A 72089-nucleotide genomic window follows, 5' to 3' on the forward strand; every position below is an offset into this window, starting at 1 on the left:
TTTCCACAGCACCGTGAATGCTGTCAACATGGTGTGTCCATTAAAAACATGCAAACATAATTGTTTGTGTGGTAAGAGTCTAAACAGACTGTCTTTGTCTCTTGTTATGACTTCGATGAAAATAACATTAGATTTTATTACCAGTTTGTGCAGAAATCAAGGTAATTCCCAATGTATCACATACTTTTTTTTTTTGCAACTTTATCTACATATTTTGTAGATGTACAAAGATATTTTACCAAAAAGACAACCAAATTTGTCGTTTTTTTGGATAAAAATACAAAATCTAACAAATTATGGAACATCAAAAGTATTGTCTCCAAATTTTATTTTTACCGAAAACAGCAAGAAATCAAGAATGTGTTGTTTGAATAGCCTCTGTGTGTTTTTCCCAGCTCAATTTAAAATATATGGGATACATGATTTCATTTTTTTAAATATCAGAACTTTTTATTTTAGCAATTGGCTGGCGACCAGTTCAGGGTGTACCCTGCCTCTGGCCTGAAGATAGCTGGGATAGGCTCCAGCACGCCAGTGACCCTTGTGAGGATAAAGTGGTACAGAAAATGGATGGATGGATGGATGGATGGATGGAACTTTTTATTTTATGACATTTTATTGCACACTATTAACACATTTTCAACCATTTTAATTAAATTGTACTTTCTGGGTTTTATTTGAGTATTTTTGTGGTTGAATGAAAACAAAAGAACAAATTACAAATTAGCTTTTCCGCAAAAGCGATGATATACAATATTGAGTTTGCTGGGCGCATTTCACGTCTTCACTGTACCCCCCGCCCCCATGTTTTCTCCTGCCACTAACTAGAGAGTTGAAATATTTTATTTCACTGACACGGTTTTGTCTCATACACTCGCCTGACTTTGGTGCAGGCAGCGTGGGTTCAGTTCCCACTCAGTGACGGTGTGAATGTGAGTGCGAATGGTTGTCCGTGTCTATATGTGCCCTGCGACTGACTGGCGACCAGTTCAGGGTGTAGTCCGCCTTTCGCCCGAAGTCAGCTGGGATAGGCTCCAGCGTCCTGCGACCCTAACCAGGATAAGCGGTGTTGAAAATGGATGGATGGATGGGTTTTGTCTCATAAACTCCAGATGACTTCGGTTGAGTTGCGCTAATACCAAGCTAGGGTTGTTAGCCTTTCCTCCTGGAGCATGTGCAGGCGGCCTCCGGCCTGGGGGCGGTGTGTGTGTTGGGGGGTGGGGGGTTGGGGCTGTAATGGCCACTGGGCGTCCCTTTGATGCCCTGCATATCAGTGTCAAAACAAGAGAAAAAGGAGGGCGAAGAAGAAGAATTTCATTTTGACGTGGCTAAAGGCCGAAGGGGAAAAAAGCTGGGTAGGAGGAGGAACATTCATGGTAATGCATCCTGGAACAAGCTTGGGGGGGCTGACAGTGCAATTTCAACATTTCAACTGACCCAACCCCCCAAACACACACCCTCACCGCCACCCCCAGGCCCTCAGCCCACCAATCCCTTTAGCGGAGATAACATCAGCTAGTTATGGTAATTGTCTGCCTGTTCATTATCCCGCTACTCCACACAAAGACGACATGCATGTACGTTCCAAGGCCTGAAGAGGGATGTTTATGTAAGATCACAGAGTTTACCAAACGCAGGTGGGTTTCAAACGTGTTCTGGCATTCCGTCCACACAAAAAGTCTGTTTTTTGTCCCTAAAAACTATGAGGTGTCACGGTACGCTGAAAAAAAATATATCATGGTTCGTTACTTACCTTGGTTTTAGCAGTGCATGACAGCGGGGTTTGAACTACGGAAGCTGTTAAAAATAATTGTCCTGACAAGTAATTCATCGCAAAAATCGATTAATCGCCCAGCCCTAGGAAAAACCATTACATCTGAGTGCAAATCCTGAGAAAGATACAACTGGAGGTACGCTACCCCACCCAAGAATGTAAATGGCCTTTTCTATTCCCCAATAACCAGAAAGCAAACACACAAATGCAGCACTTCATGTTTTGCAACCACTACCCAGCTCCTGAATGCATATGGTAGAGTCCATTCTCCATTAACCAAAGATTAGCCAGATTTCCCAGAAAAGTGTTGTTTTTGTGCCATTTGACTTTCTTCAGACTTGTAGCTATCCAAAATGGCCCTTATGGGTTTATAGCGCCACCTGTTGTTTTGGAAAGCACTTGACAACCAGCTCATAAATGCGCAAACATATTTTCAAACGCCGCCAGTGTTGTCTGAGGTCTTGACACTAGCATTGCGAAAATGTGCTTTTAAAACAACACCCATGGACTTGCTGTTTTCAAGCGATTGAAAACATGACGGTCCTGGTCCCAAAGTGCCATCAGCCAGGTGATTGCCAAGAACTTCAGGAACTCGAAAGATGACTGCGAGAGAGTGTGTGAGTGTTTGTGAAGGGAATTAAGGGGCTGGGGGTCAATTGCAGAATGAGTCCTTAAGAACAGAGCGAGGGCTTTGTCATTGTTTTGTGACGTGCCACTCAGTCTCCTGTAAGTGCTCGTTCGCACGCCATAACAGGTGACTCATAATGCGGCGGGGTCTATTGACACTGCTAGTCTAATTGACCGGTTGAAGTCTTCAAAAAGCTTTTTTACTTGGACGTTCCACCGTAAAAAGTCGAGTGTTTATAGACAGTAAACGTCGCCACAGGAACAAAGGGTGATGATCGGGACTCCAGAATGGCGCGAGTCATGTGACTGTCCTCTTGATATGGTGATCCAACACTCCTACGTTAGCATTGATGGATGAAGAAAGATAGTTTAGCAGTAGTAAAGAAATAATTTCGGACCACTTCAGAGAAATTGGATAATTTCCCACAGCAAATGTGAGAATGCGAAACAAGACAACGTACAGCTGCTCTTCAACCTGCTCAGACTTCACACGCATACACACACACACACTAATCCGTGTATCATTTTCACACAAACGCATTTGCGCGCAGGCTTGAAACTTTAGAGCCATCCCGTTGTCCGTCTGTACGGGTTATCTGGGTGGCACCTTTGATTGTGACAACACACCCTACAAACATCCCCCCCCCCCCGACTTATCACACACACCTCTGCACCAGCCACATGGCAGCCGGGGGGTGTTCTCATCGACGCAAACGTTTGACCTCGGCGAGGCAGTTATCTCATGCGATGTTTGGAGCTGAAAAACGGCGGGCAATGAACTAGTTTGTGAAGCGGCGTAAGAATACGTCTTCACTCGGCTGGAAAAAGGCCCACTCAGTTACCGCCGTACTTACTGTTTGTAATTTGATTTTACATTAATGGCCTAGAGCGGATTTAAAATGTCTACACACCCCTGGTCAAGTAACAGTAAAAAAAAAAAAAGGGAGACCAAGAAGAATCATTTCAAAAGCGTTTCCCACAGTAAACTATAATCTGGATAACCAAAGTGAAAAGAAAAACTTAATCTTTTCAAGAGGGGGAGTAAAATAAACAACCGAGATAAAATGGTTGCACAAGTCTGCACAACCTCTTATAAGTGGGGATGTAGCTGTGTTCAGAATTGCATTTAGTCAGGAATTGTCCTGCCTGTCACTATAGATGGCATCGATAGATGAACAAAGATGAATTACTCATAATAATAATAATTTTCAGACCAATTGCTCCATAAAATTGGATCTTTTCACCACAGTTGTTGGGAATCACTAATCTAGAGTCTATATACACCATTATTAATGGCGGTGGAATGGATTATTGTTGGATTTTTGTTTCAAAAGCCTAAGAAATCTGTGTTAGACCAGCAATCTGGAACAGACTGTAGTCGAGTTACAGAGTTTCACTTTACAATAGCGGGTGCGAATTCTTATGAGGCCTCTCAAGAGGTGTGAGAAAAGACACAAGACTGAGGGGAGGCGCGCTCCATGAAAGCTTAATAACCGTAATTGCTGCCTTAGTGATTAGCAAGAGTATCAGATATTTCTATCTTGACAACTGTTCCCAAATAAAGTTCAAAAATGAAGTGTTGGCAGGGAAGGGGGTGCTCGATTGTGTGTGATTACCCCCACTACCGTCTCCCACGACAAACCTCGAATGAGGAAGGATTCTGTCGTGCAAATTTCCATTGCGGCGGCAGTTTAAAACTCGGCGTCAAGTGTTTCTGTCGCTGCGCTGACGGAATTTGCTTCTCTTGTGCGGGCGAGCGCGAGGTGTAATTTCGGGCAGGGCAGGGTGTCCCCGCGGTGGGTCTTTCTTTTCATTCTCCCTCGGACACTGCGTGGTTTCATTAGATACGGCTTATGAAAAGATGGCTTCCGCTGCGCTGGTCTGTAGTTAAGAGCGCTCGCCTCGCCCACTCAACAGGTGTGGACCTGTGACGGACGCTCGGCACTTACTGGAGCGCACTGAACACTCTTTATCCTCATCTTTGATTATGTAAGGCTGTCTAAGTACCATATTATATCAAATTAACACGCTTGACCGTCATACATGTGCAAAAAGAGGTTAACCATGATTGGCGGTGAAAACAACAAACACGTGATGCAATAAAGAACAATGAAGCAACGGGAGAAGCTCTGGGGTCGAACGCAAATCGATTTCTTTAGATTATCAACGAAATTATTCCCATAGAAAATCACTGAAAGAATCTACAGTCATGTATTAAGAAAGCTACAGAGAATACTGTTTCACTTGAGATGTTTGTATTTTGCGAATTTTGAGGTCTTGGTGATGCTTTTTTAGGCCAATTGAAATCCTCACAGAATAATCGGGTGAGTTTTTGAATTTTACATCCTAATTTTTTAAGAATTTATAAGTTAGTGAAGTCCTTATACCTAGGAGATTTTATTTATTTTTATTTTTTACTGTGTATCTTCTATGAGTCTTGAGTTTGAAATAAACATCTGAACTGAATTAAGGTAGGTTTTGGTATTAAGATGGAATTTGTGATAAAGTGTGATACATTCAAATAATGACTGACACAGCCAGAGGGCTAATCAGAGAGGTGAGGCGGTGTTTGGAGTTTATTTGCAAACAAACTCCCTCTGTGTTGCGACCCCGACCCTTTTGTGTGCGGATCTCAGGTGGGTTGCGCCCTTGGCTCGCCGAGCTGAAAGCGACAGCGTGAAACCGGAGACGTAAGGCGACGCCGAGGCAATTAGGCCCAAAAAGAGGAGCGTCGTTTTTTTGTTTTGTTTGTTTTGTTTTGTTTTTGACTCAAATTCACCCCTTTTTGTGTGTGGCTAAATACTGTTTAAGGGAAGAGGCTGAAAAGTAGCAACTTAAAGCTGGCTAAGGAGGGAGTGTTTGTTTACTTGTGTTATTAGTCTACAAGCAGGGTGGGGTGCGCATACATCATGGGGACGGAAGGAGGAAGAGATGGCAGCCTCCCTCCTCCTCCTCCTGATCCCTGAATACAGCATGTCTACCGGATCTGTCCAGGATGAAATGTCATATCTTGGAGTGATCCTTATCTCTTAATCGCTTCCTTTGTCTCCTCTGATTCCTCCATACCCTCCCGGACGGACTTCCCTTCTGGACGAGCCGCTTTGATGTGTCAGCCGCTAGTTAGGGACCGGGCCCTGCTCCGCTGGGGGTGGGAAATCTGTGTGTGCGTGTGTGTCCTTTGAAGGCTGGTTCTGCTCGGAAATAATTTGAGGCCTGAAGGTTAGTCTGATGCAACAAAGGCCACTGGAAAGGCTACTTGTGTGATATTTGCCTTCCTGATAGAAAATGTACACTCACAGGCCGTGCCGGTTTCTGGTTTGTGCGATATGTGAGGCAGCACAGGGCGGCATTCTGCGGGGCGGCAAAGCACCAACCCACTCCCCACAAAATGGTGCACTGATTGGTTTTCTATTAGCATCATTAAATTTCAATTATTGGCGTTTGTATGGGAATTTGCACCCCCTTGTGGAGATGAGGTTTTTTTTATCAATGTCAAGAAAGTATGACATCACCATCTCATCTTGTTCTTCGAAGATCTTTCTCTTTCTCGCTGGTTTTAGAAAGTGACTCACTAGTTGTACAAGAAAAAGTCAGGGGCATTTTTAGCAGTGCTGCAGAAGAGGGTCTTTAGTCGAGCAACTGCAGCAGATGGTGCACACACAAATATGAAAATGACTTTCAAAAGTTTTATCTTATGTTACTTAGATTGAAAGAGATCATATAAACCAAACGTCATTATTGTCGGCGTTCCTTTTAAGGTCACGATTCCGTTCATATTCGTTGCAGGACGGGTACAAAATTTGAAAAGCTTCTCTTCTGTCATGTAAACAGGAACACATTTAAACGTGCCTCTGATTAACCTCAAATAAAGTTCAGATGTTCTAGTAGGCATTTCCTGACATATCTTTGTTTTCTAGCAGAAGCCTGAAGGTTTTGTGCAAACACTACCTGGAAATTGGAACCATACAACATTCTCTCCATTCCCTCCAGGTTATGGATCAATCGGCAATTAGCATCAATAATCCACAGTATGGTTGCCTTTTTCTGCATCCTTTATTACCATAGAAAAAAAAGAAGTTCGTTTTTTTGTACTTTTTAAAAAGAAAAATATTTAAGCTGTTATTGAGTATATTTTATTCCTCTGAGAATTTTCTGTTAGCAATTTGTTTTAAAGTTCAAATGTCATTTAGACAAAAGAAAAGCAGCAATCATGGATGTTACACTTTCCTAAAAAGAAAATATTTAAGCGCCTAAAAATATATTTTTTAAAAATGTTTTAATTGTTTACATTATTTTGCTTATTTGAGAATCTTTCATTTATTGGAGAATTTTAATTGGACCCGATTGTAGTTTTTTACGTTTCACTTTAAATTATTTTATTTATTCTGTTCCTGTTGCCACAAAAGAAAATATATTTTACGTTTTGTATTTCGTCCCCTTAATGTACCAAAATGTCACCTTAAAAACAAGGTAAGTAGCCAACTGGGATTTTTGGTGTACTGTTCCACCCCTACAACATACAGAAATTAATTTTACCCAGCAGACTGTAACAATGCGAATGCTTATCAATTCCAGCAGTAGCAGTTCAGTTATTCCTTCTTTCTTACAGAGAGTTTCCTCTTGTGAGCTCATTCATTCAAGTTTTCCACAAATTTCAATACAGGTAAGAATAATACAATAATTATTTTTGTGTCTCCCACAAGCATCTTCCCAATGAAAACGGAACCTTTGTATGTTATCATATCATCACATCACTGTTTGTCCGCTTGCCTCATTGTGTCCATGCAACATCCGGAGGCTTTGGTCCCAAACCGGTGGGGGGAACCAGGTGGTGATGGGGGTACATTGTCTGCCCCCTCTGGTGGCCGGATGGTACAGCACAGCTTTTGTTTGTGTGCATCTTGGTCTCGGGGGACAATCAAAGCATGTGTTTCAGGTGAAATAGAATGAGTGACATACAAAAGCAGCATAGGAGACAATGCTCGTCACTTACAGATGTTTGGAGCAAAGCAGTGAGGTCCTGTTCTAACCACCTGGTAATGGAGAAAGGAAAGAAACGCTAAAAGTACAATAATCAGGGATATCCAAGTTTCATTAACAGTCAAACACCATCTGTTTTCCGTATAAGAAGACTAAAGTAAAACTGCTCATACTTCATACTTTGACAGACATGCAATGGCGAGGGAACAGGAAGTGGTACTGTCACCTAGTGGCCTTTTATAAGCATTGTCGGACATTGTGAGGAAGGTTCTCTGGTCATTACTCATGTTACTTTGAACTAAAATAAAATAGCATCTGCTTGTGAGAAGCAGTAAATTGTATTGCTCCCGAGTGGCCGGACGCTCTCGTACGCCGCAGGAGGTTCCATTTCCTGTTCTATAGTTATCGTCACGCTTTTCCTCTTTCGCCATCACCGGTGGCCCTTTGCGGTGGCATCAGAAACACACCAAAAAAAAAAAGAAAACACACACAAAAGGGCAAAGAAAAGTTACACACTTGTGGAGTTAATACTTTAGATCAGATCACCCAAAGCCAACTGGGATAGGCACCAGCAAACGAGGATTAGCCGTACAGCAAATGGATTGATATAAAACTGTTTATTTACAATAAATAACAATTGATGACGTCACTGATGGTGTAGTGGTACAGTCGCCTGACTTTGAGCTGGCTGAAGTGGGGTAGAGGGAACTCTGGGCGTCCCTGCTAAAGCTACTGCCCCTGCGACCCGACCTCAGATAAGCGGTAGAAAATGGATGGATGGATGGATGGATTAAAAAAGAATAAAGTACAAATTTTTTTTTGGGGGGGGGGGTTGACGATTTGTTGACGTCACACGTGATAATAATGTAAGCTTTGTCACAGTCAAAAACCTTAACTGAACAGGCAAGGTTTTAAGTCATATTTTAACCCGACTAACTGTCATAAGCATTAGTTAGCCACTCTAACGTGATTGATGTTCATTTGTAAACGTCACAAGTGGAAAGCGAACCGTAAAAAAAAAGAAAACGCACCTTTTGATCACGTGACAAGCGGAAGCAGCCGATGTAGCGGCGAACACTAGCATAGCCACCTACATCTTCACTTATGCTCCTTATCGTCAAACAGCGCAAACATGTGGACTTAAATGTACGACAACATTCACAAAAGATCCAAATGAAAGTCGATTTAGTCTACAAATAGCCTAGCTGTACAAGTGACAGCCTATTCAGGTAAACCAGTTCCATCCGGAAAAGAAACAAATAAAACTGGAAGTTACCAAAAATAACACTAGCAACATTGCAAAGACGTTGGCTCCTCAGTGTTGAGTCTGACAAAATGATAATGATAACAATAATAATCATGTATAAAAGGTGTTACCATTCTGAAGCTGTCTCCACTTAACTTCCCAGTAACCTCCAGTCGTTCTTTTGGACTAGCCGACACCACTAGCTTTGTTGCTTCACGTTATTTTGACATAATAAAAGAATAAATAACCGATATGTATATAGTTTATATATATATATATATATATATATATATATATATATATATATATATATATATAAACAGTATAATATATATATATATATATATATATATATATATATATATATATATATATATATATATATACTGCTCTAAGTGCTAGAGGACTCTGCATCTTTTTGCACAATTGTCAAAAAAAAAAAAAAAAAATCTACCGGCATTACCAGATAACTAGCAAACCTTTACTGCTCAGTGACTGGTTTTTTTTTTGTCAATGTCTTTCTGTCTCCAAAGTGTTCTGTAAATTGACTGTCTGTTGTCGTACTAGAGCGGCTCCAACTACCGGAGACAAATTCCTTGTGTGTTTTTTGGACATACTTGGCAAATAAAGATGATTCTGATATATATATGTGTACAATATGTTTCTCACGTTCTTGTCTTTGTAAAGCTGACAACTGCTAACAACCCAGCCAACTTAGCTGTCAGTCGAGCTGTCTGACTTCAGAGATCAATGTTCTACTTTCCAAGGGCGTTTCAGAAAGAGCACAATAACTGCAAATAGATTAGGTTTTGAGTGAACTGGGGAAAAAAAACACTAAGAGGTGAATTTGTGAATGTTGCACTGCTAATATGTGGGGGATTACTCCATTCAATAGTTTTGCAATTTTATCACTCCTCTTGAAGAAAGGCGATGTTTTTTTTTCACCTAGCACCATACACAAGATCTGGTGGGGCACTGCTCCACTTGCCCCCAAACGCCAAAAGGCCACTCGAGTTGGCAATATACCAGCAACTGATGCATCTCTGTGTTCAGTTTACGCCAGAAAAAAAAGAGAATATTCCAGCTCATTTGGTCCAGATTTCTTATTCTATAAGCTTGAATCAACCTCTTCCAGTTGACTGATTGTCAAGAGGCTGTGTGTTGCTTTTGGCATGGCCATACACAACTGCATACATTTAGCCAATTTAGCCAAAGAACGCTCTGTGCATTGCAGTGAGCTCATGAACATGTGGTCCGGGGTAGTTAAGACCCACAGTCACGAGCCCGGAGGGACCGCCTGGCTGTGTAAGTCTATACCGATCATATACTTTTAGTGCATGGCAACAACATGTGCATGAAACATGCTCGCTAAGTGCATGCAGCAGCGTTGAGTGAGCTACACATAGACAAACAAACACATCAGGCAAAATTGCACTTGTTATGAGGTTGCAGATTAAGATTTATCCCACAGAACCTTTGGAGGGTTGCTGAGATGGTCCGATGCACCTCGACTGCTGCAGAAACGACATTTTTAGCGGTACACTTGGGACTTTGATGGGAAAAGACTTCACAAATTTAAAAAAATACATGAACTATTGTGAAACGTGATGTGGAAAGAAGGAAAAATGTGTAGTCTCGGGACAAAAAAAATGGAGACAGATTGACCTATTTCATTATTTAAATGTATTTATGTATTTATTTATTTAGTCGATTGCACTCGTCTTTTCTTTTTTTTTTTTTACTTATTTAGTTGCTTATACTCGTTATTTTTTAGCTATCACATTATTTAAATGTTTTTTATTTAGTCGATTATACTAGTAATTTTTTTTACTAATTTCTCTAGTCAATTGTACTAGCCATTTTTTAACTTATATTGTTATTTATTTCGATTTTTATCCTAGTCATTTTCTAACCTATGTTTTTTTTATTTTGTCAATTGTCGTAGCCCTTTTTTACTTATTTATTTAGTTGCATATACTGGTCTTTTTTTTTTTTACTTATTAAATAGTTACATTTATTTTTTTTAATCTATTTTGTTGGTTATACTAATCTTTCTTTGACTTGTTTACTTAGTTGATTATAATAGTCATTTTGTTAAAGCAAATTTGTTGTTGAAGTAATATTTGTTTGTATTGTCAATTATACAAGTCATTTTTTTTAACTTATTGAATTAGTTAAATGCAATTATTTAGTTGATTATACCAGTTATTTGTTTTAACTTTTTTAATTATTTAGGTTTTATTTATTTATTGAGTTGAATGCAAGTGATTTTTTTTTTTTTACTTATTTAGTTATTTAAATGTAATCGTTTATTTATTTAGTCAATTAAACTGGTCGTAGGTAGGTAGGTAGGTAAGTAAATTGGGTAAGTATGTTGATGGCTGGATGGACAGAAGGAAAGGTTGGTGGGAAGGTACTGCAGGTGGACAGCTAGGTGTCTGAATGATAGGTAGGTTGGTAGATGGACAGTAGTTAGATGGACAGATGGGTGGATGGCAGAAAAATAGGTACTTAGGTCGGTAAATGGATGGACAACACAGACGATAGATGGATGATGGATAGATGCATGGAGGGATGGGCAGGTAGATAGCTGGACAGTTGGTAGATGTAAAAGCAATGGACAACTGGTTGATAGGGAAGTGGATGGATGGATGGATGATGGATGGATGGATGGATGGACGTACAGTAAGTAGTTAGGTTAATGGTTGTATCACCTCCGTTCATAGACACTGTTGTTCCCACATGTGTGACCTGCTAAGCCCCATTTGAACGTGGTTGCTAACCAAAACAGCAGCTCTGACCAAAACATTTAAATGGTACATCAAATTAATTAAAGTGTGGCGTAAGCCAGTTCCCCGCGTGGTATTAAAGATGATCTTAAGTTATGTGGAGAAGGCGTCGTTAGCGACACTTAGCGTTCCAGTTCGACTCCGACATGTTGTCACTCCACAGCTTTGTGTGTCCAAAAACATGTCACAGTCTTACCCATCTAAAGTTGAGTAAATTATTTTTTTGTGCGTGTGTGTGTTTGTGTGAGAAGGTGAGATGGGCCCTGTAAAGCCCTCGGTGTGCACACTAAAAGGTGCGACCCCGCTATACATAACACTTCTAAAACACTCTAACTCACTCGCATTCACTTTGAAGTGGAGCACGGTTCAGCAAGCGAGCGGTCGCTATCCCGCTGCTCGGAGACACCGGTAGAGAAAGAGAAAGACAGAAAAAGTCAGCATCAAAACTTTATGGTCCTGACAAAAAGGAACAAGCAACAGATGGCGAGAAGACGACGTCTTGTTTTTCACGCCGAGGAAAAAAAAAAAAGACAAAAAAACAGCCTGGTGCCACACATTGACTAATTACTGTAAGTACCTTAGTAATGACATCATGGTCAAGGGGAGTGAAGTGGAAGGTCAACGTAGGTGTTTACACAATTACACATTAGTGATGTGTGTATGTTTGGTCAGAGAACATTTGTTTCCTCCCTACACGTACGTGTAAATACACTTTGACAATCAAGCACCTGATGCTACATTACTCCCTTCTCTCTCTGAGCCGTGGAGGCAAAACACAGAAAGAGGAAAGTGGAAACCAACAATAAGGCAGACACAAGACCAAGATCATAAAAATCCATTTTTGGAAAACCATGACTAAGTAATGACCTCTTCCCAGAAATATTAAAGTTGGAAATACAAAATTAGATTCTCTGGTGTTACTTACAGTTAACATTTGCTTACCTGGCATGTGTTTAGATTTTCTTTCGAGACGCCAGCTAAAGTTCATCGTTGTCCCCGTCGTTTCAGTAAGTTTAAGGCCGTAGAATTTCTACATCGTAGAGTGTTTTGTTTTGCATGTTGTTTTACACATGAAGTCTCTGTGGTTGACAAAGCCAAATTTAATCAGCGTTGAGTTGGCGGAAATGTCTTGCTAAGGTCTCTCCTCGCTTGGTTTTGTACTTACGTTTTGCACCTTGGAAGGAATGGAAGGAATTACGAGAAATAAACACACTCCACAGTCTCCACTTTACTGCAGTTCTCTATTCTCTTGCTGCCCAGAGTCTCCTCGGTAACATTTGAAGAAATCACCAAAAACTATACAAAGTCCCTAGCCCTGGACACAGCAGTTATTATTCTTCGTAGCCTGTACTCGGCTGCACCGGCCCGGTTTCTTGGTGCACTTATTATCCTCTCAGATAATAATGGGCGCTGCAGTATTATACTCCGCAGCATTCACTTCTCTGCAGCTGGCTTATTTCTTGCTGCCCGCAGTCTCTCTTCAGCTCTTCAGCAACTAACAAAGCGTGTCAAAGCTCAGGTGATTAACATTTATGAATGAAGCCAGTGAGCCAAATGACCTACATAGAGAATATTTACAAAAAAACAAAAAAAAACCAGCATTGTATTCCAGAGACGCATTCTTGAGAATGATGTCAATCCTCATTAGTGATAAACACGTACTTCACGTCACGCTGACAGGAGGTTGTTTATGTGCTCCCTGTACATGAACACTAACACGGGGGTCTCCCCAATTTTCCAATCCCAAGCCTGACCCTGAGTGTGAACCCCCTTTCCCAGACTGCTACATCGGGCTGTGCCCTGAGGGACGCCCTTGGGAGCCATGTTCGCCCCCACCGACGCACCCCCTTTTTGACTGCAGCTCTCTCACCACCAGGAAGCGGGGGCCTTCTCCCGTGCGTCTCGGGCTGCAACGTTTGACAGCTAATATTTTTCCGGCCGATGCGTGTCGGTAATCCGCACTTCCACACCGGGATCCCGTTACGACCCGTCTTGAGTGGGCCAGCTGTTCAAACAAGGTGATTAATTAAAGGAATTTTGTTTGTAAAACAATCCCTGACCTCTTGCGCTTTCTCCACCGTCTCACGCTCTACCTTCATCGTCCACGTCGCCTTCTCGCTTAGTTTCCTCTCCCTTCGGAACATCCATCCAGTTTGACCGTTGGATCAGAGTGAGTCCAGCATCCAGAGTGTGTAGTCCATGTTAGCATAGCTTATTAGCATATTCGCATGGACAGTTGCAGTACCAATTCTTTTTGGTAACATTACACAAAATTGTCATAATGTTACGAATTACCTTTTTTCGCTCTTATCGTTGAGTTTTTCTTCGTAACATTAAAATGTATTTCTCGTGACATTACAGCATTATCCCGTAATATTAGTACAACTTGATTCTCTAAATGTTCGAGCTTTTTACCTGTAGCATTACGGTTTCTTTCACGTAAAATTACGTGGGTTTTTTTTTTTTGCGTTACGTTGCTCCCTCTTGTAACCTGACGACTTTCCCCTGTGATATTATAACTGTTTTCTCTGAGCGTTATTAATTTTCCCCACGATATTACAATTGCTTATGATTTCTTTCTCGTAACTTCACAACTTTTTTCTCATGCGACCGTCCGGTTGCAGAGGGTACTATTTCTTCTTCTTTCTAGCAACCAAACATCCCTGGCTCACCATCTTTTTTTTTAAATGCTTTTCCATTAGCAAAAGCAGGTACTACTAGTGACTACAATGTACTATTTCCAGTTGTAGTTCTACCTGCTCAGCTGGGGTTGCTCATTGGTCCTCCATATTTGTGTAACATTTGAGGATACACGAACAAAAAAAAACAAATGCCAACTTCTCTAGCTTTGAATGCTGCAGTTTCACACTGGAGGCTACACTGCCCTCAATCTCCTTTTGCATAAATTAGTCAAAAAGACATCGGTTATCTGATTTTAAATTCCTGTGGGACTTGGAGCGGTCCAATAATTGTACGTCCCAATAAAATGTACTGTATTGTAGCATGCATTACTGAGATGACATAACTGACAAAATGTTTACACTACAGTTGCTTTTGTGACATGTTGTTCCCAAGTATAGCAAAAGCAGAGAGGGCTGCAGAACGAGAAAACACGAGTACAGGCTCGGCGCAAGATGTAAACAGCTGGGGCCGCACCTCGTACACATGAGACAAGCATGCACCCGCTGCTCTCAAACTGCAGTCTTGCGCACAGATGTTTCATCACAGGACACAAAAGAGGCCATAAACCCCCCCAAACCAAAAAGCCCATTACACACACGACCTTACATACGCCTTGGAAAGCGCTCTCTCCCTAAAAAGCCAACAGGGACTTTTCCAAAGTATTTCTATGAGGAGTCTGGGTTTTGTCCTGGCTTGTGCGGAAGGACTTGGTGAAAGAATTAAAGCCGGGTTCTGGTCAAGAGGCCTCGCTACTAGGTTTACTGAACAATTCCAAAGTCTACGCCAGTTAGTTGGGATTCTAGGTCAAACACATACCTTGCCGCCAGAGTGCATTCATGTGCTGCAGTGCATTGACGTGTCCTACTGATGCGACTGTCGCAGTGTGTCACTATTCAAATGTGACAACCTTTTTTCAACTGTGCTTCATTTGCTTGATTTTTGCCACAGTAACTTGGGACTTTCATTAAACCTGAAGCTAAATACTTGACACATATGTGATTTACTACCACATCTGGCAGAAACAACAAGACCAAGTGTGGCTTTGTCTATTATTGTATTGTCTCGTTAGGTGTTACTGCTTGTTTAGCGCTACACACAGCGTCAGATCGTGACTTCTGATGACTAGTCCAGGGTGTAGTGTACCTTTTTCCCACAGTCAGCCGGGATAGGCTCCAGCTTTTCCGGCAACCCTGAACAGGATAAGGGCCAGAAGATGGGTGGATGGCTAAATCAGCCCCAGCGACGATTATTCCGGAAATCGGATCGCCTTGATTGCAAGTAAGGCCAGACAACATTCCTCGCAGGAACACGCCGAATGACAAGAAACATACTAAATAGTCACAGAAGTCCATCTGTGGGAAGACCTAATTTGATTTGCCGGTGATGCTCTCACCATGTATCATGACTGATCTAGATCCAGATGCACATTCTGCACCATCTGAAAGGGATTCACAATGTATGCTGGGAAATTAAGTATTGCGTTCGTCTGGAGGCCACATTTTTAGGGGGACGTACAAGGGTCTAAATTATAAAAGAATGAAGATGAGGAAAGTGATGTGAAAGGGTTGTCCCTTTGGTACACTGGTAGAAGAAAGTAGATGTTAGCTAACCTGCAGTATTATACTCCACAGTTTCCAGTTTACTGCAGTCTGCCTTTTGTCTCGTTGCCCTCAGTGTCAGTGGACTCGGTTGGTTTGGTATCCGGTGAGCCGCAGTTCCAGTTCAAAAACAGACACTGCTAGATAATACCTTTATTGTCAGATGGAGTTCCAAGCATGTCCCCTCTATACCAATGCTGGTTGCTCATTGGTCGAGCAGTTTCATCATTGCCGCATCATTGTAACGTTTGAGAATATGCGGCTAGAAATGACAGAAATAAACACTCACTCCGACATTAGCTAACCTGCAATGACTCCACAGTCTCCATTTTGCTGTGTGGCTTTCCTTCCCTTGGCAAATTTCTCTGTCTAGTATCTGGTTAGCCAATATCAGCAACCAATACGTTTGCACCTAGAAATGATTGCTTTATGATTTGATTCCTTATGCCGGGAGATTCTCGTCCTCATTAGGTGCTGTTGTTTGTTATTGTTTCTTGTTCCGAGTGATGCATTCAATTTGGCTGTTTTTATTCGGGCAGTTTTCCTGCAGTTCTAGATGTCAAAGCTTAATATGGATTAGTGAAACCGTGGAACTCAGGCTCCTTACAAATCTGCATTCCAGCTCATTCAGATTCCAGAGTGGTATTTCATGCGCACCATGGAATGGTTAGCGCTGCATTCATGCCCGGTTGGCATCGTATGGCCCCGTTTCAGCTTCTAACACGCCAGGGGCCGCCCTGGTTCTCCCCTCATCCCGTGCATACCGGCAGAAAAGAAGGGATGTGATTAAAAACAGACCCACGCTCACTTTTTTTTGGCAAATTGGTGATGTCACAACTTTGCTCGGCAGGCTGCCCGACTGCTCCGAGGAGTGAGCCAAGGGGCAACCGAGAACTTGGACAAGCTTAAGAGTGGGGACAGACAATGACATGACATGATGGTTGCACACAGAACAAAATGAAGAAGAAGTGGGAAAACATTAGCGTTATGCAGAATCAGCCTGCTCGGAGAGGGGGCTCGGTGGTGATGGTGGTGATCTGAGGCTGTTGCTGGATGGATTCTGCTCCGACCAAGTGTGACAAGATCTGGGGTGGACCACTTGCCATGAGTCTTTGCTATGGAGGATTCTGCTCCGACCGATCGGGCTAGGTCCTGAGGCAGAACCACTTTCCCGAAGGCATCTACCCGTGGCACTTCATCTCTTTAAATGGACTCTTATGCCATCTTAATTAACATTGTACAGCACCAGACAATGTGATAAATGTTGCCCACTCGACATCCATTGCAGCCTGGTCCATCCTGAAAGGGGGGGCGCCCCATCTGTGGTCCCTTCTCAAGGTTTCTTTTTCCCACAAATGGGGGTTTGAGTTTTTGCTTGCCCCATTGGGGGTTTTAGATTAAGGGATGTCGTCAATCTTTGCCAACTGTGGGCCTGTGAAGCCCTTTGAAACTCTTTTGTGATTAAGGGCTATAAAATAAACTTGACTTGACTTGACTTGACTAAAGGCACATTTCCTGGGGGGCAGGTTTTGGCCATTTTGTCTTGCAAAAATGAAAATTCTGACATCTTCAAAACATCTTTCAGACCAATACCATTGGGGTAAAGTTACCATCATCTTATCAGGTCAGGATCGGTTGTTGCTTAATGGTTCAAGAAAATCGAAGAAACCAACCACACAAGTAGCCTAGAAATGGCAGTAAAAAGAGGGGTGAGAGGGGGCATTTTTTGACATTTAGTCTCAAGATTTTGCAAATTTTTTTTATGAAGAATCATCAGGAGGTACATAAAAAATGAGCTGGTGGAAAACATGTTGACCTGGACGCGTTCCTTCATCTCGGCCAATCTCCGGCTGCACCTGTGATGACAACCCCTTGTGTGCACTCCATTGATTGTGTAACCTGGAATGAGACTAGGAGAAGGGTCGGGGGGGATGATGTAAAGCTTCCCTCAACTTGTAAATCCACGACAAGACCCAGAAAGTCACCCCTCCACTCGATGTCCTTGGGCAGGGCACGGAGGGGCCTAGGGGGAACGAATCCAATGCAGCCCACCTCCCTTTGCTCCATAGTCTCAACCCCAAACTCACCCTTACAATGCCCCCACCCCCAACCCCCCACCTTCCACCCGATCACCATTCCGCACAAGTGTGTTGTTTCAAATCATAATAGTAACCAGACTGTAATCACATTATTGCACACATGGTGATTTTTTGACAAGTGGTGGGAGTCATGTGCTGAGGCTTTGGCAGAGTTCGCACACTACTCTCCCAGCTGTGAGTTCAGACGCACCCTAACCTCCCCCCTCCCCCCCTGCTCCACACACACACACACACACACACTACTACAACCATCTCTCAAGTTGCTTTGTTCCACTGCAACCTGCATGCATCTGCGCCCAGCCTAATTTAGATCAGACTTTTGTTCCGACACTTAGCGCTGCGTATTGACATTCGCCCCCTTCACCCCACCTTGACAAGAGAGACCCCTAATGGGCCGTTCCCGTCACGTGGCGTATAAGTTACAACGGTGCCACATGACATCTTGAAGACAAGCTGTTGTTTGTTACCAACCCGAACAATAATCTATAAATAGGGCCCGTGTACAGATTGTAAACAAGCTAACAGGGTGGTCAAATGCGCAAATGTCTGCCCCTCAGAAGATGTCATGCCAATATCTGTCAAGGTCCGTGCAATCCGCTTCGTAGTCCAACTCAAAAGATGATGGATGATTAGTGATTCTGCAGATGGGCCACAGTCAAGACCACTTAGTTTAAGTCCAAACTCGAGTGAGGTCGAGGGCAAAGAATGTTGCAGTCAGCCGCCTCCTGTCATATGTTCTTGTACAACACAATTCAACCTTGTTGGATCTTTGACTCTTCACCCGTCCCCGCAACCAATGCGAACCGTCACCAAATACATCAGAGATGATTGAGCTCGTCACATACGCTGCAAGTGAAGCACACAATTCAAGTTTAAATGCAGAAGATATGAAGCTCTTCATCCATTGGCTGGTTGACATCCAATTGCTCATTTTTGGGGGGGACCCAAAGATAAGCAAATCATTTTTTTTTTTTCAAGTCAAGATGTCATGCAAATTTTCTGCCATGCCTCCCAATCTTTGGGTCTTGTAGGTCAGGTAAATCTTTCATACCCACACTGGGGACCAGTTTGGACCCAAAAAAGGTAAGAAAACTGCACTTTTCCCAGGGCCTCAAACAGGTCTCAGTAACTGGATTCTAGTTACTGTCCTTGGTCATACTCGTGTAACAGTAACCTCCAAAACTTCAGAATCAGAAAGCCTAAATGACAGGAGACTGAGACTGTCCTGCAAAGTGCTTTTTTTTGGCATTTCTTGGCCCAACTAGGGACTGGTGAAAGATTTCATGGACCTTCTGGTCCCAAAAATGGTGGGGCCATAGTAATGACTTCCAAAATTTAAGAGTGTGAGCCTAAATGGCAGAAAACCGACAACCTTCTGGAAAAGTGCACTTTTGCTTTTTTTTGTTTTGTTGTTCTTTTCTTAGGTACTTCTGCGTCCAACAGGACGGAAGGCTTCAGGTACCTACTGGACCTCAAGATGGACCCTTTCAAAATGTTTTAAATGCAATTTATAAGACATAAGGTGGTACTGTAAGTCCTGGTACCCAGCACAGAATCTAGTAGCCATGCCCATGTCGCAGTGACTGGTCCCTATAGACCAGTCTTATATCTAACCATTCCATTAAGGTAGTCAAATCCCTAAGAGTCTGTCGACTTCATTGTTCAGTATTTTCCTATGACTTTGTCCAAATAAGATTGTGGGTTGCCGTGACTGTATGTCTTCATCATAAATACAAACCCAGTTGATTTGACTCAAAACAATCCCCTTCACAGAGGCATGTTGGTGATGTAATTAAACAATATGAGCTGATGGCCCACATTGCTCAAAATTTTCAACAGAGACTTGGGATTGTACGCTGGCGGGAACGTATGACACAAAATCTGATAAATATCATGTTTTTATGTGGAGGACACATTGTTAGCACTGCATTGCTCAGTGATTTATGAGTGTTGTAAACAAACAACAGCTTTCCCAAAGCTTAAAGGTCAGTCGAGCTGTTGTAGAGGAGAAAACACTTGGCTTAATGTAATTATACTGGCCACAATTATGTCATCAACAAGGGGAATTTAATCATTTATACAAACAAACTTGCGCTATTTCCCGTGCACATTAGTAAAACTGATAAATTAGACGCCGATGAAATACTTTGACAAATCTGCAGGTTAACACTCATGCACGGTGGTCCCAACATCAGATAATACTCCAGGAATCCCCGGAATGGTTTTGTTTCACGTTCCCTACGGGGGAGGGAAGAAAAAAAAAAAACAATTGTGACAATCTTTGGAAATATGATGCCTCTTATTTGAGAAGTGAAAACATCACTCCATCAAAAGTTTAAGAGGCAAAACCAGATAGCGACACGTCTGCGGTGGAGACGTTATCTCCCAGCTGACGTGCTGGATGTGTGCGAGAGGGCCCGATGGGAAAAAAACAAGCTGGAAAGAACATCCCCGCACGCATGAAGGTATCTTTACAGCGAGGCATGCCATTAAAATACGACAACGGCAGGTGAATGTGCGGTCCGCAATTTACAACATATTAATAATAATAATAATAACTAGAGAATGCATTGAAAGAAATGCATAAAATACATCTACAGTATCCGTCTGCTCTTTTCCACAATTCACTGTGATAATAATAACTAAAGAATGTAATGGCAAAAAAATGTGTGGACTAAGTTTAAGCGTACGCTCTTTTGAACATATCACATTACAATAAAAGGAAAAATGATAACAACTCGAGAATGCAATGACAGAAATGTGTGAGGTTCTTGTGCTCAACCCTCAACATTACAATAATAATAACAAGGACTAGAAGAAATACGAGAATGACATCTACACGCCGTATATTCACAGTTTGTCCCCCGCGGATACACTTATCTGCAATTTCTTTTCAAATTTTTGTTTTTTTCAATTTTTTACTTTTCATTTTTTTTTCATTTTGTTTTTCTTTTTGTGTTTTCATTTTAAGAAAACGCTTATGGGTGATTTATCCCAGTTTATTCAAGAATTTCACACAAAAGTGTGTGGAAGACGTGTGAAGGTGCTCTTTTCCACAAGCCACAACATTGCGATACTAATTACGTGAATATCCATTGACAAAATGTGTGAATGACGTTTGGACGTGTGTTCTTTTCCATAATTCACGTTCCAATAATAATAACTAGAGAATACAATGACAAACAGGGTATGCGTTTGCTTTTTTTCCACAATTCACAAGTTTATTATAACAATATTAACAAGGGAATGCGATGAAAAATGCACAAATTGGCATGTACTGCCCTGCAGTACCGTTTTGGAGCCTGGATAGCGCTTTGCACCCTCTCGTCCTCTCTCTCCCCTCCTCTCCCCTCCCCGCTCTGTTTCAGCTTCTCCTCAAGCCACGCACCTGTCTCCAATCAACCCTCATCACCACCTACATTTAAGTCTACCTGTTCCCGGAAATCCTCGCCAAAGTATTGGAGCCTCTGCTAGCGGTACCACGGCCCACCGTACTCATGTAAGCTACTCAACTCCTCGTTCCTAGTGTTCCTGACCCATCCGCCTCCGCCTGCTCTTGGGTTCAGCTACTTCCCACACCTGACGCAAATGACATTTCAATCCACAACATGGCAAAGATACTAACAAGAGAATGTTTTATGATGCACACAGTTTGACTCTACAAGAGGGGATTGGGCATCCTTTCCTACAGGATTTATTTTTTGTTTGTTTGAGTTTTTGTTGTTCACCTGAGTTAAAAAAAAAAAATGGAAAAAAGACAAGCATAAAAATGAAAGACAGTAGCTGTGCATGGCGAGGGCAACATGTGTTTCTTTACTTTTTCTTATTTGCCTGTTTTGCATTTATGGCTGTATTTATTTCCGAGCCAGAGAGGGTATGCCAGGCCCCAGTTAGTACACAGGCTATAATTTCTGCTGGCTTTGATCATGTGTGTGTTTTGATTCCAAAATATATGTGAGAGCGTATGGTATACTGCGATACCTAAAGGTTACGCGAACAGTTGAAGTCAATGCGTGGACTAAATTACAGTGCGGTTCACCTCTGACGTTGCCGCGGAGACCGTATCAACAACGTCGGCCTTGACAAAGGAGGCCATTGTGGCGCGTTGCACAGGTGGTCGTGATTTGTTTTTTTTGCGTCTGTTTACTGTCGCACGTATTGACTTTTTCTTCGTGTCGTCCAACTTGAACCCATTTGAACCTCATGCCACTCTGTCATTAAGGTTGAATAGCGAAAATAAAAAAAATACAGAACTCGCCCTCATCGCCCTCGTCCAGATGGGACGTTCTTATTCCTGTCTGTCTGCAGAATGACGGAATGCGCAATCGAGACTCTCGGCAGCGGAGATAGAGGGAAAAGGGGGTGCGCCATCTTTGTTGGGATATTGACAGCAAAAAAAAAAAAGAAAAGGGAAAGGCTGTGCAGTGGTGCCTTGAGATATGAGTTTAATTCAGTCCGTGACCAAGCTGCTAAGTCAAAACACGTGAAGAAGGTGAGGCCTGGCCCAGTGAATGACGTTGGGAGTCAGCGAACGAGAGTGTAGAGTTGATTATTGTGCGGACAGGTTAGCGGCGAGCTGTTAACTGGCTGACTGTTAGCCATCTGCGTGTTGAGTGTCTAGGTGTCGGTTGTGGCAGCTCATGTATTACGTGTTTATTTTGCAACCGTTTGTTCAATAAAGCGAGGGCGCATGAGAGCGCATTACAATATGTTGTAACGTGTGATGGCAAGCTATCTTAAATTAGCTTGTATACATGCCGTTATGGTACGTGAGTTAGTTCTGCCTTGCAGTTAACACATTGCACTTTGTTATATTCTTGTTTCAGTGAGAAATGTTCTTTGGGCATTCTCCGTCTTTTACGCCCTCTTTCATCATGGATCACTGCCTTTGCACCAAATTATTTCTACAAGAAGTTGTGTGAGTCTGCACTGGTAACATTAGTCCATTTGGAAAAATTATCCCTGCTAAGCTTCAAAGGCAAAGATTTTGCTTTGACTTTTTCTGTATAGAAATTATTTGAATAATCTGATTAATCGTTGCGGCCTAACTGAGTGTGCAGCAGATGTTGAAGGTGGATCAACTTTGTCCAAGTGCGGCGGGGCTTCAAAAGTTTTTGACCGGCTTCATTAGATTCTCCAGGTGTACCCGTGAGTGTATATACAAGGAATTTTAATGTCTTGTTTTGGCATTGACTCACCGAAAAACAACATAAAAAGCTGGTTTCGTTGAAAGTCATTCACCTGTATGTGCCCTGGCTGCGGTCTTACTATCTCCAGTAAGGAGCAGTCATCATGCTAATGTCATGAATTAGAGGCCTTTTTCATAATGGTTACGAAAAAAGGGTCCTATGGGGTTGCGGTGAGTTCAGGCTCCCCGCCGGGTGACAGTACACAGACTGAGCCTTTAACAGGGACTATCAAAGGGAGGTCAATTAAGGAAGCGGACACTTAACGAGAGCTTTTGAGTTGCGGGGGGAAAAAAACGGGAAATCTCATCCAGGTGACTCACCGACAAAAAGTGACTCACTTGCGCTAATCCACTCGAATGGGGGAACTCTGCTGGGAAGCTCCCGCTAAAGTAGCCTCGTCGTAGCGTAGGTGTCTTTAACCGAAGACAGCCCCCCCCCCCACCCCACCCTCCCGAAAAACAAACACGACCACTCATGACATTTATTGGATGCAAGCGGATACACGGCCGCAATGAGAAGATGAAGGCTAAGAAGCACTGCGTAATGAACGTTACGCATCACTCTTTCGCAGGGTGTTTCTAGATTTTATTTGACAGCGTGTGCCACCACCAGCGGGAGGCTGTGGTCATTTGAAGCTTGTCGCCGGGATGGACAATCTTTCTAATGCAGTGGTGCCATGAGATGTGACTTGCTTAAACTTGAGATACCAGCGCTGTATGGTGGCAAGTGACAGTTTGAGAGAGTACATATTCTTCTTCTTCAAAAAAAAAAAAAAAGCCTTCAACCATTTTAACGGCACTCTCAGCTGTAAGTGACTGTCAAAATAAACATCAAACAAAGAGAAGTACACGTTTATTATAAAGACATCACATTGCCTCTGCTACTTAAACACATTCGAGCGATGGCGTGCCTAAAGATCACTCGTGACAAATTTTGGGTACTTGTAAGTCACTGTGCTACCATGATGTCTGAGTTACTTTGAGAAATTAAAATGTTGTAAAACCCAAATAACGTTCAGCTTCATATCCATACTGAGCTCTCTGCCCAGTATCTCTCATCTAGCGAGTTGGGCAACACGGTGCGCTGTCTGATCTCGTGGCGGCGTCGGCCCCGCATGCCAGCGTATCTGCCGAGCCAGGGTCCAGATAGCTGCCGGCAAGCTGTGAAAACCCACGCTCGGCAAGATGCAGGCCTCGCGGAGATAAGTCGCCCGTGTACCTATTGAAGCATCTAAAAAAAAAAATTACAGATAAAAACACCAGCTGATTGCGAGACTGGACGCGCCTTAGAAAATATCAACAACTAGCCGGATGAAAGAGGAGGCATTCACCTTGGATTTGACCAAGTAAGTCTCGAGTTTTTCCCAAAGCATTCCGACGCCGTACGGAACCCTCGTCACCTCTAATCCACCATAGAAGGAAGAGTCTGATCTCAATCTGTTGTCACGTAACAGTCTTTACAGTCTACTGGCAAAAATGCCACAGTTTTCAAAAAGAACACAGCGTGCCTGCCGCAGGGGTGCGCGTTGGCGGTTTCATCCTGCCGACAGATAAACGTCCCGGGTGTCGTGATAAGACGCAGTGTCGCAAACTCGCTGAGTTGTCACACGAGAGATTTTTGTCTCCAATACAAGGGCGGAACCAGAGGTTGGCGAGGGGTACCGTGGCTACCCTAGACTGAAGGGTGGCTACTCTACTGGCCACCCCAATGGCTATCCCCAACGTGTGTCGTGAACAACCGGGAAAATATTTTCCAGTCGAAATTCAATCGTCCCCGAGATTTAAACCTTGAACTGCAGAACTGTGACGCCAACATGCGAACCACTTTTGCACCATGCTGCCAATTTAAAAAAACAAATAATAATCCATCTCCAATTAAGGTAGACACTACAGCATTAGTGATGTTCTTGGAATTGCCGGTCCTTCCGGTCCCTCTTCATGTTGGTGGTCCGGGTCCAAGAGGGAGATAAAAATGGGATGGAAACAGGGAAAGAGAAAGAAAACTAGTTTGGCTCCGGACGATTTGCCTCGGCTGCAGATGTGGTCGTAAAGAAGGGAGGGAAGAACAAAAAAAAAATCTCCATAAAGTTATAATTATCCACATGAATGCAGCAGAGAATATTCTGTAAAAAGACGCACACTGGCGTATACTGTAGTTTGCTCCAGTGGTTCTCAAACTCTTTACACCAAGTACCACCGAAAAAAATTCTTGGCTCTCCAAGTACCATGATCATCACCAACGTCCAAATACGGTTGCATAGTGGACCTAAGTGTTCATCAAAAATGAAGATGGGTTTATTCCCCAAAACTATCATTATTATTGTAAACTGCTGTAACATTATGCAGAGTTTGAACATTAAAACTGCCCTTAAATGATTTGATTAATATGCATTACACATAAAAGTAAAACACAAATTGTACCTTATTATATGTTCAGTTCAGAAAGACTGAGTGCTAATGGAATGTACTGTGCAACATCTGTTTTCTTGATTAATCCCTTACAGAAAGTCTTACTAAACCAGAAAACCAAAGCAATTTTTCACATAGGAAATAATGTAAATCCAAGTAATCTGTTCCCGAGTTTGGAATCTAGACACCCAGAATATGAACAAAAATGCATTTGGGCATAGAGAGAATAACTATATTTTTATATACAGAAAACTGTTTGAAATAAATATAAATGACTAATTATTATTATTTATTGAAGACTCTTAATGGATTATGGAAGACAGTGAGGAGTGGAGAGGAAGGAGCCATTTTAGCACTTGGCTACAAGTTATTTCTTAAATTCTATCGGGTTTCTTTCCTTCTTTATCGAAAGGCTGGTACTATGATTTTTGTTGTTGTATTGTTTCAAAAGGGTTCAACAGAAAACAAGGTGTATGTATTCCACAATACAAACTTTTGTTAACAATTCAAGGCAACAAGACTCCTGGTCTGCTCGGCAACACTCAGGCGAGTTGGGACAACATCGGCGTAACTCATCCTGTCAAAGGTCAGGCCTTAAAAATAAGTGTGGCTGAGCAGACCGGGGGGGGGTTATTATCTTGTGTTGCTAATAAAAGCTTGCATTGTATTATACTCTTTGCTGTCTGTTGAACATTGTTTGCTCAACTTTCAAAATTCTTGAGATGAACATGCATCAATTCCAGGGAACGAATGGCCGAGCTATGCGTTTTTTGTGCGAAAACTGAATGGACAGACAAAAATACGGACACAATTTAGATGGAAAAAAAAGTTGAAAACTAGGGCATACAAAAACTCAGGTTCCGTCCATCCATCCATCCATTTTCTGAGCCGCCTATCCTCACAAGGGTCGCAGGAGTGCTGGAGCCCATCCCAGCTATCTTCGGACGGGAGGCGGGTTACACCCTGAACTGGTTGCCAGCCAATCGCAGGGCACATAAACAAACAACCCTTCGCACTCACATTCACACCTAGGGGCAATTTAGAGACTTCAATTAACCTACCATGCATGTTTTTGGGATGTGGGAGGAAACCGGAGTGCCCGGAGGAAACCCACGCAGGCACGGGGAGAACATGCGAACTCCACACAGGCGGGGCCGGCGATTGAACCCCGATCCTCAGAACTGTGAGGCAGACACGCTAACCAGCCGGTCACCGTGCCGCAACTCAGGTTCCACTGGACTTAAAAGTTAAATACAACTGAACTGTACTTGACAAATGAATTGTACTGGATTTAAAAAATAATAATAATTCACTGTAACATTATGCACCCTTTGAACTTTTATTTTTTTTTTTTCGCGTACCTGTACCAGTAGAGTACACCAGTACCACACTTTGAGAATCACTGGCTTACTCCATGAGAAATTGACCCTTTTACCTCTTTACTTTCCATACGGTTCATTCCAATCTAAATTGATGAAGTCCACTAAATAGCAGACCATAAACCAGAAGATATCTTTCAAGTTTTCCATCCAGTTTTGGCAGGGAGCACCCCACAGTTGGGTCGAAATGTGTTCACTATTGTACGCCGGCAAATGGTTTGTATCAGCTCAGTTTACCTAACAGTATATTTCCCCTCGGGACATGTGGAGAGATAACCAAATAAACCCTTCAAGGAAGGAATGTTCCCCAGGTGGGTGTTTTACGGTGCTATATTTGGTATTCGAAGAAGCCCGGGATTGAACATTCGTCGTTCAAACATCGCCTCTCAGGTGTCACACTTCCTCTGGCTAATGGTGGGAATTCTTTCATGTCACGAGTACTTTTTCTGTTTTTATGGCCACCGGGAGAGTGGCCCAGTTTGGCCGGGGCTTCCAAAAAATTTGGGATTAAACGGAGTGCAAGGGGGGAACATGGGTGGGCCAACCTTGTTGCTATTCTTGGATTATTCTGTCATGCGTTTTGATCATATCTGCATGATTATTGGCGTTAAACGGGTTTTTTCCAGGTGAGTGCGAAGGAGAGAGGGTGCGCCAACTTTTGCCAAGATGTATAGGGGCATTTCTGTATTTTATTTTTTTTGTCACATTTTTATCAGTTTTACATGATTATTTGCTATAAATATGATTAGTTTTCACTTTAAAAAAAAAAAAAATCAAAAGCCTGCCCGCCACAGGGATGCACATTGGCATTTTTATTCCACCGGCAGATTACACGCCGAGCTGTCACAGGAGAGATTTTTGTTTGCATAAAAGTGTTGTTGCAGGATTTCTTGTCTCCTCGAATGACCTCTGGACACGCACAACTGGTTTTGACTGTTGAAGGGAGTGCGGGTCACCAAATCAATCGCGATTTTTGGATGATTCTGTCAGGTGTGTTGATCATATTTCCATGATGAGAGGACACTCAGGATGTTAAGGGCCATATTTGGATTCATTTGTCACGTATGTCAATTGTGTTTGCATAATTATCGGTTGTAAATGTGCTTTGTTTTGGCTTTTTTTTCTTGAAGGGTGTGTGCGGGAGAGAGGTGGTGCACCACCTCTATTGGGATGTTGAAAGTCATTTCTGGATCATTTTGTCATGTGCAATGACTATACAATTCATGCAATTATTGGCTATAAACAGGCTTTGATTTCACCTTTTTTTTAGGGTGTGTCCAGGAGAGAGGTGTTGCGTCAACTCTTGGCAGGATGTTGAAAAACATTTCTGAAACATTTTGTCACAAACATGATGCTTTTATGGGCTACAAACCAGCATTCTTTTTGAGTGCATGCAGGGGAGAGGGGCTGTGGCAATCATCAGGCTGTAGAAGGGGCTGCCTAGCTTCAAGTTTTTACAGGGGGAGGAGCAGGGAGGGGCGGTGAGCTGCCTCTCCCTGTCGTCGCTTTGTTGCCCCAGCTGCAGACTCGGACCGACCGCAGTGCGGTGCTACGTCCCTTCTTTTAACGTAATAAGAATTTTGCGCGCTCAAGTGGTCGCAGCCCACGCTGACTTGACACGTGGCGCCCGTGGTGGACTCCCAAGGTGCATCACTTCCTACCGCCTCAGTCGGTCCACTGCGTAATGATGTCATATCGTGACACACGCAGGGAAGGGACTGGACACGCTAAATCGTATGCGTATTTTGTTTTATATGTGACAATTGACATGAAGACCAGGCAATGACGGCAACAGCAACTGAAAAGCCAGCGAGTGACTACTAGACTGCATGGTACTGCAAGAAACATAAGTCATCATGCAGCGGAAGAATTCATGCTGTTGTACATTTTTTTTTTTTTTTGCTGTTGTTGGGCACAGGTGTCAAACGGGTGGCCCCGTGGCCAGATCCGGCCCCCCACATCATTTTATGTGGTCCGCGAGAGTGTGCATCGACATTGTGTTTCTGGCTAAAATCCCAAAATTGCAAATTGGCTTCACTTTTAAAAATATTGAGATATTGCAAGCCTTTTTTGTTACCAACCCCCCTTTTAAACTAAAATTGATTCATATTGTAGTTGAACAATTTTTTTTTACTGGCTTCTCATTTCAAAAATAATTATCCATTAATTTGTGTATATGTAATAATATGAGGCAATCATATGGGTTTGCAGCCATAACGGCCCTCCAAGTGGAACCATAACTGCGATGTGGCTGGTGACAAAAATGAGTTTGACACCCCTGTTGTTGGTGATGATTCACATGTATACCAACCAATGACTGCATGAACAAAATTTGAAAGGCTGGCCAGTGACAAGATTGTTCAGGAAGGTCGATACAAAAAAAGAGAAACATAAGCCATAGTTCAGTGGAAGAATATATGCTGACTGGTATGTTTGATATGTATATATGATATGAACCAACTAGTGACTGCATGAACAATGACTAAAAAGTCAGCCGATACAAAACATGAGAAACACAAGCCACAGTGCAGTGGAAGAATACATGAAAACTGATTTGAACAATGTTATTTGTAGTTGATGAGTCACATGCAGACCGACCAATGACTCCATGAACAGTGACTGGAAAAACAAGAAAGTGACTAGACCACACAAGACAAAAGAGAAAGACAAGCCAAGATTTTCTCCCATCTCGCAGGCAGTGCACCTGTGCTCAGCAGGGGCACTCAAAACAAAAATTGCATTTCAATAAAGCATCATGATTGATCAACCAACCAAACTCATTCGCTTTTGTTTTACTGATGACTTTTTTTTTTTTTTTTTTTTTGTCGTTGTAAATCAACAGGTGAAGCAACATGGTGGCCGCCAGGCAATTCCTTCCCTCTCTAGCAGCTGCTAAATCAGAACAACAATCACAACACAAGCAGAAAGAAGTATTTTCTTCTCTCCATGATTGGTCAGAATAATCATGACAACTTGAAGTTAGCATTATGGCTAATAAGCTAACAACAGCAAAACAATACTTTTTTTTGCATAATGCAAGTATAGCGGAACCTGAATTTACATGTTTAATTTGTTCCATGACCAAGCTGGCTAAGAAAACAAAATATTTACTGTATTGCTTTAATATCTCTGGACGTTAATGCTGGAAAAACTTGATTCAAAGCTTTTTTCACTTTACCAGACTGACATCACTATTCTTCCCTCTCTTAGCGTATGGCGTGCAGTTTGGCAGATACCGAGCAGTTCTTCAAAAAGAGTCAACATGTGTTTCCTTCAAGCAGTTTATTCACATTCCCGGTTGGATTTTATTGTAAAACTAACACAAAATAAAGAGAATTACCCTTTGTGTATTGAGCACATAGTTTATTCTTACAAACGTCTGCTAGCTTGATGCTAACACATCTTACAAAACAATACAAATTAGCATCAACGTGGCAACCTTAAAATAACGAATATTCAAACACAAAGGGCACAGTAAAATATACAGAATGAAGCCATAATGATACTCACAGGTATATATTCTTTCTACTCTGTTATGTTACTGAAGATAGTTTTCGACAGTTTTGTAATATATGCATGTGTGTGCCACACGGCCCCCTGGAGGCCAAGGTGCGCACAACAAAAGCAGCCTTGTGGCAATATTTCAAGGTCAAAACTAATGACAACACTGAAGCCGACTGCAAATTTTGCTCTGCCAAATTGTCAAGAGGAGGGGTGAAGTCGAGCCCTTTCAACATGAGCAATTGGATTAAACATTCCAAGAAATTCACTGAGAGACATACACTGGAGAGACCACAACTGTTCCAGAAGACAAACCCACGGCAATAATGGGGTGTTAATAAAGTGCGATAAAGTTCTTACAGCAGACAGTTTCAAAAGGTTTTGTGTGTTTTATATTGTGTTATTTATTTAGTATATCGCGGGATGTTTGCGGCGATCAATTTTCCACACGGATCGTTACTGTTGACTCACATAGCAATAAATGTGAGCCAGGAAAGAGGAAAGAATCCATAAAAGACAGAGAATGCCCAAAATTTGGGATCATTTCACAAAGTGCAATATGTCTACCACTAAGAAGAACTGCCTTACAAAACTGAATTTGTACGGTAAAGTAAATATTGTTCGCTATAGACTACCACTGCAAGTTAGAACGAAGAGGAAACTTAGGTGAATAAACCCGTAAAACAAACTTGCCAACAAAAATGTCATTGTCATTTGCTTTTTCTACTAGCAAAGTGGAAAATCCAATTTTTATGGAAAGAATCAAAAATTATAGTTTAAGGCCATATCGTCCAGCCCTATCTTAGCCAGACTCTGCATTTATCCAGGTTAGATTTGTGTTCTCGCCACTCAACCTTTCTGCCAAACAAAACCTGTAAAATTCAGTTTTTTTACTGTGCCGAAGATGCAAATCACAGATGAGGTCTCCGGTTGACTTTGTTTGTTTGCCTACTTCTGCATACTTCTTGGTGCTGCTGCGAAGCAAGCGCTGCCAAGCCCACCCAGACTCTCCGTGCGTACATTTGACATGACTGACAGACGATTGTATCCGACGACGTCGTCAGCAGAGAGCACGTGTGCTGTTTAAAGGCTGGTCATACGCTGATTTTATTTCCATCTTTTTCTCGCCTGTCAACCCTGATGGTGATAACAGGCTGGGCTTGTTCGGCTTTCAGTACCCAGCCCGTAATACACTCCAGAAGGCCTGACTTCCTAATGACTGCTTGTGCTTCAAGCCTTTCCGGGCACGACACACACACACGCACACACACACACACACACACACACACACATTTTGTATACCAGTGGTTCTCAAACTGAGGTCCATGAGATGTAGCTTTGGGATGCACAAAAGTATTTACAATAAATTATGATGTCAATCATTTCAAAAAGTGAATACCTACATATGGGGACCGGTGTACCAATAAAATAAGCATAATAAAACAAAATACCCCTCCCTACTTCAACTTTGGGGCAATTAAAAGCTCTGATATGATGATAATTATTACAGTACATACAGTGATTACACATCATAAAACCATTTTATTTGGTCACATTTTCTCTTTTTTTGTGTGCGTTTTATATAATACAGTGCTATTCTTGATTAAGAACAGGTTTTAAAAATTAGAACAGATTATGGCATTTCTGTTTGTATCAATGGTGTAAATTAGTTTGATAGGAGTAAATTGAATTACAAGCTTAGTCAAGGAACAAATTAATCTCAAAAGTCAAGGTATCACTGCATATTCTTTTTTATCAAGAGGGAAAATAAGGGCATATTTTCCACAATAATAGGCGTAATATTATGAGAATGAAATTATAGTTTTGAAAATCACTTGTGATGTTCTTCCCCCATTAAACTTTGCCATTGATATCATAATATAATTATTTCATCTTAGAACCTTACAGGAGAAATAAGGGAGTAACCTTCCACCTAAAAAATGAAGACTTAAATTTGGTGTTTGGCCAGCACACTGGGGAAAGTTCTCAATCTGCAGACATGCTGTAAACCCCATAGAGCATGCAGTTTACCTGCTAAAGAGGACACTGAAGGGAGTAACCACCCCCACCAAAACAGACAACAACTCAAATTGACTTCAGTGCTTGGCCAGGGCACTGGGCAAAAATTGTCAATCCTAAAACTTAAACCTTATAGAGCATGCATTTTGCCTGCTAAAAAGCAGACTGAAGGGAGATGATGTTACAATTTTCGACTTTACCCATCAGTCATTCACCTGATTTATTTGTCCCAGTTTTTACGCTGGATGCCTTTCCTGACGTTACCTACTATTTTTTATTTTATTCATTTCAGTCCGGGCTTAGGATATTGGGGCACTGGGGATATTGGGGCAGACGACGGCGCTCCCACGTCCAGCCGCCTCGCCTCCCTTCACCCCCTTTCTCCCGCCGCCCCGCTTTCCCGTCGCTGGGTGTCGGGAGAAAGGAAGCGGACGAAGGATTTACTGTTGGGTCCTGACTTGTACACATTCCTGGTGTTGTTTTTCTCCCCTCGGCCCCCTTCGGCCATAGCGAAGGCCTCTAAAACAACAGGCTGTCAGGTTGAGACAGCTGGCTTCAAACAGCTCCTACACAGCAGCCCCGCACCCAAACGTTCCCAAACCTCACCATGGAGCTCCGTGTATGTGTGTGGATTATACGTGTGCGTAAGTGTTTGTTTGGTCTATGCAGATAAGTAGGCCTCCCGTCACTACACTTAACATTTAAGCCTCTTCCACTGTGTTCCACAGGTGGCGGAGTACCTTTGAAGCCCTCACACGTCCAGGTGTGTGTGGGCCGGCCCCCCGTCTGTCTTTTTGTGATCCTCTTCACATGTGGAAATCCCGGTCACAAAAAAGGTGAGCGGCAGCACTAATGGGATAATTGTTTGCACTCTGCCGCCCCAAATGAGGTCACAGCTCAAGTGCGGCTCTTTGCGAGTCGCAGAGGTTGGAAATTCTGCGGTGAACACGCAAACGTTAAACTCTTTGAAGCCTATCATGTTAAGGAGATTAATTTAATCCAAGATGAGACAGAGGGCAGCGAGAAAATGACGAGCAGCAGGAAAGTGGAGACTGCGGAGTGTAATCCAGGGCGAAGGATGTTCACTTTTTGCTCATTTATAAAAAACTTTTATCCAAGTGGAAAAGAGGATGGAAATAAAACGGGTCACCGCAGCACAGAGGTGAATGTGGAGTATAATAGAGTATTGCAGGACTATCCTTGTTAGCATGTGTATTTGATTTTTGTAATTTCTATAATTTCATCCAATAGGAGAATGAGGGGAACAAAAGAACAGAGCGCTGCCTCAAAGTGGAGACTTCTATTTACAATAAAATGTAATGATTATTTTAAATAAGCTGTAACAATTATTTGAAATAAGATCAAATTAGAAGTAAATTTGATAATTATTTTAAATAAAGTACTCCAATGTCTGGAGCTAATATACTATATACAGAATATGCGATTGGCTAGCAACGTCAGCTGATGATCATTTTTAATACATTCAAATGAAATCAAATCAATCAAATCACTGTAATATTTTACAATACATTACATAAATAAATATAATATAAGAATAAATTAATTCAATTTTAGAATATTCTTTAATAAGAATAAAATAATTATTTTCAATAAAATGTAACTTTGATTCAAGATTAAATTTGAAAAAAGTGACCAAATTCATCCATCCATCCATCCATTTTCTGAGCCGCTTCTCCTCACTAGGGTCGCGGGCGTGCTGGAGCCTATCCCAGCTGTCATCGGGCAGGAGGCGGGGTACACCCTGAACTGGTTGCCAGCCAATCGCAGGGTACATACAAACAGACAACCATTCGCACTCACAGTCATGCCTACGGGCAATTTAGAGTCTCCAATGAAAGCATGTTTTTGGGATGTGGGAGGAAACCGGAGTGCCCGGAGAAAACCCACGCAGGCACGGGGAGAACATGCAAACTCCACACAGGGATTGAACCTGGGTCCTCAGAACTGTGAGGCTGACGCTCTAATGACCAAATTCAATAAAAGGAAAATCAATTATTTTCAACTAAATTAAATTCGATTTGATCATTGGTGTCAATAAAATCTAAATGATTAACCTTTTTCAGTCAAATGTAATACTTAATATTAGACTAAATAAAATGTTGTTGCTTCCCTCACTGAAATTAAATGAAAATTTATTTTAATTTTAAAAGTTATTTGAGGTTAAGTACATTTGATCATTATTTTTAAATACAACTAAATATTTATTTTCAATCAAATGTTACAATCATTTGAGACTTAAATTTGACGTTTATTTTCATTCCATTAAATGACATTAAATAATGATTTTTCATAATAATGTAACTATTATACAAAATGCATTTCAATTTCATAATTAATTTCCATAAGATGAAATGAAACAATTTATTTCAACAAAATGTAATGATTACATTCAATGGCATTTAAAAATATCTTTGAAGTAAATTAACTGTTTTCAATAGAATTAAAACAAAATCCAAAAGATGAGTATTAAACTTTATTTCTGTTGCTTTTAAGACTCGTGTGGGAGCGTCATGCCAGTGAGACAGTACATCATACAAACTGTAAACTGTAATCTTTTGTCAGCTCTCCTTGGCCATTAAGCTGCGAGCCATTTCATGGCTCTTGTGCAGTCCTGCGCCCCAAAACTTTCCCCTCGTCCGTGGGGGAGGTCAACCGAGGGTCTCAGTCTTATCACGTGTTTAGGGCACTCCAGTACATTTTGGGATGCAGAATTTAAAGGCGATCCGTCAAAAGCTGAGTTTTCCACGGCCTGTAAATGTTAGCTTTTAGTTTCTTTTACATCAACTGTTTAACTATCTCTAATTGAAACATGGTCCTTCTCTCGTCTTCTTCTTGTCTAAACACAAGAAGACTGCGCGAGGGAATCGTAGTGACATCTGGACGTGCTCATCCATTGTACGGGGGGCCGCGGAAAAAGGCTTCCTGGAGAGCGCCTTCAAACAGCCTACCATTGGTAACACAAACACATGCACTCATGTGTTTTGGGGGCGAGGGGCTTTAGATTGAAGAAAAAAGAAAGAAAAAAAAGACTTCCAGAAAAGACATTTTGGTCAAATAGTGGTAATTCTGTTCAAAATTTGCAGTAAAATATATCCGCTCAGGTTATCAGTCTCGGGCAGGGGTGTCAAACTCAATTTTGTCGCGGGCCACGTCGTAGTTATGGTTCCACTCGGAGGGCCGTTCTGGCTGCAAACCCATATGAACGTATGATTGCCTCATATTATTACATATGCACAAATTAATGGATAATTACTTTTGAAATCAGAAGCCAGTCAAAACTGTTTGTTCAACTACAGTTTGAATCAATTTTACTTTAAAAGGGGAGTTGGTAACAAAAAATGCAGTTTCTACCTCGTGACATCTTGTTACCAGGTTTCTTCATTTGTGTTTGAAAGCTTAATGGGGGCATAAAACAAAAAGTTTATCATTGTCACCCCCCTCTCACCTGAGACCTCAGCTCTCGCCTCACCGATATCTGAACGCACCCTCTGTGTCGGGGGCCCTTTCACCTTACCTCTCCCCTGCCACTGTCCATCCCTCCACACGTCGCCTCCCTCCTCGCTCACCTTCCTACCACCTAGCGAGCACATTTTCCCGCTCCCTGCTCGCCGACAATGGAGAAGCTTTTACTCATTAGCGGATGACCCTTGGCCCGGGGCCACATTTTTAAGAGGCTCTACTTGACTCCCGACAAGGCCGCCAGCAATCAAAACATGCGCGTTTTCGAGCGTACAGAGGTGGAAGAGGGCTCGGAAGGAGCGCGTATTCATGTGCGCATGACGGCAGATTGACAGGAGACAGACAAGTTCACTAACTAGTGCTTAAACCCCCTTCCTCTCATCCCAGGATGGCCGCTGGCTGAAGGTGGTACCTAATGACGAAGAGTGGTTCCTAATTGTACACCGGGTTTGACTGGCAGGTCCAAATCAAGATGGCTACATTAGCCAAAAGACTCCAAGCTGTGCTGATTTCGGTGTACAATATGCTCAAATGGCAGGCAGCCTCCAAAACAAAGTGGGTGCCGACTGCCACACACGACAAGCTTGTTTTTCACCACAGCGCCATCTGGTGGATATTTTGGTCGCTTCTTCACTTGTCAATGCAAGCGCTCTGTAACGTAAAATGAAATATTGGAAAATGAATAAATAAATGAACATTCAAATATTTTACATTTGATTGTTTGATGCCGACTAATAAACTAACTAACCAAGCAATTAACTAGCATAAGAACTTAGCAACAGGCTAACCAACCGACCGACTAACAAACCAACTGAATGACTATCAAAACTGACAAACTCCCTGACTGATTGACTCGCTGACTAAGTAACTAACTAACTGAATGGCTGGCTAACTAACTGTCTGACTAAGTACTAACTCACTGAACGACTGACTAAGTCAACAACTTAGTAACTGATTGATTGACTGCATACATAACTTACAGACTCAGGGACTAACTAACTGATTGACTCAGTTGATAACTAACTGACTGATTAAATATTTAACTTACTGGCTAACTCAGCGACTAAGTGACTGACTACCTAGCAAACAAACTAAGTGAATGACTACCAACTACCTGACTATTGAACTGACGAAATAACTAAGAAACCAACTGACTAACCAACCAAAAAAAGCCATCAACTGCCACACAGCAATTTTGTTTTATCATCTGGTGGATCTGATACGTCACTGCCAGTCAGTCCCAATGCAAGTGGACTGTAACAAATGAGATTAAATGAATTTTTCATCAAAGTTAGACAGCTTCAGCGATAATCAAGTACAGCCAGATTAAGTTATCCCTATGTGTTTTGTGGAAATCAGGAAGTGAATAAGAACAATTCATCTTGTCACGGATTTATGAGTCAGTGCCTGGAGGTCAGAGTTGACGCAGAGGCTGCGTGAAGACCAAGGTTTTCATTCCAGCCTCCATGTTTAAGCAGCGGCACTGGGAGACATGTGGCCACCAGACTACTCTTCCTCCTCCTCCTCGTCTTCCTCCTCCTGCTGCTCCTCTGAAAACACGTCCCTCCATGGCATGAGTAAACATGTTTGGCCGACTTCCCTGTGAAGAATGGCAGGAGAACCCCCTCACCTTTCACCCTCCTCACAAAGCCCAGAAGACATCTCCACTCAAGTGGTGAGACAACAAACCTTGAAGTTGGCTCTCGATGACCTTTTAAAACCATTTAATGCTCCACACTATTGAAATATCTGCGGGGCCTGGGATCATTGTGTCTACGTGAATGCTACTTGTCTAGGTTACCCTCAAAGGTAGTTTAACTCCCACCATAATGGTCAACATTAAAACACAGTCGCATGGTAGGCTAAGTAGTAAAAAAATGGTATGTTGTTACAAGACAGTGTAACATTAAGCAGGGTGTTTGAATATAGGAATTAAAAAATTTAAAAAAAGTGGACTTACAAAAGAACAGTAACAGACTGAAAATTAATTTAAATGACTGTTTGGACTGTGGTATGGCTTTAAGTTTTTAGAATTGAATGATGGGTTGGATCACTTTTTATGTGTTTTGCTGATAATTTAGGAAGAAGTCCTATAAAATTAGACTATTTTTACAGTGACACAAGTGCCAAAGTGGCTGTTGTGGAATTATCTGAAACACAAAGAAAATATTTTTTTATGGTTTCCAGATGGAAGGTTCTAATCTGAGCTCCAACCTCTCTGTGTGGAATTTGCATGTTCTCCCCGCGCCTGCCTGGGTTTTCTCCCGGTAGTCTGGTTTCCTTCTATGTTTTAAAAATGTGCATTGTACATTGCAGTACATGAAGGAGACAGTCGCACAATAATATTAGTCGTTCTTCGCAGAGGATAAGGAATATAATCTAGGAGTATTGTTATATTAGTTGTCTACATGTGTTGCTCCATCATTTGTGTTCAAATATCCGTTGCTTAAAGGGTTATATAACGCTGCAACACTGATGCTAATTGTTACCCTTTCTATGGTTTTTCTCATTATGTGTTAGCATTAAGCTAGTGGACTTTAAGGCAGAGTTATGAGGTTGTTTTGAATACACAATGTGAAATTTTCTTTGTTATAAGTTTAGTTTGACAGTAAACTTGAACTGGGAGTGGCAATCAACAGCTTGACGCCTCATTTATGAAGAATTGTTCACTATCAGCCAAAGTGTTGCACACAAGTCAGGTCACCACTGTATAATTTGTCAAATTACAAAAAAAAAATAACAACAATATTATGCATTTTATGTTTTTTAATGATACTCCAATGTATTAACAGTTTTACCCAATTATTTAGTAATATCCATCCATCCATCCATTTTCTGAGCCGCTTCTCCTCACCAGGGTCGCAGGCGTGCTGGAGCCTATCCCAGCTATCATCGGGCAGAAGGGGGGCGTACACCCTGAACTGCTTGCCAGCCAATCGCAGGGCACATAGAAACAAACAACCATTCGCACTCACATTCACACCTACGGGCAATTTAGAGTTGTCAATTAACCTACCACGCATGTTTTTGGGATGTGGGAGGAAACAGGAGTGGCCGGAGAAAACCCACGCAGGCACGGGGGAGAACATGCAAACTCCACACAGACGGGGCTGGGGATTGAACCCCGGTCCTCAGAACTGTGAGGTAAAAAAAAAAAAAAAAAAACTGAGTAATATAAACAGGGATATTATCCACCATATTTCCTCAAATAGTGACCATCCCTGTAATCTATTATAGCGTGCCCCAATTCCCCTTTAAATAAACGCCTTCCTCAAATTAGAATTAAATGCTGTCGCAGGACGTATATGAGTGAACGCTATTTGTGCTCAATCATGGTTCACTTTGGAACATTTTTAGCTGCTCTGTTGATGCACACAAATAGATGTCTTCACGCTTGATTTTGGATGTAAATAGTAAACACTGTCTAAGGAAGTTTGCATGCCTGAGCCCCATCAAACATACTTTTTATGTTTTTCAGCTCCGTGCAGAAGGCGGATGATTGCTGTCCAAACACATATATTTACTTACTAGATCAAAAATAGAGTCAGGAAGGGTATAGCAAGTTGATGTTTTGCCCACTTTAGGATGTTTTGGATCATTTGTGGACAACATCTGCATCATCCCTCATGCCAACCTGAGCCACATAAAATATACAGCAAGTAAGTAGTGTATGTTTGAGTCGCTTCAGGTTTTGGCTGCAGGACATTTCCCAAATGAAAAGTCGCTTTTTATATAAATGATAAATCAAGCTATAGAAGTCGAGGAGTGCACTCGCATGTGGTGAGACCGCTGTTTTTGGTGAGCAAGAGAGTTCAAATTGGCTCAGCGGTTATTTCTTCAATGTCTGTGTGAACTACTACTATTACTACTGAGGACTACTACTGCCACCACTACTATCACCACTACTACTACAAGGACAAACACCGCTACCACTTCAAATACAACACTATTACTACTACCACTTCAACTTCTACCAGCACTATACCAACAGCTACTATGACCATGAACACTACAGCTACTACCACAATTACTACCACTTACTACCACTATACCACCACCACTACTATTAATACTACTAGTACCACCATTACCACAATAACCACCCCTTCCACCACGACCACTACAACTACTACCACTATTACCACTACTACTTCCACCTCTACTACCACGGCCACTATTATTAGTACTACTACCACTACAGTTAATACCACTACTACCACTATCACTACCATTACCACTTCCACTACTTCCACCCCAACTACAACGTCCTCTCCTACAGCTATTACCACGACCACTTTCACAACTACTACCATTACCACTACTACCACCAAAACCACTACTTCCACTACCCCGACTATCACTACCACTACCACCACTTACACAAACCACTACTACCGCTGCTTAAATTACCACCCCCACTACCATTGCTACCAGTACCAGCACAAGTATTACTAACACTTCCACTTCCACTACAACTACCACACCACCACCACAAATACTACTACCACTACCACTTACACTACCACTGCTACCGCTACTACCACCACCACCACTACTACCATCACTGCCACTACAACGACTACCAAAACTACAAATACTAACACCACCACCAGTACTACTACCACTACTACCACTCCCATCACCCCCACTACTATTACTACGACCACCACTAGTACACTACCATTACCACTACTACTGCTACTGCTACTACTAAGCTGTTTTTATTACATTGCCCCTTCCCATGTAGCTAAATAAGGGAAGCCTTCTATTAATATAGCATGTGTGATGTATGGGAGTAGGGCTTCCTTTCTGTGTTTTCTTTGCTCTCTCTCCCATGGATGCTGGATGTTGACATCACAGCACAGAGCCTGCACGCAGATGAGGTGATGACAATATTATTGACGCAGCGTCCCCGTTGGGCCAGCGGGTTAAAACGTTATACGAACCCTGGGCGAGCAACAGCTCTCCTTTCACCTGCTCCCCCTTGCAGCGCGTTATATATTCGGAGAGTTATCACCCCCGTAGACGTAATACACCATTTGTTCCCGCACACGAACAAGGCCTCTGGATGACGTGCAGTGTGTGTTTGGTGCAGCGCAGAGCCTCGTCTGTGTAATTTCACCTGCTGCATGCCGGAATAGAGAATCGAGGGAAGTGGTGGAGCTTGTACATAAATGTGCAATTAGTGGAGATGTACCTACTCCCTACTGCTCTGTTTAGGATCTGGAATGGTTTCCTAACAGCTTCAAGATGCTCTCTTTTGGGGTGAAATAGATATTTTTTTCCCCCCACTTTAAAATAAACACAGCGGCACGGTGAACGACTGGTTAGAGCATCTGCCTCACAGTTCTGAGGACCGGGGTTCAATCCCCGGCCCCGCCTGTGTGGTGTTTGCATGTTCTCCCCGTGCCTGCGTGAGTTTTCTCCGGGCACTCCGGTTTCCTCCCACATCCCAAAAACATGCAGGGTAGGTTGATTGAAGACTCTAAATTGCCCGTAGGTGTGAATGTGAGTGCGAAGAGTTGTTTGTTTATATGTGCCCTGCGATTGGGTGGCAAGCAGTTCAGGGTGAACCCCGCCTCCTGCCCGATGATAGCTGGGATAGGCTCCAGCACTCCCGCCACGGTTGGTTTTTAATTACGAGGCCCACGGTGGAGCCAAGATGACGGGTGTGCGGGGTGGCAGAGGAGAGGGGTGGTGTCGGAGGAGGTCTGGCAGGGCCACGTACTGTATTTCACAGGGCCGACATGTGGCCTCAATGATAGCGTCCGGGGGCGTGCTCGTCTCCTATGAAATATTCAATCTTGGCTCTGCGGACGGACCACCTGCGAGAGGGCGTGTGTGTGTGTGTGTGTGTGTGTGCGTGCGTGCGTGTGTGCGTGCTACTACCACTACTAGTACTACCAGTTCCACTACTACTATTACTACCACCACTACTGTACATCCATTTCAACAACAACATTGTAGACAGTATGATGATATCCATAGAACAGGAAATGGAACTGACTGGGACGTAGGAAAACGTCTGACTGCTACAATATGAGCAATGTAATTAATTTAATATCCATTGCACGCCACTGTTAATTTTACCACGCCTGTGCTAAGCTAATTAAACTAAAAAACGTATTTTTACACTTGTACAGGAATTCAAAATTTTTAAATGCTACTTAAATAATCGCCTGCACACATGAACATATGTAAGCACCAATGCGTAAAGCCTATATACTGGGGGGGGAAAAGTACTTAATTTTCGGTTGCACATGATTAAAATGTGGTAAAATTATGAAATTTTACCCTCTTTTCCGAAAAAAAATAATCAAATAATATACTGTATGTTAGTTTAACACATTCTAATCACGTTCAAACGATGTACGTGTTCGAATGGAGCAAATTCAAAGGACAAAACAAAACAAACAAAAAACTAAAAGAAAGACATCAAAGACGTTTGCATTCCATAAAAACACACGTTTGTTGTAAAAACAGCACAAAAGGACCTTGTTGTCCCCTCTCAGAACCAGCTGTTTGTGGCGCAGCTGGCCGGCACTCTCACAACGTAGCGACAGGGGACGCTGTTGTCAAGAAACAATTGTGAAGCCGTTACAAATCATTGAACAGACAACAGCGACACCGTGCGAATATGTGTTGCCATTGCATGTGGAAAAGGTACCGTGCACTACTGTAGTTAAGTCTAGCGTTCAGAAACTGCTGCAAAGTGAAAGAAATCCAAAACAAATAGTCAATAAAATATACAACTATTTTATAAATTAAATTCATGAGACCTTTATCAATGTTTTCTTTGATTATATTTCATTTCATTTTAAAAAGTTTAATAAAATAATAACATAATACATTTAAATTAAATCCAAATTATACTTTTATTTTGTTTGAACTTATTTTTTCATTAGAATTTTGAAATTGAAAGTGAATTGTTTTATTCTAATTATTTTATTCTAAATGTTTGTCTGTTAGCAGACGCTAATCTGTGCTAACACCGCAGTTACTTAACCTTTGGACTTTGAACTGATGGCGGAGTTTTTTTCAAGTGGGTGGTTATTATGTTAATGGTCCATATCAGCAGGTCAACACGTTAAGCATTTCCAGTGGAAAGGTCAGGTGGCCTAACAGTTTCTGCTGTCAATATGTTACAAGCGAATGGGACGCCATCTGACGGGAAAAGCAACCTCCTTAGTTAAATGTGTGACAACCTGGGGTTGTGTAATAGATTTATTCCATAATTCTGTGCTGTTACTTTTCAAGGTCGAAATGGCACCAGAAGTTTTTAGTAATGAAAGATGAGGTGATAGCTGGCTATTTTGACGATCACTTTACAGGGACTTTCATTTAGAATCCCAGTTCTCGAGTATTGTACAAATATATGCATCCATGTCGTGATCTAAAACGGCCACAGGATGACAGTAGAGAACTGCCGAGGTTTATTCTAGCGACTTCCTCCCTGAATTCCGGCGCACCTGCGCTCGGGTGATTTTATTAGGCGTGAAGGTCACACACGCAACGCGATCATATGGTTGCATTTTTAACGGCGGTCACATAGAGACATTGATACAAATGATGTCATGCACTCGAAAAGAACATATTTGATGAGTGGCTTTCTGGCATCACAAACAGGCCGATCATCATCATCTTCATCATCTTCATCAGCATCATCATCATCAAGTGTCTGCTCGTCATTCCAGACGTGCCGGGACTGTTTATTTCGTCGGCCCCCACCTCCACTGCAGGCGACAAAGCGACAGCATCCTGCCGCAGCATCTCCGCGTTCTTCACCACCAGAGTAACACACACACACACACAAAATAAAATTTAAAAAAATTAACTAATTAATTTTAAAAAATAAATAAATAAATAAAATAAATTAAAAAGCGAAATGACGGGCGTGCTGACGTAATCACTTAGCCGGCGCTAATTGGCCGGCGTCGGTAAAGGGGCGGGGCACTCACCATTGAGGAATTTGACGGCAACGTACGGAACCACGCCTCCTGAATAAAAAGTGCACAGAAGAGTGGCGGTGTCGAGCAGACGAGGACGGAGACCGGACGAAACAGCACGACCCGGCTGGCTGTTTAGAGTCTTTTCGAAGTACTGTTTTGAGTCCGTTCAGGGTTGTTTTGTTTTTAAATGTGACGTTTCGACCTGAAGTTTAAAGAGTCTCAAGCTCATTAGCACCATTGGCAGCAGGTGCGATTCGAATGCATGTCTGTATTTCTTCAGACTAATTCAGGTAAGTTTTTTTAATTTAATTTTTATTTTTTTTATTCTTTGTTTTAAAAACCGTGTCTACCTGTTGCTTTATTATTATTATTTTTAAAAAAAAAGGATTTTTGTTAATTTAATCCAATACATTTTTAACAGGTGATTCAATGTGCCGCAATGTGAGCATCAAAACTGGGGGGAAAAATAAAGCGGGTCGAATAACGTTTATAATTATTGTTTACTCCATAACAGGCAAGTCTTTAGGGATCATTTAAATTTTTTTTTTGGGGGGGGGGGTCAGTCCTTCCCCCTCCCCTCCATCTCAACCCTCTAGTTGTATAATGGCTGCAGGTGCACTACAGTCACAAAAGAGGATGCACTCGTGTATGGACAGCCGTTTGAGCATTTATTTCATAGTACTAGTACCCTCTTTGTCCTCACTCGTAAGGCAATTTGGCTCACAAGTAGAACCACAGTGTCTTACTAGTAACATTTGACCACTACTAGTGCCACTTTTGGCAAATGACTACGATATCAGGGCTATGGAATAAATGCACAAATGTGTTTCCATTTAATTTAATATCCAGGTTAAGGTCTGTGTCCTCACGAGTAAGACGGTTCATCTTAAGTTTCATGTACCAGTACAATACTAGTGTACCTTTTGGCTTGCGAGTATGAAAGTGAAAGCTGCTTGAGCATTTATTTATCTTTTGATAGCCGTCTGCATCAGTAGGCTCTTTCTCCCCACTAGTAAGACAATTCAATGGACTAGTATAATGACTGTCTTAGTAGTTGTCGTTTTTCCACTGCTAGTGCCAATGTTGTACAAACTTAAGATGGATATCAGATGGAAAGATAAAGTAGATGTTAGATCTACTGTATCTATTTCGGAGAACTACATGTTACTAGTGAGTCTCAACCATGCCCTAGTTGACAACTGTGTGCTGCTAGAACTAAAAGTTGTCTAGCGCTTAACTAGTAGTACTTTAATCTGGATAACAAATACATGATCAAACTGATTTCCATACCGTTCACTACTACATGAAGTTTCTGCACACTAGTAGGTCACCTTTACTCTGGTCACTTATAGTCGTTCTACTAGTGTGCCCTAGTTTTACTAGTAAATGCACAATTCAGTGCTGGTAGGGTTTCGAATACATGCTCAAAAAGCTTTCCATATTGGCTTGTGCCACACGCTAGTACCACTAAAGTGCCCACTAGTCATTTTGTGTCTTTAGTAACATGTAGAATGTCCTACTATTGTGCAGAAATATCATACAGTAATGGATAAAAACCTAACTAGTAAGATACAGTTCTACTTGTGCACTGCATTAATAAATTAAAAAAACAAAAAACTGCTTTCCATACTTAAGGCATTTCTTCCCAATCAGTGTCCTGACTCCAGGTGACCTTAATTCACCTAGGATGATGATGTGGTTTTTGAGACTTTTTATTGCATATGCGTCGAACCTCCTTCCTGTCTCCGGGGAGGATGTGCTAGCTGCTGCTTTTTCGTTTTGTTGGTGAGCATTGTTCTGCAGGTTGTCGCCTCGCCAGGAAGTTTACACTCGACGGTTATCTGCACTATGACAGCACTTTGCTCCTGCACTCTTTTTTTTTTTTTTTTTTTTTTAATATTCGCAAAGTACAGCTGAACTAAAGACAAAGGCCCCAAAAATGGTAGAATTATTTGGAGTTCAACCAGTCCTATGAGACTTAACTTCAGTCAGGGGTGTCAAACTTGTTTTCATGGTTGCCCTCAGGGGACAGGCAATAAAGGTGAAATCTCAAATGTATAATCACTATGCATGTAATGGTATGCCTAAAATCTAGGTTTGGTTTAGGTACCTTGGTTTTAAGACTATCCATAATCCAGTCAACAACTAATAATTGTATTCTTGACATATGTGACCCACATTCCGTCTAGCTGCTGATCTGTAGCATATGTATTTAATCCTACCTGGGTCAAGGTGTAGAGGATTTTACCTGCACAAGGAGAAGTTTAAGTCACTGAGTAGACGCGTGGTCATCGCTGAAACCTTCAGCCACCGGTGTGTTCTATATACTGTAGCTTTTTATGGAATCTATTTACAGCTTGGACACTGTCTACACTTTCTACAATGGGAAACGCTGTTCAATCTTGCATGACTCTTGCTGCTAACTGAATGGAAAGCTGTTTGGGTGATTTATTTCATATCTGTGATATCCAGTTAAAGGTACCACCTAAAAAATAATAATAATAATTCTTGGATCTCCAAGTACCAAGTGTTCATCCAAAATGCAACAGTTTTATTCCAAAGTATACTACCAATCAAAGATTTACAGACACTTCTCCATTCAGTAGCATTAGAAAGTGTTCCAAACCTTTTGAGTCGTAGTGTATAGTTATTGTAAGTCTCTATAACATTATGCAATATGCACAGTTTGTGTTAACACTGCACTTAAATGGGGGGAAAAAAAACTTGAATACTTCAATTTTATTGGCTTAAATGAATTAGTATTGTACTAAAACGTTAAATACAACTGAACTGTACTTCGACAGTGATTCTTTCGCAAACCACTTCAGAGAGCCCGTGTACTAGTACCACACGTTAAAACACTTTATCACATTAACACACTCAATTGGCTTTACGAGTGAGGATAATTAGTGTACTTGTATATATCTGGAAATCAAGAATAATCAAATAAATGCTCAAATGGCTTTCCATACAGACTGGCCTTTGTGTTTCCCTTCCAGGTGGATTTGTGAGCACACACACTTCCTCCTCATTGTGCCCCCGTTATGTTTTATTAGCCAAATGTTCTGTTATTCTTAGCCAAGCAGGATGTTTATACGATCCCCATGTAGAAATATGACTGGCAAGGCCAGAGTGTTTATCTTTCTTCCTGCTCCTCAGGTCGTCACTATCGCACTTCCCTGAGCATCCCTCCATCCCCTCCTCCTCCTTTTTGCATGCCTGCATAGCCCTCCTCTGCATCCCACTCAAGGATGAAATCACATCCACTGTGATAAACCTCATCTCTCAATTATCATTATTATTAGTCGTAGTAGTAGTATGCAGCTCAAACAAACATTTATTTCTGGTGCTGTCCAGTGATAGTCCATTTATTGAAATAAAGCACTGCCGGTAGACTCCCCCAGGAAAGTGGATCTTCCTCCACAGCAACGTCACTGAAGTGGTCCACCTCAGATCTTGTCACGGTCATTCCGTTCAGAATCCATACAGCAACAGCCTCTGTTCCATAATCGCCACCTGACACGCTTGCCAAGCAGGAGAGGAGGGGGGGGAGGAGAGAGGCGAAGCAGCAGTAAAAAAAAAAGGCCAAAAGTTGCTTGATTGGATTCAGGTCTGGGGAACGGGCCAGGCCAGTCCATAGCAACAATGCCTTCTTCATTCAGCAACTGCTGACGCACAAAATGTCTGTGAGCCATGAGACTTTTTGTTGTTTTTCAGCCGTGTAGTAGTCGAAGTACAAGTGTGGCGGAACATCAAGCACATCCCCCCCCCCATAGGAAATAATGACAATGATCCATTCCACAGTCCAACTGTAGCCATCAGTCATACAAGTGTAAAGACAAGGCAACCTAAATACAAAGACCCACCCTTTTACGTGTGATGTAATGCACCACATTTGAGGGGAAAGGAATCCCTGGGAAAGAAGAGTTGACTTTAAACATTCTTAACTGTCATCAAAGTGTAAAAACAAGTCTTGAGAATTGTGACGGAAAGGTATGTGAACCCTTTGGAATTCCCCAAAAAATTTGATCGCGGAACACAGGATAGCTGTGTATGCTATGCTAAGGGGCATAACTAGGATTTATTACATAATTATTTTTTTTTAAGCCTAACTTGGTCAAATTTTTTTCTTTATGGCTAGTGTCTTTGGACAAAAGTTAAATAAACATAATTTATTTATACAAATACATCATATCATACATGTAAACATGAACAAAGCCTAAACACCATCTGTCATCTTATGTTTAAATAAAGACTTTGGTAGACGTTTAAAGTTCCTACAGGTGCTTTGAAACGGTCCGCTTCCCCATTCACACGAGCGAGGAGGAAGATCTTGATTTGCCGAATGCGAAAATTGCGCATATATCGGATTGGGCACACCATGTAAACGTTAAGTGCGGGTAGAAAGTGCGTGAACCCCTACGTTTACGGCTGAGTTGGCCCGCCTAGAGTCCAATCAATGCAACGAGATTGGACAGGTTGGTTAAAACTCCCCGAACAAAACACACCAGCTTTGAGTTTGCTATTCTCAAGAAGTATTGCCAAACGTGAATCACGCCTCACGCGAAAACCACGTTCAGTGAAAATATGGAAACTTAATACTTTGTTTTTCTCTACTGTTCTTTCTTGGATGATCACATTTTATGAACATTTTATACATGAATCCAGGTAATTCCAAGCGTTTAATGTACATTTTCTAGCAACTGTGTATAGAATTAAACTATACAATACCCCTGCCCTATGTCAAAAGTAGTTAAAGTGGTGCTAATGGTAGATTATTTTAGAGAGGAAAATGTTAACCGCTGTAAAGTAAAACTTTGCAACACTTGCTGTTAACTGGTGACTGATGCAGGTGTGTGTATGTGTGTGCGTGTATAACTGTCATATGCTTGGGAGGAAAGTCATTTCCCATAAAGACGGAACACAGCTGACTTTGTGGTGTGCATGGCATCCCTGTTGGCATATTTCCGCAGAAACCGTACTGGACTGAGCAGCCAGGATGGGATGAAGACGACATGTTCCATTTCTTGGACTAGGTTTATCGTCCCACTTTTCGAACATTTTTGGGGATAATATTTTAGCTTGCCATGCCGCATCATGTCACTGACATGAATTCGAAATGACTCAACTAGATGATACTCGTTCTTTCACAAACATGTTGCACCCTGTCTGATGTCAGACTTTCCAGAAGCGAGCAAAACTGTGTGCGAGTGCGTAATCGGGACTGGAAAAAGTGATTAAAAAGCAGTTGCAGTCTTTTTTTTTTTGTTTTTGTTTTTTTGGCTGTAGGGGTTAATCAGCTGCCACTTAGTGACTCATGTCATGTGATGCCACTAAGCCCCCCCCCCCCCCCCAAGAACTGCTCATTTGAGTGGACTCACTGGAGACAGACAAATTAAAGCTTGACCGTGCGTGTCCTCACGTCCAATGCTCTATTCAGATTCATCTGTCATCAGACTGCCAGTGGTATGTTTTGTTTGTTTTTATTTATTTCAGCCTTTTGGAGCATCATTGCTCCCAAGTCATTTGTTGTACTAATTGATTCAATCAAGCTCTACGTACAAGTTTGGGTCCTGAAGAGGAACCATTTTGGGTCTTAAGATGACGAAACCTTGCTTTACAGACGCATCACACAAATGTTATTTACATTTGAAGTGCTTTTGATTGACCTTTGTTGTAACTGATTAAATCAAGAAGGAGAAATCAAATTGATAGGTATTCTTCATGACAAGAACCAACCTGCTTTACAGAAATATTGGGCAAATTCTTCTATTTTTAGTGCAGGTGCAAGCGCTTTAGTTGATTTTGTTTTGTCATGTAATTGGATGTGTTGGTTACTATGTTTTAACATTTGTGTTTTGGGTTATATACATATTATAAATTTGCTTAGCTGTGAAAATATTTTGCATGTTATCACAATCAACTGCTGCCTCAATGCACTTTCTGCTGAATCACTGTTCTTATGACCAAGCGGCCTCAAGTGTGAAATGTCGTAATGTGAAACAGGACAGTAGTTTTGTGATTATTTTGGTGCCTGTTGAATTGTGGTTGAGGCACACAAATATTAAAACAAAGCCATCAAAATGTAGACACGGTTTGAGAGGTAGTTGATACTTTTTTCCCCCTATTTTTCCTTTCCATAACTATAATAGATTTGAAATAGAACGATCGACTAATTGAAGTGTAGATGTTCAGCTTTAATTTGAGGTTTTGAAAAACTATGGCACTTATTCAGGAATTTCAGCCATTTTATGGAGACTGGTGCATTTCAGTTTTCACAATTCCTTTGGATCACAATGTTTCTCTCCTCCTCGGTCATTAAGATTCAAGTTGATTTTGGCTACATCTGATTCCTGAACACGAGAGACTCACTCCCCCCACACCCCCAAGAGGTTTTATCACCAAGTCTAAACTGTTTTTGTTGTTCTTGAATGTCAACTGTGGTTTACTAGTCATGAAGGCATTATTGTCTGTTTTGACAATGATGCGCCTTCTCCAGTATATTCTTGACTTTCTTTGGTTTCTCTATTCAACAAGGAAAATATTCTATCTGCTGTAGTTGTCTTCCTGTAAACCGTAACAAAGAAATGCAATAGAAAGAATTTGGCAGTTCTCTCTCGAACTGTGTGTGTGCAGGGGCGGGGTTTACAGTATACTTACTGTAATGCCCCCACATCTGGGAAAGGAGAGCCACAGTCGCTGATTTACTTTTCAGCTGTTTATTGAATGCTGGGAGAATAGTAAAACCCAGCAAGCACACTCACGCAGAAGTTGCTGTCAACCGCAGCTCACATCCAGACACTTGCATGCAGATTTTCCATCCCCTGCTGCAGCATCAGGCCCGGCCTCTTAAATGCATGTGGGAGAATAAACTATAAAAATGTGGTCGGTCCATCGTGGAGTTTCACTTATTGTGGGTGGGCCTGAAATGTATCCCCCGTGATAAACAAGGCTTCATTGTGCTCAAAAGCGTTTGTTCGGTAAAAGCAAAACTACCTTGGTAGCAACCCCAGGATTATATTTATAAATAAAAAATAATAATAATTCTAATAAAATCCTCTCCTGTAGCCAGTCTTACTTTGCTCTGTGAAATTTAGGATTACATGTCTGCAATAAAGTCTCAACAACCCGTGCCCAAATAAGACAAAGGGACTTTCGTTTGAAGTCACTGTTTTAGAGGCATTCCGCCAGTGGTCGTTGAAAGACTAATTCGACTTTGAGCCACTATACAGACTGGTGACGACAAATTGTGAAAAGTTTTCAGCATTGTGTGTGCGTCGAGTATGGAAGCAAAGTTGATTTGCCATAAACATGAAAATGTAATAACTGGATTGCACAAAGTTTACAGCTTGACCAAACAGCTTGTTTGTGATGGTCACACCCTAAAAAGATTGATAGGCCAGCAGAAACTTATAACTGCAATAACTATGTACAACGGCCCCGTTTATTGCTTCTTGTAGCTTTGTCATTTTTATAATTGGCCCCAAAAAAAAAAGGAGGTATTTGACATAAAATGGCTAATGCCACATTTTTGTGATGCCTCTTAAAACTTATTCACTGCCATTGACGGCTGCTGAATTCAAATATCCATGTTACCATAGAGTACTGGCAGTGAATGAATTGTAGGTCTTCTGACCGCTTGCTAAAGAGGATTGTCGGTTCATGGAGTGTGTTCGACACAAGCCAGACCTATGTTCACGCATTCCTTTGGGAAGTTGTTTTATAATGTAATAGATGTTTCACAGTGTGTTCTCTGTGGTCTTTAATCTGTCTGTAATTAAATGGTCTTTATATTTAAAAAAAAAAAAAAAAAAAGTTCTAAAAAGACCACAAGCAAGAACATTTCCTTTTAAATGACATTTATATTGTGGTGAATTGATTCAGCCTAAGCGTTTACATAATTGTACTTATTTGTAAATCATGAGTTAATCACCAAACCGTGCATATATCCGCAAATAAAGACGACTGAGATTTAAAGTAGGTCAAGCGGAATCTCCATTGAATTGGCTCAAGTCGACAGTCTTGTCACGGTTTTCCTTTAAAGCCAGCAAGCTTACAAAAGTCCAAGCTCGTACCAGTCGACCATAAATAGACGGTGTGAGAAGGCCGCCGAGCATTGCGTCCTGAGACTGCACGCAGGTCGCATCGCCGCCTGCCAATCATCGTCATAAAACAACAACATAAAAAAATAAAAAATGACTGCGCACAAGTGAACTTCCAGGCAACCTCGTGCTACTTGGAAAGTTTGGTCAAGCTTTGATGGAACAAAAGTGCATAGAGTTCCTTCCCCAGTTGAATACCACAACCCCCTCCCCTCTCCACTATTTCCCCCTTAGTGCACTCTCACAATGACTGTGGAGCAGTGCAACAACTGTGTGCAGCTCTGCGGTGCATGAGCATCAAGCATATTGCATATCGCTGTATTGTGGCCGGAGCCTGATATTGTTCAGACTTTGCGAACTGTGGGTACGTGAAGGCTGAAGTTCACCTTCAATGCATGAAAATATTGCAGATATTGTCAACTATTACCGTAATAACCATCTTCATCTAATTGTTGTAGGGTGCAAAAGCGCAGCATTTAAATTCCACAGATTTATAAAAAAATAAAAATAAAAAAATTAAAAAAAGCATGTTAAATCATCCCTTTAACAACATTGTCTACCAAACTGTTGAGCTGGCATCTGTGGTACTTAAAACTAATTTGCTTATTGTGCTCTACTTGATTGTTCCTGCGGGTAGTTAGTCATTTAATCGTCTTAAAAATGCCTTGCTATATTTCTGTTGGAAAACCACCGTGCATTTTGGTTCTGTGTAGTGAGTGGTAATTGGGTAAATATTGTAAGTTTTAATTAAACACTGTTAAATGCTACCCCTAATACGTGCTGATTAACAGTCCGCTTTTAACGACAAACCCCACATTTTTCTTTTCCTGCTCTTCAGTGTTTGTGCCCGTCCGAGATATGACTGAGGTGATGATCAACAGCACCCCCATGGATGACATGAGGCTCAGTCCCTCCAAGGACAGACTTTCCTTCCAGGTATGTTTTTACACACACACACACACACACACATTATATATATATATATAAATATATATATTATATGTATGTATATATATATATCTGACACACTGCGATGCGTCGTCGAATGAAAAATAAGGTTTCTGTGAAGCCCTATTGCTTTCCCCGGAAATTCATCATCAATTAGCGCAGCTGACCGGCATGTCGGTCGAAGCCAGACACAATCGGCCATCAGGTGGTTTTGACAAGCCCCTTCCAGCAGCTTTGTTTCACTGTCAGCTCAGCAAGGTCATCCAAACACACAGCTGCTGTACCGCTGTCACATTTTGCACCTAGTGTAGACACCAAGGGATTAATGTGACGCAGCGTTTATGATTTGGAACGCCAACATTGCGTCCGCTAGTCTGTAAGCGATGCCCGTCTTGAAGAGGATGTAGCTTGACCCAGAGGAAGAGGCTGACTTCCTTTTGCTGTTTCACACACCAGCTGCCTCGTCCCGTCTGAGAGAAGACTGGAGCAGATGCTAGCGAAACTGGTGCAGAGGGGGCACTAAATTGTGTACTTCTTTTGCGCACCACACCTTGGCTTTTTGCCTCAAGGTTCCAGACTCTCCTTAAAGGAAACTCTGTACCAAGAAGCCTGAAATACCACTTCCGACATCGTTGATCGGACTAAAGTCCAAGTATACACTTATGCAATAAGCACTGATTTTTGGAGCAGAGTTCTTTGATTTGCCACGTAACACGAAATTCAAAGGCTCTGCCCGCATCCTCGACCCATCTGTCTAGTATACCCGGTACGGATGTGGTTGGGATTGGGTGAATTCCTTAGGAGGATTTCATTCAGGTACGGACCCTGGAAATTGCCCAAAACTTTGGTAAAGGGCACCTTCAAAACCAACATTGCAAATGACTTGTTGTAGGTTTACCATTTGTGTGTTGGTAGTCACTCCCTATCCACTATATAGTGCCCAATATAGAGAGTTTGACATTTTGTAGTGCGGTTTGAATGTGTATTGAGGTTATCCCCTATAAAGTGCCCTCTATACACCCCTCAATGCATCCTGTGACCAACCAATGGTCTCTAGAAAATGATTACAATTACAAAAACAAATGTGACTTCTACTGTGAACTGGAATGCGTCTGTAACATGTCACTCATGCACACAAAACAGTACGTCGTGTTACGCATGCGCACAAACACGAGGCGCCGTGGGTTTATGGAAGTAAATATTCCCCCCCACAAATTGACCTGCAGTGTGAACGCGTGCCTTACTGCCACACATGGGGTCTTGCATTTGTTTTATGGCCTAGATGTTTTTTTTAATACAAATATTGACTGTAATTGTGACTTGACTACTACATTAGCGTAAGTTAGTGACAGACAGCATCAGCAGCCTTCTGACTTTGGGTTACGTCACCGCCGTAGGAACGGAACTCCGTCGTAAACTGAGGAGCCTTCTTTATATATTTTTTAATTTGACTCACAAGAGCAAATGTTTGAGCGTTTGCAAAAATTGTACTTATCAAATATAATGTGGTGGTTTGGTCCTGTTGGTACGCAACAATCCCAAAATAGCAGCTGATGCTCTGTCGTCTCTTCCTGCCGCTGTAAGTGAAACGAGTTGTGACGCGTGTCCAAAGGCAAAGTCATTCGCCGCCCGACTCGCTCAACCCTCCCCGCCCACCTGCTTTAGTGAGAATAAACTCCCAGTGATGGACTCTTGTTTTCCTAACCTGATAAATTCTCACAGTCCACAGAGAAGACGACATATTTGCCGTCTTCTCATGCGTTTGATGGAATTCCTGGAAGCTTGGACACAGCTGCATCCCTTCTCTCTCGTCTCATCTAATGCTTACTTTCCACTCGGCACTTTGCCCAGACGCTGACCCACCACCCTCAAACGTCTCCCAGTGAAATATGCAGGTCTAAAAATACTCATCCACTTTGTCCAAACAAAAATGCTGTTCTTGGACCTGATGTTTTTTTCTTTCCCCGCCCCTTTGGGCTCTTTCGCTGGTTCCTGAGAACTTAGAAAAATTGGGGGTTGTGAAATCTCAAATAATCTCTGCCGACGGGGCTTTGGCCAAACCTTTGATGACTCAACCTTATTCCATGTTCCTTCCTCAAGCTCCCCCCAACTCCAATGAAATATTCAACACTCAATGGTGACTCTTACGGGATGTCGTTTCACTTTTTCGCTTTTCCGAATGGGCCAGTTTACAATCGATTATTATGCCCTTGTATAATCTGTACCGAATGCGTTCATAACGAGCTCCCCCGCCTGCAAAGCACTTTAGATTAAACACGATGCAGCATTTTAGCGCAAAGTCCATCGGAGATGTTTAATTTGCCACTGATGTAACTCGTGGCTAGAGTGTGAGGCAGTTAAAATTACTGTCCCTTACTACCTAATGTTATGTGGGGGGGAGAATCTGATTATACCCTACCAGTTAATGTAATAGCTGAGGACAAAGCGCCTGCGAGTACTTGGATCTTAAACTGGATATCTCAAACGGCTTCCAAGTTTGAGCATTTATTTGAGATCCAGCTTCAGCTCCATATACTAGTATGCTATTTGTCTTCACTAGTAAGAGAGTTCATTGCACTAGACGTGCTAACCTCTAGTCCGATGTGCTGCCTCACAACTATACAGCGGTGCCTTGACTTGTGAGTTTAATTTGTTCCATGACCATCCTTGTAACGCAAGTCATTCGCAGGCAAATAAACTTTCCCCATTGAAATGAACGGAAATGGCAATCATCCGCTCACCCAAAACATTTTGTAATGGGATTATTAATATTTTCATTTTATTATTATTGTTGTAATTTGGGGCACTCTTAAGTCAAGGCACTACTGTATTCTAATTGTGTGCCTTTCTGGGGGAATGGCACGTTTTGATATTGCCGTCTGTCCTCGGCAGATCTTCCCCGACCCGTCCGACTTTGAGCGCTGCTGTAAGCTCAAAGACCGCCTGCCCTCCATCGTGGTGGAGCCCACGGACGGCGAGGTGGAGAGCGGCGAGCTGCGCTGGCCTCCTGAGGAGTTCCTGGTCAGCGAGGAGGACGACGAAGAGGAGCCCAACCACAGCGTCGTCCAAAACGGACAGGCGACCGCGAACTCCCAGCGCTAGGAGCCGTGTCGTAACTTCCGATGTCAGACCCGCCCCACCCTCGTTCACGCACTGGTCACGCTGCACCTTAAACCTTTCCAGCTGACACCACCCGAAAGAGAAGCAATACACCCTTCTGTCGCACTGCCAGACGATGGGACCCACTTTACACACTTGAGAAAAGACTGGGTGGTGGGACTGCGCTCACATTGGGGCCACAAAATGCTTCCTCCCCCCCCCCCCCCCCCCCCAAAAAAAAAAAAAAGCAGAACTTGTTCTTAACCCTACAGCTGTGTGTTCACTTTCTGGATTGCTGTTAAGTATTTGTCTTTGCATTGAGAAGGTTTTGTTTGTTGTCGTGGGTGTAAAATGTGGTGAGGATTTTTTTTCGTTTTTTTTAAATTTTTTTTGTTTTTGTTTTTATTTTGTTTTGCGGTCGAAAGTTGACATCTACGTACTACTAGTGAAGTGCTAGATGTTGAACTAAGATTCTTGTAATGTCACTAGGAGAACTAGTAGCATGCAGATGTTAACTAGTGCACAGGTTTGCCTCAATACTAATAGTTGTCCTACTAGTGCGGACAAAGCGTACTAGGACATTTACAGCTGTTTGAGCATTTATTCAATACCCTTGATATCCAGATTTTAAAAAAATTAAATAAATAAACATTAGTAAGATGTCCTTTCTACAAGTGTGCTGATTTGTTTTAGTGAGGACAAGGAGCATACTGGTACATGGACCTTCAGCTGGATATTGAGAATATTGACTAAATGCGCAAATGACTTTAAAGCTCCGTGTTCTAGAGGGAAACCTGTACACTAGGTGACAACTACTGTATGTGCTCGTCGTTCTACTTTTGCGCTCGACTGTGGCGGTTTTAAACAAGTGAGCAAAGGAAAGGAGGCTAACATGCTAACCGGATGCTATTTGCCCGCCAAGGGAAGCCTTATGACTCGATTGCATGCAAATTACGATGTGTTTTTGTGGTTTTCCCCCGCATCGAGCTAATGACGTTGGACGTATACAGTAAATAATGGATCCCGTCGCAAGTGAACGCCCCTTTGTATTCTTCCAACTCGTTTCTTTCGAAGCAGCTGTACTTTTTGTCACAAAGTAGCTTTGATATGTAGACCATTCAACACGTTCCACCTTAAATGTCAAAAAGTAGCATTTCCGTCCACTTTTTCTTCTGACTTGTCATTCGTGTGGCATTAGGGCTGTGTACAGGATGTTGGTTTTTTTCCTTCTTCCTTGTCTATAACCGAGCAGGTTGTTTATTTTTTTTTTTTGTCAAGCTCAGGGAGAATAGCTGCCATCTTTTTTTTTGTTTTTTTTGTTTGTTTTTTTTTGTCATTGTATTTACACCGCTTTTTTTTTCTCTGACTGTTACAAAAGCTGTAAATAAACTTGAATTTGCTAACCCAATTGTGTGCTATTTGGCCTACCTGCTCTTCTTGCACTTCCTTTCATAGGTAATGGAACAGTGAGGCTAATTCCTCAGTGAAACTGAATCCATTTGGGTTTGACATACAGTAAGATCGACATGAGGAAAAAAAAGAGCTGCCTTGTTTGAAAAAAAAAAAAAACAAGCAATTGTGGAGCGAAGACTAGTTGACCAGGAAAAGTGCATAAAAGGTGACTTTGTACAGTACAATAAAGTAAAGGGCTTTACAGGCCCACAATTAACAAAGACTGCTGACATCACCTGATCTAACCCCACAGCCGGCAAGGGAAAACTCAAAACCATATTTGGAAAGGGGGGAGGGGGGGGTGGAGAATCCTTGAGATGTAATGTAAATTTTAAAAAGTGAATTCAAAAAAAAAAAAAAGTACGGTATTCTTAAGTTGGACAGGACACTTCTTATGACAAGGACTCTAAATAATTGTCTTGGACTGCCACTCTAAGTGTTTATATTATTGTGCTCACTATTGGCAAACTACAATTTACACTGCGCTGACATGGTGTCATTCGGGTTTAGAGGGGGACATAAATAACCACTGGCGCACTTCCCATAAATACAATCACAATGATACAAGACTCATAAAAACAATGGGGTTTCACGGAAAAGGGTTAATGGATGGGAACGAGGGGGATTTACGGGAAAAACAACCACTTCCTGATCACTTAACACTGGAAAGCGACTGACGTGTATAGTGGTACTGCCAGCTGTTGGTTTCTTGCGCTAGCTAAACACCAAATGGTTAACCACCATATACGTGTCACTAGTGACCAACGACTAATTAGCTCGACATAAGGTTAAAACGTTAAAGTCAAAATAAACCAAAGGTAGACAGTGCGGTAGCTTGCTACATTATAAATACATGGACAAGCTCGATATGGCCTGAATATAAAATCTTAATCTTTTTTTCCACAAAAATACTATAATTTATTTTTTTCCCCTCCCTTTGCTTATAGAAAAAGCAAATGGCAATGACATTCAAAACAAATTTGGCTTTTTGTTTCTTCCCCCTTCTGGGATTTGCTTTTGTTTCTCTTGATACCAAGCAAACATTTTTAATTGAATTCTTTACAGATAATGTGAAAATAAGTGCTGTAAAAATGTACTTTTTGTCAAAACATTACACTATGTGGTAAAGTTTGGGATCACCTAGACAATGTTATGTTTTCCATACAAATATACCATTGTACAGATATAAGTTTATGACCGGTCTAAAGTTCCGGGGTCTGAAATCAGGGTTCTAAATGTCCTTATTTTTTCAAGAAAAGCCCTGTTTATGCCACATTAACCATGTCTGATTATTTTATCTTCATCGGAAAAAGTAACTGTTCTACATGACCAAAACTTTTGAATGGTAGTATATTAAGTATCTCACAAAACCGACTACACACGTCATATTTTTATCAATATTTACATCCATCCATCAGATTTCTTCCGCTTATCCGGGGTCAGTGTGCCGGGGCAGCAACCAAAACAGAGAAGCCCAGACTTACCTCTCCCCAGCCACTTCGTCTAGTTCTTCTGGGGGGATCCCGATACGATGCCAGGCCATAGTCTCTCCAGCATGTCCTTGGTCTTCCCCGGAGGCTACTCCTGGTGGGTCGTACCCGCAACAGTTCACCAGGAAGGCGTCCAGGAGGATTTCTAAACAGATGGCCAACTTCTGGCTCCTCTCGATGCAGAGGAGTAGGATTTCTACTCTGAGCCCCTCCTTCACGCCCTATCTCTAAGGGAAGGCCTGGACACTCCGTGGGGGAAACTGACAGAATAATGCAGAGTTAACGTCAATGCAGACGCTGCACCGATCCACTTGTTTTGTAAATATTCTATTGTACTGTCACCTTTCGTAGGACAACAGTATGTAATTTCCTTCCACCGGGCTCCATCCTTGTCATACGCAAAACAATGTGAAAATGGTTCTGCTCATGTTGTCTGTTTCTTAGCGGGAATTAAAGTCGCATTATTATTATTATTTTTTCTAAAATAGTCAGAGGCGTGTGAAAAGTTGCTAAGTTGATAACACTGCCTGTGCTTTTGGAAACTAGTCTCTCTTTACGGTCATGTTGTTCGTGCAAGCAGTGCACATGAGCGAGGATGCATCACCAGCTGGCGGATTATTCATAAAGTACACTTCCAGGAAAAAGGAAGCAGACTAGAATGTCCGTTCATTGTTCCTGTTCCTGTCCAACCAGGAAGTGGCGGTAAGGCCCCGAGGGAACGTCCGTCTGTACGTTCGCAGGCTACTTCTGGTTCATGGAGTATTATGCAAGATGGGACTGTACCATTTTTGATTGTAGGGGTAATTGCGGTTCCGTCATGATTGAAACGCCATTTAAAAAGAAGGGGAAAAAAATCATGGAGTCTCATATTTGTGTATGTTTGTTTGTCAGCTCTTAGCTACTGGGCTACTTAGCACTGGATGCTCCAGTATTATACATATACCACAGTCTCTACTTTGCTGCAGTAGTCATTTTCTCCCCACCCTAAGTCCCCTCCTTGGATAAAATGTGTTTCCTAACTGACTTAGTGTCAGTGTTTTGAATTAATTAATGATTAATTAGTGCCTTTACTATTGCTTTGACTTAGCGCTGGATGCTGCAGTATTATACTAGCGAGCAAGCGTCTCCCACTAGCTAGCTAGCTAGTGAGCTAGCATCATGCTTTCTCCCAATAGCTAGGGCGCTAACATTGAGGTAAACACAGAAAACACTACCTTTTGATCACAAGTGACAAACATAATACCTAACAAGTCTGTGGCTGGCTAGGTAGCGAGCATTAGAAGCTAATAACACTTTTTGCTGACAACGCTGTATTTGCAACTCATTTCAACAGGGTTACCCTGAAGCTAACGTGTAGAATGCTTCTCAATGTGTGTCACTGATAGACCTTCTTGCTCATTCTTGGAATTCTTTCCGATGGAAACAATGTTAACGCTGATCCCGGAGTGTCGGCCGAGTCTGACCTGAAGACCAGTCGACGAAACTCGCGACTGGTTCTCCGCATTAAAATGTCTTACTTAAACACACACTTGACTTTCTGGGGACTCGACAACTTGTCGACTCCCCCTGAATCTAATAGCAAGTATGTATATATCTTGTTGCAGCTAATGTGCAGTCAATGTCTGTCTTTCAGGTTTAGTGTTGTTTTTAATTATTTTAATTGTTGTCTTTTTTTTTAGCGCTGATTGTCAAATTTCTCTGTGTCTACTTGATGCATTTGGTGAGTAAAGGGATTCTGATTGGCACAGCTGCTCCTTCACACCCGCCCCGATTTAGCATTAGTCCACGAGTCCCCATGTAGTAAGCCATGAATGGAAAATCACTCCGATGTACTCTTTTTAAACTCTTTTTACTGCCCTTCCCTTTTTTTTTTTTTTTTTTTAAGCCGCACACCCCATTTAACATTCCAACAGATTTGTCGCATCACCTCTCCACCACCCGAGTGGGTAAACCTGTACAATCTAATGCAGTTTTTACAAAACTTTAAAAACAAAAACGCACACCCCCTTCAACATCCTGATTGAGTTGGTGTTCCCATGCTTCCTCAAGTGTGAGAAGCAATAGAGTGAAGCTTACAGGACATGAAGCAAAAGAAGAAGTGGGGGATTTTTTTATTATCTGTCTGGAGAGGCCAGACAGGGTAGATACTGCATGTGGCAGCGTGAACATTGAGATAGACACAGAACACAAGGAGAAAGGAGCAAGTGATGAAAATCATATTTGTGCACATCTGTCTGTATATTAGCAGGCTAACTCCTGGTTCATGGAGTATTACCTAAAATGGGACTGTACCATTTTTTATTGTGGGAAGGTGGGGGTCGGGGGGGGGGATTGTTGTTCCATCATGACTGAAACGCCATCGCAAAAAGAAGCGGTCAGTTTTCCTGCTGGCCTCACTCTCCAAAACGTTATTTTATCCTGTTTCTTTGATTCAGCTCTGGACGCGGCAGTATCGTACTCCACAGTCTCCACTTTGCTGTGACGCTCCACTTTCTGGCTGCCCTCAGTCTCTTCTTTCAGATATATCTCCTTATTTTTTTATTTCTATTTACGTTAGCTTACCGTGTTGCATTGGCTTAGATCTGAAAGCTGCCACAGTCTCCACTTTGCTGCGGCCGGCTGTCTGTTTTTCTACTCCATTTCTGATAAAAGACAAAACAGCACAAAGGATGTATCTCCAAATGCCTGTGTGAGTTCTAATTATTCTCTGTAAAAATAATTTAACAACAACAATGATCATTTTAAAATGTGTTCATTTATTTCAGAGAATTACTTCTATCCTCTCAAAAGTTCCAAAATCATTTTTCTTTGTTGTTTTTTTCCTGTATTTAAAAAACACATTTTGAGATAAAGCTAGTGTTTACCTACCCTTTTACACAGTATAGGTAAGTCACCATGTTTTATATATACTTTAAACTTGGTAAAATCTCGGATGAAAAACTGTTTGACTCATTTCCCTGACCGTTTGTCTTGTTATTTTTGTTCCTCCCTCTGGTTAATTTAATGTCTGAACCAGTTCAAATCTGCAGTATGGAACTGATGGTGCTGATGATAAGGATGTTGATTTATACCTCTGGACTCTGACATAGCCTTTAAAAGCAGAGCATGTGTCATTTGTTTCTTCTACCCGCCGCTACACCGCTCTACTGTTACACATGATGTCAGCATGTAGTGATGTACTCGTGTGTACTCGTGTGTCTGTGTGTGTGTTTATGTGTGTTGTGAGCGAGTCAAAGGGACAGGCTGACAGACAGGCTGGAAAGAGAGAGAGAGAGAGAGAGAAAGAGAGAGCACTCAGTCAAACTCAAGACTTTTCCATGAGCTTGCTCCCTGTGGCATGCACTCTGTCTAATAGACCGGCGTGACCCATGCGAGCCTTATCACTAAACGAGTCATTCTTGTCACTCTTAACTACGATAGCAGGCACCCCATCGACAAATATCTGCAACGAAAACTTCGTCCACCCGCCTTGTTACGTTTTTGCTTACACAAAATAATGTTAACATCAGTAGCATGTAGCCAAACAAGTAACGGTGTAATGACGAGTATGAAAATGTTCAGAGAGGTCATTACTAGTAAGTAGTTATGCTTTATTTTCATTTTATTGAGTTGTATTATACACTGCTTAACTCATTTCTACACTTGTATGACAGTTGGGAATGTGAAAATGTGACTTAAAACATGGTCTGTACATTTCCCAACAAAGGAACGCTAGATTATGGGAATATGGTAATTTAGCCATAAGACATTTGATCATGTGCTTTTGTGCCACAAAACACAAAAGTATATGTCAGTTTCCCTTTCCATTTAATCAAATTTCCAGAATAAATTCAGGAGAACCGCACAAGTTCAAGTTGGACTGGACATGCCTGTTATGTAAGTCAACGTGGGAAAGACAAGAGTGACTTTTTTTGGGCATCGCTTCTCGTCTCCTTTGAGTCTATTGATAGCACTTTAAACTTGTTTTCTTTTTTTATTGCGAGAAGGAGAAAAACGTTTGTTCTTTTTAACATTCTTCCCTTTCACGACCTCTTTCAGTCTTCTCCTCTTACCGCCGCGCTTCCTCTTCATGTCCCCGGGCGTTGCACCTGCGATACCTCTGTTCCCTTTTAAAGCATCTCTTTGTAGTTTTGCCATGTGCTATATCGGTGCATTTATCTAGCCTGTGTCCCTTTGTGTACCTCCCATAGTCTGCAAGGTAAGGCGGATTACACTGGCGAGGACATAAGATGCCTATTTAAATCAACACGTATGGAGGCCACTATATATGTACTAGTATATAATACTAAGACGACTACTTAATAATGAAAAAGTGCTTTTATGTCGCTTTTCCGCTGCAAAGTACCAGCACGGGTTTCCATGTCACAAAAGTACTGCGAAAAAACACTGCACAGAGAATGCATCATAACCCAAAAAACAATGGAGGTGACTGCGGTTGTCCTGTTTTTAGTTTTCTGCATAAGGAGAGACATTTTATCCTCGAAGAGACTGAGGGCACCATGAAAACGGAGAGGTGGAGACTGTGGGTTTTAATACTGCAGCATCCAGAGCTAAGTTAAAGCAATATGGTAAGTGGACATTATTTTAAAAAACAAACCAAAAAAAAAAACGATACCAGCAGTAAGGAGACAAACTTCATCAAAGAGGAGACTGAGGCCATCACAAAAATGTTGCAGCAAAGTGGAGACTGTGAAGTATAGTACTGGAGTGTGTAGAAGTAAGTCAAAGCAGTAAGGTAAGCAAATGTTAATTTAAAACAAATTTTATCCAAGAGGCGACTTAGGGCATCACAAAAACAGGTCTGTGGCAAAGTGGCGACTATAAAGTACACGTACTGCAGCATCTAGAGCTAAGTAAGTCAAAGCAACAGTGTAGACAAGTAGCCACAGGGAGACAGATTTGATCCAAGAGAAGATTGTGGGCATCACAAAATCAGGGAGCTGCAGGGAAGTGGAGTTTGTGGAGTAGAATACTGCAGCATGCATAGCTAGGTCAAAGTGATAGGGTAAAGTAATGTTATATTTTAAAAACCTAAAATAGTGGTAAGGAGACTTTTCATCCACGAGGAGACTGAGGGCATCATGAATACACTGCACTGGAGAAAAGTGGAGACTGTAGAGAAAAATACTGCAGGATCAAGGGCTAAGTCAAACCAAGAGGGTAAGCTAGTCTTAGCGGTAAGGAGACACATTTGATCCAGGAGGAGACTGAGGGCAGCAAGAAAACAGACTAAGGAAATTCACAGTTGGAAAGCCGACTGACCAGGTGCTCGAAAGACAGGGTCACCACAGCAAGTGACAAATTTTATCCAAGAGGAGACTAAGGGCAGCAGTGTAACTTATTGTGGTGGAGAACTGCTCTGCATCATATTCAAATATTTTGGCTACCTTTAGTGGGGCCTTTATACTTCGGTAACTGTTCAACAAGGAGCTTAACCTGTCCCGAGAACTATCTGCGTTTCCACCACCTTTGCACAGGTTCCCATAGAAACATGCACCTTTTCGGTCTTGAAAGGTTCACGGCAGAATCATGAAACAGTAAAAGAGAGAAACATCTTAAGAATGATCACACACTAAACAAAAGGAATAGAAGTCACACAGAGGTCAGAAGATTATTACATTGTGAAAATATCTATAGTTCATAAATTGACAGAGGCAATTATGATGAGGATATTTTTCGCCTGAGTCAAAATTGACATGGAAAAGCATGTTTATGGAAAATAAACAGTGTGTGAAAAGTAAAATGCTAATGTATGAAATATTGTGTGTAATAACGTGCCTTAAATTATGACACATTTAAAAAAAAAAAATAGGATTAACATTCTGTTTAGTTGGTAATCCTCTCGTGAGTGAGTGAGAAACAGCACCCCCTGTCGAAGTCTGGCTGCAATAACAGTTGAAAGGTAGCAAGTTGAGAGGTTGGTGACAATGCTGCAATTTTTATTTCAGCTTCTCTTTAACCCGAGCGACCAAGACACCCACCCAGGAAGCGTGGACCGCCGTTCGCTTTACTTTTTATTTTTTATTTTTTCACCCCAAAAAACAAGCCCCCTAGCATCCTAAAGGGATGCCCGTTAGCTTTCGTTATCCCAGCAGGTTGCAGGCAAGCGGTTGCACGGACTCGCAGGAGCTAGCCCCGTTAGCTTGAGAACTTTCTTTTTGAAGCACGTCTAAAGGTATGTTCGCATTTGACGGCTCTATTACTTGTTTTGTTGCTACTCGCCGGGCTTGTTGGCTGAGAGGCAAAGTGTAGCAAACTATTTTTTATTTTAGTTCAATTCACCCAGTTAGCTTAGCATTGGTGCTCAGGCCTAACACAGAAGCAACACTTGGGTGCGGAAATTATAAATTGGAGTTGGGCGGCCGGTGATCCGATTCGGTTGACGCTTTTAGAGTGCATTTGAGTACTGTTGTACTAAAGATAATTAACTTCTTTTTTTTTTCCCCCCCAAAGGAATGTGGTTTCACAATTTTAACAACCACCCCACCCCGCTGTCTCCCTTCAGTAGTAGAATCAGCCTTTCTCTTCCCAAACTGTTGCTGCGTTAGTCACGCTTTATGCATAAGTAGTTCTCAAGTTTTGAATCAGGTTCCGGTCGCCATTATATTTTAACACTAAACACTGCGCCTAAATATAGGGGGGGGGGAACAAAACAAGACTTGATTCAATCAAAATGTCATGGACATAAAAGTTAAATACAAAAGAACTGTGCTTAACAAATGAACTGAATAGGAAAAAATGTAAGCCACTGTAACATTATGCAGATTTTTATTGTTTATTTTTTTGCAAATTCGTCATTCCCCATCCCCTGCAAATAGCAGTGGCCCACTGTATTAACATTTCTTTGGTGGTGATCTGTTGGAAAACATTTTTTTTCAATTTCATAAAGCTAAAAAATATTTTTTACTGTGGGGTAATGATAAAATTCAAGGTGATTTATTTTCAAAAATGTTTTACCTGAAAAATTGAGTAAAATTTTTTTCTGAAAAAAAGCTTAACTCTAAATAAAGCTAAAAAAAATTAAAACTAAAAGTAGTCCTTAAAGGATGATTATATGAATTTAGTGTAGTAAAAATGCAAATTTTTTGGCAAGTGTCTTTTCCAAACTAGCCATTAGCTCTTATACTTTCAGCTCCATTATTTACTTGCTGGTAGCATTCCTTTGAGTAGATTAAAGTTCCTGGAAAGTGAAAATAAATATCTTCAAAATTTGATACACCACAGGGAAGATTGTTATAAACAACCCAGCAAAATTTTAATGATAAAAAAAAAAAAATCTCCAACTATATAAAATGAGACTAGAATTGAATTGAACTGATGCTAAAGAAAGGTGGTCAGGTTATTACATCGGAGAGAAAGGTGGTGGGAGGGGGGGGACTCGTACTAGATGCCAATTGCATCACCGGATGCCGTTTTATCCACGCCCTAAATAAATCCCAATAATTAAAATGGTGACAAACAGTTTAACGCTATTTCTCCATGTTTCAGTATTAGCTCAGTTATCAGTCTTTGCACATTTGTAGCAGATCTCTTCAAAGGTGATGTATTTAGAAACAAATTTCTGAAGTCCCGTTACAGGATCTTTTAATATTTACCCATGACTTGTCTCGCTTGTGCTACGCTAAGCAACCAGACCCCTTCCTATGTGGTAGAAAGTTAATTTTATTGTTTAAAGCTTACCTTTAACAAAAAAAAAAATTCTCAGTAGGTATTATTTTTACATTCCTGTGTAATGCTATTAAATCTCAAGGTATGATCATATTTATCCATTCATCTACAAGGGTGGACCCGGCACATTCCAGCTTGTCCTCCACATGTTTATTTTGCTTTAAAGGAGGAAGACGCCCATCTAGGCGGAGATCAGACGACCATCTGGCCTACAGAGCGTTTACCTTTTGCGTCACTACATGTTCCCGCCCTTGTACTTTGATTGACAGACAACTAATGTTGCCTAGCAACCCAAACAGCTGCAGGTGACAACCCGTGTCCCTATTTTCCCTTCGCAGAGGACTTGGCGGTAACCTCCAAAGTTGACCACGATCCCGGTTTCATTGCACCTCACCAAATCTCACAAGATTTCAGCTTGGTGTGGTAGACGAAGGGCTGGGCGACTAAACGAAATTTAATTGGGATTTTGATTTTGGTTTCGCGTCACTCGTTACTCAAACCACCACTTTATAAAAAATACATTTTTCAGGTTGTGCTGTGTGCAAAAAAAAAAAAAAGCTATAATTTGAAGGGTTAAAAATAAATGCATATGTTATACTAATGACAAGAACTGATGTTAGTTAAAAATTTAATGCTGAAAAGAAGCAAAAACAATACAAAATTCTTGAATATTCTGGTCATGACCAAGCAAATGGGTAGTAAAATTGAACAAGGCCTGAGGGTTGACTATATTAAATGTAGCTGCACCGGACGTAGCATCTGGATCTGTCGCGTCCTCCAGCTAGTTGAAGTTGACGTTAGTGTCTCCTGACTCACCGCGGGGCGTCTCCGACGTGACACATGCGTCAGCGCTGACACGTTCAGCCCTTCAGGTGCAACCTATGAGGATAAAAAAATGTACTTCTAATTGGAGACCCGCCAGCAGTTATTTAGCTGCTTTGTTGGGGGCGCAGTCAAAGAGCAGGCAGACTCCACAATGTAATTGGTAGCTTAAGAATGATTAAGTGCTTGTTCAAGCGTGTGAGAGAGATTGAAATGTTTTAACTTCGATTCAAAGCTCAGCAAAACCTCCCAAGGTCGAACACATTTGGAGATTTGTTTGTTACAGTGGTAATAGTCTTAAGTGTGACCCAATTTACGAGTATCACAGAGCAGAAATTTTACTTCCTAGCGAGCTTCAGATACGCCACCATTCGTGAAGAAAAAGGAGGCCGACACTCACCGATGCACTCACTCGCAGCCGTTTATTGAACGGGAAAAGCAGCCAAATACACATTTACAAAATGAAGACACTCACAAGTAGCATGGAGCACGTGTGGAAAATCGCCAGCCAGACCTGGTTGGAGCTCCTGACGTCACCGTTAGCATAACTAGCTTCCATATGCTTGTCAATTATTGTTATCATCAGTAAAAGTTTTACATTAGTGGTCCTCATTCGTCAATAACAGTGTGGTATTGTTTTAGCAGATTCATATTTGAATCAAGCACATCGGCTTATACTTGGCATTTAATAATCTTTAAATGTCACAAAAACCTGTAGAGTTAATTTAGGGTTTATTATTAGATGTTTTAATAGTCCAGTTGTAATTGTATAGGTGTGTGTTCAGATGTAAGCTAATTATTGTTCACGCCCTACGTTTTCTATCATTAATATCAGTACTGCCTGCATGCAGTTTACTTTTTCCTTAATAAACCATCAAGACTCTTCCCTTGCCACATGGAGTCTTGCTGCGTCATGCTGCTTTCAATGTGTGTGTGTGTATGTGTGTGCAACACAGCGATAATTGAGGTGGAAAGGTGCGAGCTCCAATGCGCACCTGCTGGATGAAATAAGTCCCTGTAGCGTCGACCCTGGACTCACCGCGTCAGCGAGGCCTTATCAATTCAACACTCTGCAGGCCCTTTTCACCTACGTTCGCCAATAATTGACTGGCAGCGCCGCTACGTTTACGGCTGGCCAGGGTTATTTGAAACGTTTAATAGGTGGCGCACATGCAAATTATGCATTTATACATTGGTATGGTGTATTTTTATTTTTATTTTTTTTAAATAGATGTGATTACCCCAAATCAACCTACCTTGAATCAACTATTTTCATGCATAGAGTGGATACGTTCATACAAGTGTTAAGAAGTTAACCACTGGATGGTGAAACCGTGAAAACTGAGGTTGAGAGGATGGCCCTCGCACGCCTGCAAAAATTGTGAGGTACGCCAGACGGACAAATAATTTGAGGGAATTCGGAGTGCTAGAAATAGAATTAGTCCATCTATGCCAGTAAGGGGCTCATCAAAATTTGTCACCATGCTCCATCCACACACTTTGACTAAAACTTGCGTTCTTCGCAATTTAGTGTCGTCCATCTGTCCAGCGTATAAGGTCAAAATTTGGTAGCAATCGCACAAAATCTCGATGAGTAGTTCATCTTTGAAGTGCACATGGAGTTGCCCCTCCCCCCCCCCACAAAAAATTTAAAATGGCTCCTTCTGACCACAGGGGTAGAATGCCTGTCCTTTCAGGCTTTGGTTCTTGAGACTTTTTTGGGCATCTACTCCTGATAGACACATCTACCACATTTCATGCTGGTAAATGAAACTTGCTTGAATTTTCAAAAACTAGTCCATCTTTGAAGGACACATGGAAATGGCCAAAACGACAGTGAAATTGCCGCTTCTAACCAAAATGGCTGACTTCCTGTGTCTTTTCAAGCATAGCCCGATTGGAAGGATCCTGTTGGTGGCCTATGTTCCAAGAGGGATAATAGGCATAACAACAATAACAGCAAAAGCAACAAGTAAAACTGGATTCAAACGCTGAAACTTAGAAATCTCTCGTCATCTGTCTGTAAGTATCCCTGGAGATGGTGAATTTAACCCAAAAATGGCCACTTCAAAACAAAATTGCTAACTTCCCGTGTGTTTTTGGGCATGCGTTCTTGAGACATTTCTGTGGGTAAAATACATTTCAAGAGCATGACCGGTGAACCCTTTTGTTGTTGGATGCCAAAAATGTCTCAAAAATTCAGAAATATATGACTTTGCGGGGCATTTGACATTTTCACACGTTGACAACACTAGAGACTTAATACAGTGTCTGTCACCCTGCTTGGTGGTATGCGATTTCTACCTCTTCCAATTGGACCTTTCTAAGTATTGTTTTGGACCGCCGTAGACATATTCTGAATATGCAGCAGGGCTGAGTGTCACATTCTGACAATGTTGGCAACAGCGCATGTTCCTCAAGTGTAAAATTACCTCTGCCATGCCAGTGAGATGCCAAGGGATCGTCATCATGGGCACTTACAGATGAGTTACCTCTCATCCGTTGCGTAACAATCAGCGGTCCTGTTTCTCGGTTTTGATTTCGCAAGGATCACAGGCTTAGCTCGCTGCCCCCATCCCCCCAGGGATCTAATGGCTATGTGGCGTTTGTGCTATGTGGCGACTACTGCTATGAAGCAGCTGTCAAAAGACTACCCTGTGTTGAGTTCATAAAGTCAGTGCAGGGGATTAGGGTTAGTGTTGCAACTTTGCATGATAATTAAGGTATTTAGTGTTCTGTATTTAATTTGATCGGGACTCAGAGGGGGTATTTATGGGAGGGTAATTCAGTTGTTGCGTAATTGTGGCTCTCGTGATTTATCTCTTCTGGACTTAGATCTGTCTCACATGACATGTGTCGCAACATCCACGTTTTTCACTCCAACTAGGGACCTCATTAGGACGCTCTTGCACTTGAGCACCTTGAGAGATTGTCTCAGAAGAGAGCCTGAAGTACAGAATGTGATGTCCGAATGAGCCCAGTAGTCAATTAGGGAGGTTGTTAACCGGCGGAAAAGATAAGCGCCGTTCTCACCGAGCAGCACCGTTTGTTAAGTGCTTTGTAAGTTTCCAGTATCAAAAGTTGTGAAGGCTAACGACATAACTGATCGGTGCAGAGCCACTTTATGAAATACTTCTGCATAGGTACCATGTGATGTCTGATTGAGCCCATGTGTCAGTTTAGGAGGTTGTTAACCATTTGAAAAAAAAATAAAATAAATAAGGCATGTTTCTACCAAGCAGTACTGGTGAATAATGTGCAGTTTTGTACATTTCCTTGGTCAAAAGTTGTGAAATTTCCCCAATGGTAACACCTGGACAAAATGACCTCTATCTGCTCGTTTAAAAAAAAAAATAATTTGAAGTCACTGTACCAATATACGCCCAATTACATAGCCTAGTCAGAACGGACCCCCTATTTACATTCCACGTAAGGAGTGTCTGCACTGGATTTTCCACAGTTTGTGGTAAAATACATCAGAAGAGCAACAAAATGGTGTTGTGTGTCCGTAATTAATCATGTGTTTCCGTGTATGTTTGACTTTAGGCGTTGAACCTAAAAGAGGTTTAATTTGTTTTTATTTTTTGTTGTCTTCACAGATGGCTGTCTCGGTTCGGGGCTTGTACTTTGTGCTGACGCTGTTTTTGGCCAGTTTCTTCGGGAGCGTCTTCATGCTGGGTCCGGTCTTGCCCCTGATGCTGCTGTCCCCCGCTTGGTATCGCTGGATCACCGATCGCATCGTCGCTACCTGGCTCACCCTGCCCGTGGTGTGTACGTCTGCTCAGCTCTCATTTGACCTACTTGCACCAGGCTCGTGATGTTTATTAACCACAGTGCATGATCTGCTGCGCCGTGAACGTACCTAACATTTGCTCAAATCTCCAGACAAATTGTGGAATGATCACTGAAATTGGCTTCTGCGTGAATGACATTGCACCTAAAATGTACTCACTCAGATAGTGGAATCCTCTCGGAAATTGGCTTATTCATGAAGGAAAGTGCATGACATGCTGCTGTGCCTGACTGAACTCAAGAAGCAAATAACATTGCATTAATTGGCATTTACATTTATTTTTGCTTCTCTTAGCAAGTCAGACATTGTGTCTCTCCCCCAAACAGTCCCTGCTGGAGCTGGTGTTCGGGGTAAAGGTGGTGATCACCGGCGACGCCTTTGTCCCCGGTGAGCGCAGTGTCATCATCATGAACCACCGTACGCGTCTGGACTGGATGTTCCTGTGGTGCTGCCTGCTGCGCTACAGCTACCTGCGCCTGGAGAAGATATGTCTCAAGGCCGCGCTCAAGGCCGTGCCCGGCTTCGGTTGGTCAACCCTTCACAACGCGCACTTTTATTTGAATGGATTCCGATAAAACGGCCGATCCTTTCCAGGCTGGGCCATGCAGGTGGCCTGCTTCGTCTTCATCCACCGGCGCTGGGAGAAGGACAAAGAGCACTTGGGCAACATGCTGGACTACTTCTGCGACATCAGGGAACCGCTGCAGCTGCTGCTCTTCCCTGAGGGCACCGACCTCACTGGTGAGCCACCGCTGTGGTGACCATTTTGTGACGCGTCAGGATTTTATCGGTTAATTTGAGGTTATTTGTTCAGACTAGGCATGGGTTGGTTACCGGTTTCAAGTTATAGCGCATTTTAAAAATATCACAGATTTTAATTTGCTAGAACTTTCCATTAGTGGTAGCGCTGGACGATATGGCGGGGACAATAGAAAAATGTCTATCGTGCCATTTCTCTTCTATCATTTATACTGTCGTTTATCAATTTGGCAAGC

The 72089-nt window shown here is 41.9% G+C and overlaps 3 protein-coding genes and 1 long non-coding RNA gene across 6 annotated transcripts in view; all 4 read left to right on the forward strand.

Moving 5' to 3' along the window:
• The first annotated feature begins 20876 nt into the window (after positions 1–20876).
• On the forward strand, positions 20877–30092 carry LOC133488297 (uncharacterized). The gene is made up of 3 exons (XR_009791604.1): positions 20877–21294; positions 29614–29724; positions 29982–30092. It is a non-coding gene; the product is annotated as an uncharacterized LOC133488297 (long non-coding RNA).
• Positions 30093–39654: 9562 nt separating this feature from the next.
• On the forward strand, positions 39655–42328 carry LOC133488213 (uncharacterized). The gene is made up of 3 exons (XM_061795838.1): positions 39655–40216; positions 40259–40383; positions 42255–42328. Exons 1-3 carry the CDS (start codon positions 39768–39770, stop codon positions 42326–42328), a joined length of 648 nt encoding a protein of 215 aa, XP_061651822.1. The 5' UTR covers positions 39655–39767.
• A 1472-nt stretch (positions 42329–43800) lies between these two features.
• Positions 43801–57277, forward strand: lbh (LBH regulator of WNT signaling pathway). Of its 2 annotated transcripts, none has more exons than XM_061795645.1 (3): positions 43801–44010; positions 52661–52758; positions 55663–57277. In XM_061795645.1, exons 1-3 carry the CDS (start codon positions 43983–43985, stop codon positions 55870–55872), a joined length of 336 nt encoding a protein of 111 aa, XP_061651629.1. In that variant the 5' UTR covers positions 43801–43982; the 3' UTR covers positions 55873–57277. The 2 variants fall into 2 exon arrangements, with proteins under 2 accessions (XP_061651629.1, XP_061651630.1); XM_061795646.1 differs by lacking the exon at positions 43801–44010 and adding an exon at positions 49111–49186.
• Positions 57278–64690: 7413 nt separating this feature from the next.
• lclat1 (lysocardiolipin acyltransferase 1) overlaps positions 64691–72089 on the forward strand; it is a 14042-nt gene continuing 6643 nt past the window's right edge. The window contains exons 1-4 of one of the 2 annotated variants that reach the window (XM_061795518.1): positions 64691–64986; positions 70901–71068; positions 71421–71619; positions 71689–71835. In XM_061795518.1, the coding sequence (XP_061651502.1) occupies positions 70901–71068; positions 71421–71619; positions 71689–71835 (514 nt within the window). In that variant the 5' untranslated portion in view covers positions 64691–64986. Of the gene's footprint in view, positions 64987–70900; positions 71073–71420; positions 71620–71688; positions 71836–72089 lie in introns of those variants that run through there. The other variant, XM_061795519.1, reaches the window with a different exon arrangement.

Source organism: Phyllopteryx taeniolatus, chromosome 13, assembly GCF_024500385.1.
Source record: "Phyllopteryx taeniolatus isolate TA_2022b chromosome 13, UOR_Ptae_1.2, whole genome shotgun sequence".
NCBI lineage: Eukaryota > Metazoa > Chordata > Actinopteri > Syngnathiformes > Syngnathidae > Phyllopteryx > Phyllopteryx taeniolatus.

Bases quoted from the DNA above. Each gene is read 5' to 3' on its own strand.
- LOC133488213 (XM_061795838.1), top strand. From the start codon at position 39,768: ATGACCATGAACACTACAGCTACTACCACAATTACTACCACTTACTAC. The intron at 40,217-40,258 runs GTATTACTAACA...CTACCACACCAC, and splicing joins TGCTACCAGTACCAGCACAA to CACCACAAATACTACTACCA. The intron at 40,384-42,254 runs GTACTACTACCA...TTGTAAAAACAG, and splicing joins AAATACTAACACCACCACCA to CACAAAAGGACCTTGTTGTC.
- lbh (XM_061795645.1), top strand. From the start codon at position 43,983: ATGTCTGTATTTCTTCAGACTAATTCAG. The intron at 44,011-52,660 runs GTAAGTTTTTTT...CCTGCTCTTCAG, and splicing joins ATTTCTTCAGACTAATTCAG to TGTTTGTGCCCGTCCGAGAT. The intron at 52,759-55,662 runs GTATGTTTTTAC...TGTCCTCGGCAG, and splicing joins AGGACAGACTTTCCTTCCAG to ATCTTCCCCGACCCGTCCGA.